Here is a 71,703-nt window from a genome sequence, read left to right as displayed (position 1 = left end):
CCCTAGAGTTCTAAAGGAACTGGCTGAGGTCATTGCAAGTCCCCTGGCACAACTTTACAAGCACTCATGGTGCTCTGGTGAGGTACTGGAGGACTGGAAGAGGGCCAACGTGGTCCCCATTTTCAAAAAAGGCAGGAAGGAGGACCCGGGAAACTATAGGCCGGTTAGTCTTACCTCGATCCTAGGCAAGCTGTTTGAGAAAATTATGCTGGCACACATCCATGAGAGGCCAGCAGGGGACTGCATGCTTAGGGGCAACCAACACGGGTTCATCAGTGGCAGGTCCTGTCAGACCAACCTGGTGGCCTTCTACGATCAGATCACCAGATCATTAGATGCAGGGGTAGCAGTGGACATAGTCTTCCTGGACTTCCGGAAGGCTTTTGACACTGTCTCTCACCCTGTTCTCATTAAGAAACTGGGGGGCTGTGGTGTAGACACCCACACAGTCAACTGGGTCACCAACTAGCTGGTGTGCCGCACCCAGAGGGTGGTAGTGGATGGGTCCTTCTCAACCTGGAAGGACGTGGGCAGTGGGATCCCCCAGGGCTCCGTCCTTGGGCCTGCACTGTTCAACATCTTCATCAGCGATTTGGATGAGGGAGTAAAAAGCACCCTGTCCAAATTTGCTGATGACACTAAGATGTGGGGGGACGTGGGCACACTGGAAGGATGCAACAGGCTACAATCAGACCTAGACAGGTTACAGGGGTGGGCAGATGAGAATAGGATGGGCTTCAACACAGACAAGTGCAAGGTGATGCACCTCAAGAGGAACAACCGGCACCATACCTACCGGTTGGGGAACTCCCCTCTTGTCAGCACGGAGGCGGAAAGGGATCTGGGGGTCATCGTTGACTCCAGGATGAACATGGGCTGGCAGTGTGGACAGGCAGTAAGGAAGGCCAACTGCACCTTGTCATGCATCCACAGATGCATCTTGAGCAGGTCCAAAGAGGTGATCCTCCCCCTCTATGCAGCACTGGTCAGGCCACAGCTGGAGCATTGCATCCAGTTCTGGGCGCCACACTTCAGGAGGGATGTCGACAGCATGGAGAGGGTCCAGAGGAGGCCACTCGTATTATAAGGGGACAGCAGGGCAGGCCCTATGAGGAGAGGCTACGGGACCTGAACCTGTTCAGCCTCCACAAGAGAAGGCTGAGGGGGGATCTAGTGGCCTGTTACAAACTAGTCAGAGGGGACCAGCAGGCATTGGGAGAGACCCTGTTTCCCCAAGTGCTACCAGGAGTAACCAGGAATAACACTCACAACCTAGCAGAGGGTAAATTCAGACTAGATATCAGGAGGCACTACTTCACGGTCAGGGCGGCTAGGATCTGGAACCAACTTCAAGGAAAGTGGTGCTGGCTCCTACCCTGGGTGTCTTTAAGACAAGGCTAGACAAACACCTCTTTTCTGCCATGGCAGGGGGTCAGACTTGATGATCTGCTCAGGTCCCTTCTGACCCTATTAACTATGAAAATATGACTTTAGCAAACCTGTGAGTGTCCACAGCTTCCCTATGGCCTTGGAATCAATTTCTTCTGACCATTGTACTTACTAGTCACCCCAGATCAGTCTACCAACAGCACTAATGTCTCCAGTCCCAGCTGATTTTTTCTTTCTTGGGACCCTGCAAACATCAATTATGTCAGCTTATGTTGGCTGATATAAAAGAAGAATAACCAACAAAACAAATACTTCCTTATTTTTAGGATTTAGAGCCAGATCCTGATCTGTTACAAACTCACAAAGTTCCCCTGAAGCCAACAAAGCTGCAGTGATTTTCAAATGCTAAAGACAGGGAATATTTTAATGCCCCCTTCCACCTTTTTTTTGGTTTTTCCTTCACTGCTATATTGCTCAGAACAAACTTTGTCCTTGTCCCAGCACTTCGGCCTTGTCCCAGCTGCCAGCTCATTTCAGGAACTGCACCCAGAGCAGGCCGAGCAGGCCACCAGGTGGAAGTGATACTTGTAGAAACTTTTAACTGAGTGGGCTGAGGCATATTTTGGACCAAACGTAGATTATGTATGTTTGACTTTTAACCCTGGAGAAACAACCTTAGGTGTAGAAGATAGAATTATTCGCTTTCGGTGAAGAGTTGAGCTAAATGACTTACTTGGGAATCCATAAGATTTCTGTGTCAGAACCAAGCACAGAACACAGTCATTTTGGGTGGGTTACCTTAACCATACGGCCATCTGTTTTCTTGTTACAGTTTCCTGTGTTATTCTGGGATCTAGCCCATAATTTCCAAATGTCTAAGAAGGTGAAACATGCAATGGACAGTGTAATAGTAACCAACACTTCTGCCATTCAGACAGTGAGAGAGGCAAATCATTCTCTCACTTACATCACTGTAACACTATTGAGAGTGTAAATGAAGACAAACTTTGCCCCAACAGGGTAAACTCATTACTATAAAAAGCATGACTTAGAAAAATGTAGGTTAGAATATAAAACCCACCTAGATTTTTCCAAGTAGAGCAAGTAGTGCTATGGTTTCTAGAACACTGCTTAATTCAGTGAGATCAAAAAGTGCTATAGACGGGGTAGGAAGTATAGCCTCCTGTTGGCTAACACAACACGTTCCATTAACAAAACCTGTTTCAGCTACTTAATACTGTGCTGGACTGTAATAATTCAGACCGAAAATTCCCATGCTCTTTGTTTGTCTTTGACTGATTTCTTATGAAAGTTTAATAAAAAAATGGTTCAGCCAGTTCTGAGAAGATTAGGGAAAATACATTGGTTTTCCCATGTTAAAAATACTTAGGACTTTTCCCATGCTCTGAGGTTAGTTTCACATGGGGGACGTATGCATTTAAATACCTGTTTTCTCCTCCTAAGTTCAGCATTTAGGTGCTTCTGAGATTCACTGAAATCTTTCCTAACTTTATAGGTTCCTGAACTGTGCTGCTGTCTGCATTTCTCTTGGTAAAGCCACTTAGATGCCTATGTTTCTGCTGCTGGGCATATACAAACCATGTAAATCCTGATCTCATCTATCAACTGGATGTTGAGAGGTTTGCCTAAACTGGGTCAGTGGCAGATTTGGTGTGGCTCAGCATGTCTTGCCTATTCATATCTGCAAAAAGTTTGTCCATGCATCTGCTCCCCTGTGCTTGGTCTCAGCCCCACCAGGGACCAAGAGCATGTGCTAGGGACAAGTCTGGAGCAGGCTCATGGGTGAACTTTCAGCTTGGGAGCACTCAGGTGGGTGGAGTGTGTTTAGTCCATCTGCTGACATGGTATAAACAGATGGTATAAACACACCTAAGTCCTGGGAAACTGATAAATTGTGTCCCTGCACCACCCCCATACAGAATCTAATCCCATAGATGTGCCCAGGCTACATCTCATTCTCCAGATAGGATAGTGAGGGATGTCATGATCCCTAACTTTGTCCCAGTAGCCAGGTGGTGAGAGCACTCACTAAAGACAACCCCTGCTTTTTCTGGAAGGGATTCACTTGCATATCTCCCAGGTGAATGCTTTAACCACCAATCTACATGGTATTGCTGGGTGGGTTGCACTTAAACTCTTCTGCTGATCTGCTCAGTGTTGCATAAAATACTTAAATATTTAGTTGTATGGTAAAGGTTAGTGTACTAGACACTGGGCTAGAGAATCATTCTCTCTTTGCCCAGTAAATAATTATTCCATGCCTGATAGAGTAACTTCAAGACTTGAGAATGGGAAAAATACCCTACCCCCCCAAAAGCCTGTGGCCTTGTGGTTAGAGCAGAGGTGGGAAAAAATATGGCCCATGGGCCAGATCTGGCCTGAGGTGGGTCCCTCAGTCCCGCCTGACCCAGGCACTATCTAGCCATGGCATGTCCTGCTGCCCCCTGGACACACAGCAGGGCTGGGGTGGCTCCGCAGCTGTCCTGCCTTTCTAGGCAACCCAGGCAGCAGTGGCTCCTTCCAGCTTCTGCCACTGCTAATTCCAGCCCTGCAGTACTAGCGGGGACCCAGGCACACAGCCCTGCCTTGGACTGCCCTGCACTTACCCTGAAGGCACCTGCTCAGGCTCAGCAGTGGCAGCAGCAGCATTGCCGGGCAGAAACACAGGGGAAAAGCACCTCCTCCCCCTTGCTACTGCTGGATTTTTCCTGCTGCAGCTGCCTGGAGCCCATGCTGGGCTGCCCTGAGTCTGCTCTGCACTGCCACCACTGCCCTATTCGGCAGCCCAGAGGTGGTGGTGGTGGCAGCAGAGATGCAGGACAGCCTGGCATGGGCTCTGGGTAGCTACAGTAGGACAGGCCTGGCAGCAGTGAGGGGGAGGGACCACTTTTCCCCCATGCTGAGCAAGTTTCTGCCTAGCAGCCACCGCTGCTGCCACTCCTGAGCCAGGGTGGGAGAGTCCAGAGCAGGCATGGGGTGGGCTTGGTCAAGGCTGTATGGCATGGCCTGTGGCCAGCAGCAGTGGCAGCCAGAAGGAGCTGCCACCACCTGGGCTGCCTAGAAATGCAGTCCAGTTGCAGATCTGCCCCAGCCCTGCAGAATGCCCAGGCAGTAGCAGGACACACCAGAGGTGGGCAGTGTGGAACAGGCATGGAGTGGGCTGGGGTTGTGTGCACAGGTTCCAGCTGACCCACTCCAGTGGGGGTGAGTCTCAAGCGAGTGTGGAGTGGGGCTGGGGCTGTGTGCTGTTAGCAGTGGTGGGGAGGTGCCACAGTGTGCACGGGCTCCAGGCTGTTGCAGGGTGGGGGCAGGTACTGACCGGCTTGGGGGAGGGGTGGGGAAGGCATGTGCAGGGGGCTCCCATGCACACCCCCCCATACCTGCAAACCCTCCCCTGCAAACCCCAGAACCACATCCTCCCCTCCACACAATCACACACCCCAGAAACACCACACCCCATCTCCCACACCCCCCACAAATCCCTCCCACACACACACCCATGTGCCTCTGGGGGGAGTCCTGCTCACTGCCTCATGCACACACCCCACCACACGTACTCACACCCCTGCATGCACATGTCCAGCCACCCTCCCCCTCCACACACCCTACATCCCCCCACAAACCCCATACCCGCTGACAGACACACATCCCCAAAAATTTCTGCCCCAAAAAACCCCCATACCCACCCACCCACATCCACACATACCCCCACACCTTCCCCCATGCCCTTCCCCACACCCCACATACACATGCATCCAGACACACACCCACATCCCCCCACAAAACCCATACCCACCCATAACCCCCACACTCCTCCACACCACCTCAATATACAAAAGTAAGACTTAATTTTGAGCTATTATGCAATCACCTGTATATACACTACACAAACACACACAAATCAGGACAAAAATATTTTTAAAAATTAAATTAAAACATGTTATTGTCAATGTTTGATTTTTAATATATAATTTGTTTTTTTCTGGTTCCAAGATGGCAAACCCTTTTCCCAAAAGGAGTACTACTGGGGGCAATAGGAGGAACTTCTGGTGGCAAAGGTCAAGGGTCAGGGGGTGACACTTCTGGTCCCAAGATGATAACCAGGGGGCGGGGCTACATTTGCAGCCCTCAACAGCTCACCAAAACTCATTAAGCATCCCTCCAGGTGAAATAGCTGCCCGCCCCTGGGCTAGAGAGTAATATACATGGGAAATGTGAATTCAGATGGTGGTAAAGTGAGACAAGTAGTCCAAGGATGAGACTGGGGCTGGAGATAGTAAGGATGAGTAGAGAACTGTGTAGTAATATGCATATGTGTATGAAGAAGGAAGGGTAAGATAGAATGAGGAGCTTGTTATAGGAAATATTCAGAAAGACTAAGATCTTTCTGAAAGAAAGAGGAGCAACTGGGGATAAACTAGCACAAGGAGTTGGTGAGGGGATAGGAACAAGGCAGGATGAACACTGCAAATGGATGAGAATCAGCCAGTGGGAGATTTGGACTACAGTGTAGAGTCAGAAGGAGAGACTAGGGCTACTTGGACAATAAGACTGAGACTCAGACCAAGAACTGGAGGTGAAACCGGGGTGATAAATGTGGGATGGGAGAAATCCTAATTTATGGCTGCCTCAGTCATTTAGTTCAAATGGCAGAGATCCACATGATATAGTTGAAGGTTCCAACTAACTAATGTGAGTAGTGATATGATTCCAGGTGACAGAATTTCTCTTTGTCTTGTCTTTTTTTTTAAATTAAAAATGAAAACAACTATGCTAAAGGGATGGTTAGGTTCCAGAGCCAAATACTCAGCAGTTAAGAACTGCCAGAATCAAGATTGCCAGTGCATGTTGATTTCGTCTGAAATTACTTTGATCACATTGCCCTGCCTTATTCAGGGCTCAGAAATGATTTACAGCTGACTTTATAACTCCTGCCTTCTCCTCATGTTGCATTTTTTGGAAAGTGACTAGTAAATAAGGCAGGGAGGGAGAAGAAGGCCTGGTGATGGAGGGAGATGAATGCTACCCTGGAGAACTGGATTCTCTCTTGATCATACCTGCTGAGTCCTATGTGACACCAGGCAACATACCTTATCTGTAGTTTTTGTACAAGGCCATTAATTATTAGTTCCTGATTTTCCAGCTGCCAACTTGAGACAAAGGGTGTAATTTGCAAAAATGCCAAGTATTCACAACTGCAACTGAAGTCAACATGAGTTACACGTGAACATAATGAGCTCTATATAATACTAGCCACTTTGAAGTGAGGCTTTATATAAGCATCCCTCCGGCGGGCTTTAAACTAGGCTCGTCGGGGAAAGGGGAAGATGAGGGCGAAGGAAACATCAGACTGCCAGACCAAACAGCACCCACAACTACAGCCCAGCCCAGACTGACGAGCGAAGCAATCAAACAGGTAAGAGGGAGGGGCCAGGGTAATGTGGTGGGACGAAACGCATGATAGGGTGGTCAATGTCAAGGGCTATAGGCTGTACAGGAGGGACAGGATAGGAAAGAGAGGTGGGGACGTGGCGCTCTATATTAAGGAGGAATACACATCCTCGTTAATTAGCAAGGAGTAAGGGGAGGGGCACTCTGAACTGCTTTGGGTTAGAGTACAAGGCAGTTGAGGGGAAAGAGACTTAATGGTGGGCGTCTACTACAGACCTCCCAACCAGGGAGAAGAGCTTGACCAGGAATTCTTGGGTCAGCTCACAGAGGTAGTGAAGGCTAAGGATGTGGTAGTCATGGGGGACTTGAACTTCCCGGACATCTGCTGGGAAGAGCAGACAGCCAGGTCTGAACGCTCACGTAGGTTCTTGGCCAGGGTGCAGGACCTCCATCTAACCCAAGAGGTGCGCAGCCCCACCAGGGGAGATGTCTTGTTGGACCTAGTGCTGGCCACGGGTGATGACCTGGTGAGGGGGCTGCGGGTGCTCAACCATCTGGGCGACAGCGATCATCACCTGCTGGAATTCATCATCCAGCGCAAGGTGGCAAAGGCATGCAGTAAGGCAGCGGCCCTAGATTTTAGGAGGTCAGACTTCAACGAGCTAAGGAGGATAGTTGGGAAGCACTGAGGTCCCAGAGGAGAGGGGAGCCAGGTGTCCAAGGAGAGTGGTCGCTCCTTAAGGGGACGATCCTCCAAGCCCAAAGGAAGGTAATCCCAATGAGGATCAAAGGGAGCAGGAGAGCACACAAGCCTCCATGGCTCACCAAAAGCATCCGGGAATGTCTCCTTGCTAAAAAGGAGGCTTACACCCAATGGAAGGAAGGGGTCATCACCAGGGAGGGCTATTCTGTAGTTGCTCAGGGATGTAGGGGGGCAGTTAGGAAGGCCAAGGCAGAGATGGAACTGGGACTAGCTTCCCAGAATAAAGACAATAAGATGTCCTTTTTTAAATACGTAGGGGGTAAAAAGAAGGTCCCGGGTAATGTGGGGCCCTTGCAGGACGCCATGGGAAACTTGGTCGTCACACCAGACGGCAAAGCTAACATGTTTAATGATTTCTTTGCCTCCGTCACCTAGGTAGGGAGCAGAACAGCCACCTCCCTGCTGGGCCTCCCTCAGACCCTGGGAGAGCCACACCTGGGCCACGGGTTAGCGAAGATTTAGTTAGGGAGCTTCTGGAGGGGTTGGACGTATTCAGGTCAGCCGGCCCGGATGATCTCCACCCTAGAGTTCTAAAGGAACTGGCCGAGGTCATTGCACAACTTTACGAGCACTCATGGTGCTCTGGTGAGGTACCGGAGGACTGGAAGAGGGCCAACATGGTCCCCATCTTCAAAAAAGGCAGGAAGGAGGACCCGGGAAACTATAGGCCAGTTAGTCTCACCTCAATCTTAGGCAAGCTCTTTGAGAAAATTATGCTGGCACACATCCATGAGAGGCCAGCAGGGGACTGCATGCTTAGGGGCAACCAACACGGCTTTATCAGTGGCAGGTCCTGTCAGACCAACCTGGTGGCCTTTTACGATCAGATCACCAGATTGTTAGACGCAGGGGTAGCAGTGGATATAATCTTCCTGGACTTCCAGAAGGCTTTTGACACTGTCTCTCACCCTGTTCTCATTAAGAAACTGGGGGGCTGTGGTGTAGACACCCACACAGTCAACTGGGTCACCAACTAGCTGGTGTGCCGCACCCAGAGGGTGGTAGTGGATGGGTCCTTCTCAACCTGGAAGGACGCGGGCAGTGGGGTCCCCCAGGGCTCCGTCCTTGGGCCTGCACTGTTCAACATCTTCATCAGCGATTTGGATGAGGGAGTAAAAAGCACCCTGTCCAAATTTGCTGATGACACTAAGATGTGGGGGGACGTGGGCACACTGGAAGGATGCAACAGGCTACAATCAGACCTAGACAGGTTACAGGGGTGGGCAGATGAGAATAGGATGGGCTTCAACACAGACAAGTGCAAGGTGATGCACCTCGGGAGGAACAACCAGCACCATACCTACAGGTTAGGGAACTCCCCTCTTGTCAGCATGGAGGCGGAAAGGGATCTGGGGGTCATCATTGACTCTAAGATGAACATGGGCTGGCAGTGTGGAGAGGCAGTAAGGAAGGCCAACCGCACCTTGTCATGCATCCACAGATGCATCTTGAGCAGGTCCAAAGAGGTGATCCCCCCCCTCTATGCGGCACTGGTCAGGCCACAGCTGGAGTATTGCGTCCAGTCCTGGGCACCGCACTTCAAGAGGGATGTCAACAGCATGGAGAGGGTCCAGAGGAGGGCCACTCGTATGATCAGGGGACAACAGGGCAGGCCCTATGAGGACAGGCTGCAGGACCTGAACCTGTTCAGCCTCCAAAGAGAAGGCTGAGGGGGATCTTGTGGCCTGTTATAAACTAGTCAGAGGGGATAAGCAGGCATTGGGGAAGTCACTGTTCCCCCAAGCACCGCCAGGAGTGACCAGGAATAACGGTCACAAGCTGGCAGAGAGTAGGTTTAGGTTAGATATCAGGAGGCGCTACTTCACTGTCAGGGTGGCTAGGGTCTGGAACCAGCTTCCAAGAGAAGTGGTGCAGGCTCCTACCCTGGGGGTGTTTAAGAGGAAGTTAGATGCACATCTTGCTGGGGTCATTTGACCCCAGTATTCTTTCCTGCCATGGCAGGCGGTCGGACTAGATGATCTTCTCAGGTCCCTTCCAACCCTAGAAACTATGAAACTATAAAAAAGCCAAGGGGTAAAAATAATTAGTCTCTAAATTTCTCAGATTGGGCATCCAAAATGAATGAACAGTTATGACCTTAATTTCTCTGGGTCTCAGCTCCCTATCTGTAAAATAAGCATAATATCACGTAGTCAAATAGTAGGGTGTGAAGATAGTTAATAAATAATAATGACGGCTATAGATAAGCCATTGGGCTATTTATAATTGTCTTCTTGGACAGAATTGTGTGCATGAAATAAGGCGCAGGCTTCCCATTAAACAAGGAAGATGAAACAGAAAGTTGAATAGCTCTGGGGGGAACCCACTCCATCCAAATGAATGGGGCAGGGATCCAGTGGGGAGAAAATAATGGGCAGTCTTCCCATGAAAATCATGTTAATCCATATGTATATCCATATGCATTAAGACTGAAGAGGCAGCCTTAATGTTGGCATTTCCTAACTTTTGAGTATGTGCCCTTATAGGTGTTTTTGGATAGAATATCTATACCAGATCAAATTGAAAGAGGCATAGTGACTTTTGCTTAATGCATTGCATACCACTTTAATTATAGTTAAAGTACCTTTATTAGTGACATACTAAGTTTTCTCAATCCAGGTTTCCCATGTTATAAGAACTATAGGCCATATTGCAGCTGGACTCTTAAACTACTCAGAATCAAACAACTGCAGCTCCACAATGGCTTTCATAGCTAGCAGCTGGTTTCTGTTTCTTCAGACTGGTAGGTATGTGTTTTTTTCCTCTCACTCTCCCTATTTTTTTAATGGATGAGGGGAGAGCAGAGTTTTATGTCTTACATAAAGTTTGTAGTTTTATCTCTGTGTAGCTGTCAGATATCTCACTGAGGGTAGCTGGCTTGTCTGGAAGTGTTGACTTCATGGTAAGCATGGTATGCATGCCTCGTATGCTCAAGGCAGTTCAATATATTGTTTAGACTTTACTTTGTAGTAGACTGAAACGTCTTTGCTGTGATATGTAACAATGCTCAAATTGAGGTCAAGCAACCAGGACTAACCTAAACAGAAATTTTATGCTAACTAAGAACTCATGGACAAGTTTGTTGTGAACTATCTTCTTTTGTCAGGAGTCTTTCCAAGTTAGGGCAGAAGCATTCGTAATGTAGGAAACTGACAATCAAAAGGTGGTAGTCAGTGTTAGTTGTTCTGAAGCGTTTGCTATTTTTTGTAATACACTAGCTTGGGACTATATCAATCTAAAAATTAACTGAAGGCTTAAAATAAGACTTGTGTAAGCATGTCTAATATCCAAATGTAAGTAACGTGTATGCATTTTAGTTCTGTCAAGATGGAAGTGATACTTGCAGAAGCTTCTGACTGGGCAGCGGCATGTTTTGGATCAAATGTGGGTGATATATGTTTGACTTTTAACTCTGGAGAAGCAGCCGGTGCCTTGGGTTAGCACTTAGAAAACGACGATGGAAATCTTAGCCTTCTGTGAAGCGTTTGAGCGAAGTGGCTTACCTAGCGCCCCGCAGAAATTGTGTCAGAGCCAAATATATAATTCAGTCATTTCGGGTGGCATCTAATGACCTTAACCACAAGGCCATCTGTTTTTTTGTTACAGTGTCCTGTGTTCTTGCTCTTTTTCAGTTTTTATTCTAATGAGTGGTCTGGCACATAGTCTCCTTGTTTGCCACACAGTCCTGATTCACTGTCAAGAGTAATGCTTGTTCTGTGCAATGGATGAACTGAGGGTCCTGTGGAATGAAGTGTATGTTACCATGTAATTTAAGACTGTATCATGCAGCACCAATATTAATTACGCCCTTTTCTAACTTCTAAATTTTGTTTTTGCAGACATTATAACATTCTCCTAATCCAGCTGTCATGTGGCAGCAATCTTTAAGGTGAGGCTAGGCTATTCCCACACCCTTGTGATGGATTAGTGGCTTCCTTCTTGAGGCTGATTTGGCTAAGGATCAGGTAACTTCAAAGACAGATTTGCAGTAAAGAGTTTTAGAAAAGATCCCAAAAGACATTCATAGGGGCAAGTTGGTTCCTATTTCATTTTGTGGAGCATGAGAACTTGCTGGCACATGGCTTCCAGGGGGAGGAGTAGAAAGAAAGGCTTATAGGGAACTGGTAGGCTCCAAGCAGGAAGCCCCTGGATCAGGATAGGAAAGTCATATGGACCAACTCTTGGACAAATGATCTGCATACTAGAAACACAAGTAGAAAGTAGGGCTGTGCGAAACTTCAGCAGCCGTTTCATTTTGGAGGTGTTTCGGCTCATTTTGGTGTCTGAAACACCGAAGCTGAAATGAAATGGAAGACTCCGAAACATCTCTGAAATGACCCCATCTGAAGGTTTCAGAAAATTTTGGAGTTTCAGAGCTGGGCTTGCAGGGAAACAGAAACTATGAAGAGGGAGGGGGAAGAGCAGGGGAAGAACTGCTCTGATATTGACATCTGTAGCTGGCTGGTGTCTGCGATCTGTCCCTGAGGTCCCTTCCAATCCCAGTGCTCTGGGGGAGACCCCCCCAGGGGAGTCTGGCACAGCCCTGCAGCCCTTCTGGGGGGGCACAGACCCCTGGATCTGCATGCAGGATCACATCAGGCTGCTGCTGCCAGCTGGGGCCAGCACCCAAGTCTGCTCAGTGCAGCCCATGCCAAGCGCTGCAAAGAACCCAGTGCTGGTGCTGGCCCCAGCCAGCAGCGGCAGCCTGCTGTCATCCTGCATGCATATCCAGTGGCCTGCACCCCCTAAGAGGAGTCTGGCACAACCCCACAGCCCTCCCAGTGGGCGCGGGCCCGGGCCCCCAGATTTGCATGCAGGATGACAGCAGGCTCCCACTGGCGGCAAGTGGTATGAGTTTTGCTTTGAACACTTTGAGGTGCAGTTTCACAGAAAGCCCTGCACCTGTCCCCTTGAAACTTGGCAAGCTTCATGCCCTTAGAAGGGGCTACCATCCTTGCAATCTGAATCAGGCAAAAAATGACCAAGTTATAGGCATTTTAGTGATTCCTCATTATAGCCTATGGCCAAATCTCCAAAGAAGTGTTGAAACTCCAAAACAGATTTGGCCGAATCAAAACAGAACAGTGATCTGAAAAACCAAAATGAATCACTGTCCCTCTAAAATGACTGAATCCAAAACTGAATCAAAACATAATCATTTTGCACAGCCCTAAAAAGTCTCTATTTAGAAGATATTAGGTTAGGGAATGTACTTATACACAAGGTAGCATTAGAGTGAAGTTGTAGCCATGATGGTCCAGAAATCATGCAAAAGGCAAGGATTGTTTGGGTGGGGGGGGTGGTATCCTTTTTTAAACCAACTGTATAGTTGGGATAAAGTTAGACAAGTTTTTGAATGCAAAACATTCCAAATAGTATGTAGGAAGAATTTGAGGAATCGGGTAAATTAAAGTGTGTAATAAATCAGTGTTCAGTCCTTAATTTCTAGCATACAGTCAGCTTGTGAATTTTTGTTCCCAAGCTCACCTTTTAAAGGAGTCTTGGTAGGCTTTCCTTGAGCATGAGGACAGTGAGGTCAGAAAGCTCATGGCTGTTCTGTGAAAGATGTGTTCCTACTGACATACATGTTTTTCTGTCCTTCTGTGGCAGTGAGACACCCCCACAGGCTCCCAAAGGGGAAGGGGCAGTCCCCGCAGGCCCTAAGCTACATGAGCAGCCCCTCCCCCCATACATAGGGGAAACTCACCTCCAGGAGCTGGAGCTGGAGCTGGAGCTGGAGCTGGAGCTGGAGCCATGGCTGTTTAATCAGCTGTTCCCAGGGCGGGGAAAAGCTGAGCCAATTGGCCACTGCGGGAAGATTTAAAAGCCCCACTGGGACCAGGGGGTAAGAGAGAATGAGGGAGCACACTAGCGTGGAGTGCACCAAACACTCTGGGACTCCCGCAATAGGTAGGAGCAGTACAGCTGGCTCGGTGCCAGCATTCAGAGCAGGGGAGACAGTTGAGTCCCCTGTAGGAGGCTGGGAGGAAGGAGGCAATCCCACACCCCTCTCCTCTCCTCTCCAGCAGTCTACTTTTTTTGACAAAAAGAGCAAACCAGAAGTGCCCTGCCCAGAGGCGCTGAAGAGGGTGCCAGCCTACTTGAGCCCAGCTTGCCAGTCTCTGCAGTGGAAATGCTACCTGTTGAGGCAGCCAGACTGGTCCCAACAGGACCCATGCTGGCGCGGATTCCCCAAGGCAAAAAGGGGTTGACCAAGCACAATCAAACCACACAGGTGGTAACCATCCAGTTGGCGAGTGGACGGGGTGTAGGGGAGGCAAAGCCCCATGGAACATTGTGCCCGAACTGTGAGTACTATCGTCCCTGGGGTCCCCCAGGAAGAAGAACTCCACTGAACCCTCCCTTTATCTAATAACACCAAGTGGCAGACAAGTTGAAGGGAGGGGCCCAGCACCAGACAGATAGTACGTCACTCGGGATAGTCCCACTTAAGATGCCTTGCATCACACCTTTGTATTTTTTTTCCTGTGAGAGTTCGTTCTGGTACATAGTTTCTGTTTAGTTTCACCCACAAAGTTACCATTAAGGCATCTGGTACACTGAATGAACTATATCACATTTTGGGAAAGGTTTGTGTAGGATCCATAGATTCTGGTAGGGCAAGGGTAGGGGGTTGTTTGAAAGCCAGGAGTAGGAAGGTTGGGAATATTTCTCTCATTCTTGTAGGCAGCCACAAAATCACCTCTCAGCCTTCTCTTATGGAGGCTGAAGAGATCCAGATCTTTCAATCTCTCCTCATAGGGCTTTGCCTGCAGGCCCCTAACCATACAAGTGGCCCTACTCTAAACCCTCTTGAGGTTGTCCACATCCCTCTTGAAGTACAGTGCCTAAAACTGGATGCAGTACTCCAACTGCAGCCTGACCAGTGCTGTGTAGAGGGGAAGTAGTACCTCCCTGGATCTGTTCATCATGCACCTGCTAATGCATGATAAAGTGCAGTTATCTTTACTGATTACTTTGTCACATTGATGACTCATGTTCATTTTGGAGTCAGCTATGACTCCAAGATCGTTTTCCACTGCTATGCTCCTGAGAAGGTCTTCCCCCAGCCTGTAAGTGTATTGGTGATTCCTACTCTCAAGCACTTTGCACTTGTCTTTGTTGAACTGCATCCTATTCTGTTCTGCCCACTTTTCTAACCTGTCCGGATCTCCCTGGATTTGTTCCCTACCCTCTGGTGTGTTAACTTTACCCCATAATTTGGTATCATCCACTAATTTGGACTGAGTACTCTCCACATTCTCATCCAATTGACTGATGAAGCCATTGAACAGCACAGGTCCAAGAACTGAGCCTTGTGGGACTCCACCTCCCACATCTTTCTGGGTTGATACCAACCCGTCCACCACCACTCTGATCTTGGAGTATAGGCTGCAGTGTTTTTTTATATATTTTATATATAAAATGGTTTGCATGTGTGTGCGCGTGTGTATATGTATATAATTTTATATATGTATTTCCTAACTGGTTCCAACATGAGGTGGTAGGTGAACACAACTTCATTGGGGTGTGCAGTTGCTGGGGAGTGGAGGGTAGAGATAGAGGGCAGGGATGTATTGTAGCAAGTATTTGGATAGTTCTTTCAAAGATGCTGTCTATTTTCTACTGAAGTGTCCTTGTTGTATAAAGGGAGGTTTTAGGTCTGCAGGGTGGGCTTCACAAATGTTCTCCTCTGAGCATATGCAGTGGTATCTGAGGGCCTAAATGTAGATTATAACTTTTTTGATGTACTTGGGTAAACTTGTGCCATGCTCCAGTTTCAGTCTGGGAACTTTCTAACTGAGCAATTTTCTTCACAGTGGCCTTGTACTTCACTAACTCTAGGTTTTGTAATAGGAGATAAACTTGTTTTGGGAAAAACAGAATTAAAGCTGAAGAAAACAATTGACAGAGTGAATGGATAAAAAAAAGGGAACATTCCCAGCTGGTTTGGACAGCTTGCAGTCATTTACTGTCTCCAAAACCATGCATAGGAATGTGACCTGATTTTACCTATTGCTTTTCACTGCTGCATGCAGACCTGATAGCCAAGGCTAGTCAGACCCATCAAATCAGGAAAAGCTGTGCTCTGTTTATGCTGGGAAACACAGTTTATGCACTGTCCACAATTATTACAAAATTGGCGTAATTGATTTAAAAAGTCATTAGAGAGGGGGTTAACTCTAAGGAATTCACTTCCTTATCCTGCTACTGTAACAACAAACAGGCATGTAGGTCAGTCTACAGCAAACACTAAGCTACTTCAAGATCTTAAATTGTTTGGAGAAAAGCTACAAGCTGTGTGAATGTTGCTTGACTTTGAATTTGTTCAGCTGAAACCTTAATGTTGGGTGGGTCAGAAATCACAGCTCCAGGCCTACTTCTTCACTCACATGCACTGGATTTAACATGATTGTACTGCAGGCTTTGCAGAAGTGTGTGACAGGAGAATCACAAAGGCTATTTCTAGATGAGTGCAGGATATCTACATTCCACCAGGCAGTGGCAGGGACAAAGACTGTGCCATGGTAGGTTTGTGTAATAGGGTCCTAACCATAATGCAAAAAAGAATTAATATCAGATGGTATACTGATGCTACCCTTATTAAGTGTATTAAATGCTACAGTGGCTGATTTGTTAAAATGAGCTAATAAGATTTTGGCAGCTTTGTCAAATTAGTTAGAAATTAGGTGTCTTTAAAGATACTGGAGACAGTGAAGTGCTATGTAGAGTTAGATTGCCATCTGCTGGTATTAACTGACAGAATCACCTTCACAGTTGCATAAAAGCTACACTACATTTTTTATTTGTAAGTGGAAAATAAAGGGCTAGGTGAGAGCAGGTAAATCTTGGTTGGTTTTTTTTTTCTTAACCCTAATGCTCTTCTAGTTTGTGAATTCATGTGGGGGGGTTTTCTCATTGAAAAGTATTGGTCTATTAACAAAAATCTATTCATGGCTAGGTATTCCTGTAATGTTTAGTCTGATACAGATAGAGGTGTCCATAACTTGGGATGTAATAGTCTGGAGACATTATTCTTTTGCAATAAAAATCATTACTAACTCTTACTAAATGATACTAATCCCTTTTCCATTGTTACATTATCTGGTTTGGGTCTCTATTTACTTGAATACATCTTTCTCTACAGCAATTACAATGATTGATCAGTGAGTATTAATGGGGAATAATTAACTTTCCTCTTTGATCTAAGAGAGTGAATTAACTGATATTTGATCATTATACCTTGCCTTAGTATTTTCAGGGTATCTACATTTATTCTTAGATTATTTGAGGCTTGCATTGGTTAATGCTTCTTTTGCAGTGTTTGTGGGCGTTCTACAAAGTAAACCAGGGCTGCCCAACTGGTGGCCCCGGGGCTGCATGCAGCTTTGAAAAGGGTAAGTTTGTGACTCCCAAGGTCCCCCCGCCTCTGCATTGCTTAGCAGCTTGGATCTCCAGGTTCCCCTTGCCTCCTTACAGGGCAGTCCAGTCCAGGCTTCCTGTGCAGCACAGTGTGGTGGAGGAGCCTGCACCTGTGCAAGTGAGGGTGAGGATAAGGTGTCTATACAGCATGCAGCCCAGGGCCCTATAGCTTGCACTAGTGTGGCCCATGGGGCATACAGTCCCCTCTGGTGGGTGGCCCATGGCTACTTACAAGTTGGACAGCTCTGAAGTCAACACTTCCTATGAACTGCATGATGGCAGAAAATAGTATTAAACTGCACATACAGTTTTCTCCTTTCCCCTGCCCCAGACAGAATTGGTTTGTCCACATCCCTCTTTCTATTAAATAGACCCTGCTATTGTTAGCATCATTCCTATTCTGTTCAAGTGAACAAAAAGATAATGGGAGCCAAACTATTCTAGGTATGTGCTTTGAAATTGCTAACACACTGCTCAGCTGGGGAGGAATTCAGTCTTGTGTAAGGATCCTGGGGTGTGTACTTGAATCCCTCCTTGTGGCACAGGAGGTCTTGAGCTTTGCAATATTGCTAGCTCTGGACATCTCAAACTCATGACTTTAATGGAAACTTTAAAAATAAGTGCTGAGTTCTTGATGCTTTAAAATTGTTGTCCACAGTTGTGCAGACTACAGCCTTTTAAAGAGGAAAGCAGAAATCCTGAGGGCAGAGTAATGACTTGACCCTAAGTGCTGGAGGGAACAGCACATACTCTAAGACTCATGATAATGTTGTCACCATCCACAGTACTTACTTTAGCCTGCCTGGGTGGTGGAAGTGTCTTGCAAATCCTTGTCTTCCATTAATCAAATTCTTACTGAAGGTAACTTGAAGCTGCAGTCAGGAAATTAAGAGCAAAGTGTGGTCTTTAAATCCAGAAGCAAAATACACTCCTAGCACAATGGGGGCTAGCCCTTTTTGGCAGATCTGCCACTAAGCAGCTCCACTCCCTCCCCAAGTGCCACTTTTATCCCCTTCCTGTACCAAATCTGCTGTTCTGCCTTTTCCTTCCTCCCCAATTGGTTTCTCTACTTTCTGCTTCCTGCCCTTTCTGCTGCTTTGCTTCCTGTCCCCTCCCTTATCTGCTATGTGCCACAGAGGCTGCCCATGCCACTTGTGGCACTCATACTGCAGTTCACCACTCTGTCCTAGCACATAAATAGGCCCTTCTCTTTTTATAAGAACCTCACCTTAGCTTTGTCTAAACACAAGGCTCTTTATCCATCAAAGTCTTATTTTTTCCTCTGGGACAAGTCCTGAGGCCCTGACCCTACTTTTCAAATCAGTAGAAGGTCTCCAGTTAGCACCATTTCCCACTGTGCCATTTCTGCAAGTCACTTTGGGACCAGTTTAAGCATGTCTGTGCTTTCTTCTGGGTGTGTCGCTTACACTGCTATTGTGCAGGAATATAACACCTCATGGACATACTGGCTTCTGTGAGACCTGAGATGCTAACCATGCTAGGCTATTTTGCTTTGAAAAGTAATTGCAGGGAGTGAGCAAGCAATGGGTGTAGCCTTTAAACAGGTACAAAAGTAGTGAAGGGTATTTTTTGCGGGGTGGGGAGTTTACCCCATTATCTTTCCTCATAAAGCTTATTGAAGCTACAACAATATCCATAGCAAAGAAATATAAAAGTTAATACTGGATATAATCTTCTAATCATGTAACTAGATAGCTACAAAACTACAGCACCATTACAAAGCAACTAGGCATTAGATCAAACTTAAGACCTAGTTCCCGATTCTGCAGTTAAATGAGTGCAGACGGATTTTCTTGTCTGCATAGGATCTCCAGGTTCTCCTTCCCTCCTCTGGCTTCCACTTTCTGTCCCTCCCCTCCCTGCAGGGTGTGGGGTGTTGCAGGGCAACATGGATTTGACATGGATTTGCCTGCTTGCATTTCATTGCAGGATGGGTGCTGTAGCTGGAGAGCATTAGGTCACCACTGGATGAGAGAGTTCCCCACCCAGTTCCTTTAAGTTTGGTGTTGGCAGCTCTCTTGCGACAAGGAAGGAGTTAAGTGTACCTAGCTCTAATCTGATCTGAGGTTTGAGTTCCTTGAAAAGGGAGTTTGACAAGGTAGCTGTCTGCAGCTGGATCAGGTTTCTGAACTGAAAGGTGCTGTGCCCTGGCAGACGCTCGAGTGAGTCACACACCCACTACAGATGGAAAGGCGGAAACTTCAGCTCTAAACAACCTCTGTAAGAAAGAAGGAAATAGGTGAAACTTGTCACTTACTGAGATTGGGTCAGAACCAGTTATACCAGACAGCTTTTTGTGGGGGAGCTAAAGACTCCCATCTCTATCGGATCCAATCTCCTTATTTATAAAAGGGCTGAATTGGAACCCTGGGGCTAGACCCCCGGGGAAAGGGGGAGCGTTCGTGTGGATCTTGATCTTGAATTTCTTTTTGCTTCTTTATTCTTGACAAACAGCCATTTTGTTCAGTGGCAAATCCAGTATAACTGTAAGAAAAGCAGCTTTGCTGGTGGTTAGGAGAGGGGAATGAGACAAAGAGGCAGCATGATCTGACAATAAAGGTCTAAGGGTGGAAACAGATGTTGCCTGACATTTTATTTGTGCTTCTATATAATTTTTTTTATGGTGGCACAAATGGTAATCTAATAGATATTCCTACCATTTGCTGTGCCACATCAAGAAAAACCAATGGAGAGAACAAAAGTGGTAATAGACTCTCCTGCTGCTTTGCAGTGGTGGTCTACTAGCTCTGTGGCAGGAGAGTAGAGCAGTCTGAGCTTGTTACTCTCTAGCTTCCTCCGGCAGGTGCTCTGGGAGGTTCAGGGTCCCTCAAGCCCCTGGAGTACCTATCCGGCTTTCCCTGCTTCCCTGCATGCTGGGACTCTTGGGGCATCTCTCCATAAGCAGGGAAGTCCACTTGCCTAGACCCATCTCTGGCGATCCCAAGAGTGACTCTGGGTGACATGCTCCCCACACTGGGAAGCAGGGGAATCTCCTGCAGGGGATGTACCCTGCGCATTTCTGCAGGCACAGAAGGGGGAAAGTCCCATAGGAGTCCCCCCACCCCGGCTTGCAGATATGCATCTTGTGTCAGGGTGCAGATACATATGCCAGGGGAATCTTCTGCAGGCAATTTCCCCTATACATATGTGCAAGTGGGGAGGGCAGGACTCCTATGGGAGTCTCTCCACCCGACTGGTGCTTCCACTTTCATACACTAGGGAAATCTCCCAGAGGATTTCTCTACTCCCCAACATGGGGGTGGGGGGTATGTCTGAAACCAGGGAGTTTCTCCCATTTATAGATAGGCCCCAAGTCAGGATGCAGCATGTAGGCATCTGTTTCCTACCTTAGTGAGACTGGATATCAGGGTTTGTTTCCCTGACCAATCGCTGACTTATTGGCAAGTTGCTTAGTGCTTTCATGACAGTTCTTCATCTGTATAATGTGACTAGCACTTCCCCCTCACAGAGGTGGTGACCTGCTCAGACACTGTGACAATGGAAGGCCCATATTAGGACCAAAGATCAGTGAAGAAGAAAAGGAGTCTTTGGAGGAGAAATACTTGTGTTGATTCCTTAACTTATTACAATCTAGTCTGAGTTATTGTATTGATTTGAAGTCACCATTTCCACCCTCTGAAGGTTCCCCTCTATTTACTGGCTTGTTCAAAGCAAGAAAAGTTGATAGTCTATTTTGGAGACACTTTTTGAGTTAATTACCCTTTTTTCTAAAGGGTTTCAAGGGACCAGTAATAAAGTCTGCCACTTATTTGGATTACACTACCATAACTAGATAGGAGCAGCAAGAAGAGAATAGTACTGTGAAGTTAAAGCTAGCAGATAAAGTATCTGCTGGCTTCTTTTTGTAGACAGAAAATGTTTGACAAACAAGCTCATTGAGAATGGCTTTTGGAGCACTTAAAATGAAGTACACAGTGGGTGTATCTACATGTGTTGTTATGGTGCTGTTGTTACTGTGCCATATTTTAGTACTTTTGCAAGTACTAAAAGGTGGTGCAGTAACAGCCCGTAGTGCCCTGTGCAGTTATTTTTAAGCACTACATTGCCATGGTGACATGCTATAACAGGGGAAGGCAGCACTACCACGACAGAGATGTAGCATCACAGGTTTTGCCCATGGACACTATGTCACCATAGTGGGTTGCTATGGTGATGTAGCATCATGTGTAGAGGCACCCAGTATGCTGAATCATAACAGCCATTCTGTCTCTTTAAAATAACAGAGCTTCTTTAGTCTTTGTTTTATTAAGTCTGAGATGAGCCATTGCATACACTACAGAATAAAAAACAAACCTTAATTCCTAGCTAACATTCATGTGAAGTCGCTTTGAAATTCTATTTATGCAAGGCCAGGTACAGACATTATATTTTTACTTGTATAAGTGATTGGAAACTTGTTTATACCCATAATAGAAGTTGAGCGCACACAAACTTGTTAAAAAATGGTGGAACCTGGTCTAAGATTTGCCCCCCCCCAACTCTCAAAGGGCAAACATGTGCTCTGTTTACTACTTATCTAAATTACACCACTTACATAAAACTATGCAACTTAGATTGATTCCACCTTGAGGTTTTTGATGTCTGTACCTAGCCTAAGAGAACAGAGACCATCTTCCCAGCTTGCTTCTCAAGCTATTGAGCAGTCTTAGCATTTTGAAAGATCCTGATTCATCTCTCACACCAGTTTGGCCAGTCAATGTGGAAAGGGATAGATAGCATAAAGATGAGATTCAGAACTGGACTTCATGGCATATAGAAAAAACCAGGGAGCCCAGTGGGGTTAAAGCTGGTCTGAAAAGACTATTTAAGCATATGCTTTTCAAGTGCATTTGTAAAAGCCAGTTGAGAGAGGCCAAGCTCAGTAATATGTTATGGTTTTTTTAAGGCTTAAAAACCTAAAAGGCATGGTGTAAAAATATTGTAATTGGAGGAAGTGGAATAGGTGTGCAAGTTCTTTATGTGCCTGCTGAAGCAGGAGGAAAGGTGCTGACCACAGGATTTCTTAGCAATAACATTTTATTTCACTTTCCTTTAAATGTCACTGTGCAGTCATCAATAATGGACATAGCCTTGTAGGAGTGGTTCTCATTCTCCTGTCACAACTTCATTGAGTTCATTGGAGTTACGCCTAATTTATGTAGGCGTGAGACAAGTCAAGAGAAGATCTGAATGGACACTTCTGGGGAAACTGATTATGGCCCTAAAGAAGACAATAGTTGCTGAAGGAGCTGTAATACTGCGTTCTTTGCCTGGTTCCAATTTTCAGAATAGAGCAAAGCTGGATTCAGAGGACATAGATCTTGAATATCTCCATTACTGGTCTTCCCACAAAGCAAAACAGCATATCCCAAAAGATTTTTTAAAGTATCTTAAGCTACTTCTTTATAAGCTTGTCAGGAACACATTGCAAGAACCAGGACCTGGCATCTCACACCTCCAGTGCATTGATGAGGACCATAGTGAGGTCCTCCATAGTACTGGACCCCTCGCTCCTGCGGGGCTGTGGAAAATCCTCTTGTGTATGACAGGTTACATACTGGAAATAGAGAATGAGGGAGAGGGGACCCCTATTATCTAGATCTAATCATGAGAGTCTTGGGAAGAAGTGGGGGAACTTGACTTCCATTTGTCTTGTTAGATTCTTTAAACCATTAAGTAAATGTCTAATACCTAGACCCATTTGTAGTGGGTTCAGGGATTTACTCACTCAAACACCCAGTCTTTTAGGTTTGCTTATCCTCTTTTCCTATGTCTTTATTCCCCTGAAGCAAACTCCATCCTGGCAGGAGATAACTTAAGCAACTCAGTCCCTAAACCAAATACTTACGCCACATGGGATCTTCTCCCAAATCCAAAGAGAGTCCTCAGGCACTGTTCTGCCATGAGTTGCCCACTCTCTCCCTCATCCCTCTGGTCCCTTCAGCCACAAGAAGAGCTCACTTACAGTCTCTCTGCTTTGCTCATAGTCTTCTGGGAAAGAGGCACTCCTGGCATGATCCTCAGGTTCCTCTGTGAACTGACCCATCAGCTTTGTCCCTCTCACTGCTCTCATTTGCAGCTCAGTCTCTCCCTGACTAAACCTAGCATTGTTCCCTGGGAGCCTTTAACTTCCTAAGGGCCAGCTAATTATTTCCTACAGGTGGCCCAGTACTCACAGTAAGTCTGCAATCATCACCTACCTGCTGCAGCTGGCTGCAGTCCCTGAAAGCATGCAGGCTGCTACAAGACCCCATAAAACATGTAGCCTGTTGCACAGTCCTTGCTCACCACTCCCTTTTCTGGTGTACACTACTGCCATCTTCCTCCTCTGCTTTGTCCATTGCTTAGGCTACCAACGACAGATCAATACAGACCTTGGACACTTCAGAACCTAAATTTTAGGCACTTGGCCCTCAGAAGTTAGGTGCTCAATGTATAAGTTAGATGCCTATGCAGTGCATAAAGACAGTTAAGTACCTAAGAAGGGTAAGTCAAAAAATCTACGTGCTGAATGGCCAGCCATGGAGCTAGCAAATAGGAAACACTAAGCACTGTTGCATTTTTAACTTCAGTGCCTGACTCTGGCCTAGAGGTAGACACCTCCATCTGGACTCTAGAGCTGGAAGTCCTTTCTTGTAGGCTTCTACAAGTATGATTTGGGCAGAAAAAAGTGAGTTGTATTTAGAATCCCCTCAACCTGAGGAGGGCATAGCACCCAGGACCGCCACCTTTGGACAATTGATCTGAACACTGCAGTACAGTGTAGATGTGGGTAGGCAACAGGTTTGCTACCTGCTGGTGTCTGGTATTGAGTGAAAGCAGTCACATCTGCTGCATTTTATGCTGTATCTGGCACTGTCAGAGCATGTTAGGTGTGCCTTAAGTCAACATGCTAGACAGAGCCCCTCTGAGGACTTTGGCACTGCTTTTTCTAGTTGCTGGATCCCACTGAGCCTTATGTGGAAGCTAGGTGCCAATCTGCTCAAATCAAGGAGGTCCTGGTCAGTCATGAAAAGAAGGGACAACTGCAGGTACCTAGGGAACTTTCAGGTCAAAAAGAGATGCCTCCAGTTTAAGTACCTTCAGGATTAAGTGGTGGCAGGGCTGAGGATTTTGAGTTTGTTTCAGATTTGAGCACCTAATTTCTTTGGAGCCAGAACTATGAAGCACCTACCACATACAAGCACTATAGAAATCTTTTAAGAAAAGACTTGCCACTTTAAATTGCGCACTTGATATCTACATTTGCATCTTTTAAATTTATTTACTAAATAAAACACTACGCTGATCTTTTTATTGCTTCATTTGATGAAGTTTTAGGCTTCTAGAATGTATTTTTCCCCCTTTAGCAATAATATACAAACTGTTCCTTTCTGTACCTTTGAGAGAAAAGCTACTTTTAGAAATGAATAGTTACCAGAAGCAACTGAATGTTGGTATCCAAGGTATCCTAGCTGTCTTCTATATCTGGAACAGAAACTGATTGTGTGGTATCCCAGATACCACTGCATTGTAACTTTCTCTTTAATGGTAAGCCTTTTCTTTTTTAGCATATGACTTGTCTTCCCAATATTGCACTGTCAACTGATACACTATGTGGCTAAAACTAATATCCCAATGTTTCCTCCCAAGCCTTTTCCATTTCCTGAAGAGGCTTACCTCATGCTCTTCATGATGGTCACAGCTAGCATAAATTTTTTTGTATGGAGGGTCTTTGTTTTCTTCATGATTTGTATTGACAAATTCTTGTGACCTATAAGAAACATAATGGGGGACTGTGTGCTATACCTTCCTCTCACCTTAAGTTTAAACAGGGACTTCCCATACCACAAGGCAGTTGAATTCTCATTTTGGAACCCTCTCTATGCTTTCATACTTCATATACTAAGGAGTGCACAGAAAAAAGTAGTCATTTTTTTGTATTAATGTGATCGTATTTCTATTTTAGCATTTAGATACTTATACCTTCCTCAGAGTCTAACTAAATATTTTTCAAGATGGAGTGGAAGAGAAGAACTGTGCTCTATTCCTGGCTAGGAAAATCATAGTCATTTAATGGCATAGGCCTAACATCCCCTCCAACTCTGATCTTTGCCTGCCTTTGAGTTTTAAGATGCTATATTAGATTAGTGCTCTCATTGTACTAAGTGTACTCATTGTAGAGAGAGATTAGCTCTGTACAAGCCAGCCATTACTCTGGCAATTGAGCCCCCTCCCATAATGTATTAAGGGACCTAACTAGCATTTGTAAAGTGGGCCTTTCCCTTTATGGCCATATATGAAGTCTACTGTCCTCTGCTTTTGCAGTCTATATTCTACCACTTATTGTGTGGTTACAAATACTTTTGCACAAACGCCTTCTAATGCAATCTCAACGTTCATTTAGTAAATTGAGCACTGGTTTAGTTGAAGGTCTAGAATATTTCCTTTCATCTTAGGTCTGACTTTTCAATAGGAAAAAACTAGTTTAATAACCAGATTACCAGCAAATACACTGTATGAAATCACTTTAATGCTGCTCAGTGAAAGTCACTGTTATACTCTGGGGAGCCAACCCCTTTCATCCATACATTCTGGTATAAGTTTTATTTTACAATATGAAGTATAGGAATTTGTTTTTACCATATGGTACTAGACAAAACTTTTAGTTGCATCCAAACTTACATTACAAACATAGGAAATTTAGGCAGAGTACAAAGATCTAAGACAACAAGAATTCCATAGAATAAAATGTACCAAATTGATTTATTACAAGAATTCAGGAAGGGCTTGAATGGCTTGGGCTCTTACAAGGCTACTGTTCATGTATACGTTACTGGTATGAATTTGGCTTGGGTTAACTGTAACTGAAAAATTACTGTTTATGATGCTTCAGAAAAGGATCTCTGAATAGAGCCTACCTAGCAAAAACTATCTTCACAACAACTGGCAACCTTGTTGGCAAGCTGAGACCTAGTAGACAAGAAGGCAGTCTCCTCTCCCTGACTAGAGGTGGTCTCTGCAGATGTATAAGGCATGTTGGCAAGCTATAGGGAAATTAGGTACTATTCTAGGAACAATGAAGTATCTTCAGTTTTCACTTTTGGCACTTTTCACAAGCACTAAAGCTCCTAAAGATTCTTTCAGAAATACCTCATTATCTGCCAAATGGTTCTAGTGTTGGGGCGGGGAGTAAAATAACGCAAAAAACCTTTGCTAAGTTAATTTTAATGCATTTATAAATATTTCTTTTCACTACATAAGTGGGCTATCACAACCTGATTAAGACCATTCCTAGTAGATCCTTAAGTTAGGACCTGTCTCTCTAAAGTCTCCCTTGCAACAGCAGACAGCAACCTTTAACGAACTGCAGGCTGGACCAACCTGGCTTTAGTTCTCAACCCGCCTTGCACCACTCAAGCTGCAGCACAACTCCCCACCAGTAAGAAGCTGTGCCACACCACAGCCAGGAGGAAGTGGGAGGCTACAGGAAGTGGAGGTGACTGACGTGCAGCTTCCAGCTGCCCAGCCCTAGCGCAGCTCCTTGCTGCCAGGCACAGGCCAAGATCCATGGGCCAGATCCAGCCCGCAGGCAATATGTTGCTGATTCCTGCTTTCCAACACTGGAATTTAGGATGCAGCAAATAAAGCATTGTAAGAATTGAGGTCAGACAATAATCAACAAGTGTTAATACTCCATTCAAATTATTTGAGTCACATCATAAATGCAGCACTATAAAGTTAAAACTGTACCCCCAACAAGGTGAAACAGTGCAAATACCTGTATTTAAACAAGAACGTTCCACATATACAAATATATACAGCACAAGTGCACTGTTTGCTTTGCAGTATAAATAGGTTTGATGAAACTAAGTCTCTGACGATACTACTGACCAACAGTATCAAACAATACGTATTTACTAAGGAATACAATAATACTAAACGATCAGATTATCACTATCTGATACGGCTATGCAGTGTATTATAAGATTGTCCCGGATGGATATTTAAAACTTTTAAGCCAAATATTAGTGAAAAATGTTAAAAATAGTGTCACAAAAGTCAGTTTAGATTCTGATCCTTTCAGTTATTTAGTAATCAATCACAGGCTCTACAAGGTGTACCTTTTAGCTGCCTGTACATTGGTTCAGTTTCTGGTTCCTTCCTCTTAACTGAGTAGCACCAAAACTCAATTGTCTGCTAATGATGGGGCTATCTCTAAACTATGTAATACTATAAATACAGAGGTTGTGTCTACACGTTCATTAATTTGCTTTAGGTAATGCACATTAAATTTAGTACCGCCACTGAGAGGTACTAGAGAAAGGCACAGTAACCTATTTTAATGCAATTAGCTAAAGAGCACAGGTTTTCTGTGATGCTTTAATGCACATTACAATAGGCTAATCTGTATTAAAGCACATGTGTATATGCACCCAGAGAGAAAAATAATGCTTCTAATTTAATACACAATAAAAAAATGAAAAGGGAATAAAAAAAAAAATGAAAAGGGAATAAATGGTAACTCATTCTCAATTAAAGTAATTCTCCTGGAATTGGGTTATTTGCATTTTGGTGCTGTAAAATAATGTTATGTAAAAAAGTCTTTTAGGAATTCCATTATGGTTTGACAGATATGTAGAATTTAATTTGATCTTCCGCACAATTACACGAACCAAACAGGAACACTGTGCCATTAACCTCCTCGAATGCTATAGTTTCCATCTCCTTAAAGCAAGGGCTGTGCTGCAACCGTAACAAATAGTCGTCGCAAAGGCAAAAATCTACAGAAGAAGAAAAAAATGAGTTGCTCGTGAGAAAACTATTACCACAGTGTTCTTCTTTTGTTCCATACTCTGAACACTTATTACTACAGAGAGACTTTGGGAGTTCCATAATTAGCCATAAAGTAAGGGAGGGTGATTTATGAACTGCCCATTGAAAACCCCTACACTCTTGTTGTTCTGAAACTTGTTGGCTTCAAATGACATTTTGTGGCCCTCTGTAATATGGAATAAGTCTCTCCCTCTGGTCCTGGCAAAACCCTGCTTTACATCATTCATAAGTTTTCCCTTTTCAAAGGTGAATATAGTCATTGAGCTGTTGTTTTTTATTAGCATATTAAGTTTTAGGTTTAATTCCAAATGAATGAGCCTGCAGCAGCAAACAAACAAAGGGGAGGCTTATCTTTAAAATTACTGTATTAGCAATTTTGCTATCCTCTTAAGGAAATGGGGGGAAAAATTCACGGATGTGGGGGCACAGGGTTCTGCTATTGGAACAAGTTGTAGAGGAATGTCATAAAGCTTCTGCACTTGGACTCTTCAAATTGAGGCCAGATATCTTTCTGAAATAGGTGCTTTAACAAAGCCACCTTGCCTCCCTGGTTGAGATTCATGGTCTATACCAGGAGTTGTCTTGAAAGGAGGCATTCAGCAGCCTGAGTTCAGGGTTTTCTTGGTTAATGGCAGCAAAACTTATCACTTATTCCATCTTAACATCAATTTAATTAAGACTTTTTTTAAGATTAATTTGGGAGTTAGACCTTCTCCGTTGTACCTCATTGCTGGACCCAAGAAAGGAAGCTATAAGAAAAAGTCTTCAGTTCTTACATCCCAGCCTGTCTGTGAGGATCCTCAAGACTGGAGCATATTTCCCATAGCCCAATGTGGAGCTAACGAGACTCCCCACCATGCTGCTATGGATCAGCAAGACTGGGGGATAGAAAATGAGGGAAAGCAAAACTTTCTGTGCATTCAAGTGATACATCTGCACATTACAGAAGGGATTTAGGTTCTGCATTGGATTTCAATGAGTGTGAGAGAAAACTCAGGGAGTACCTTCTTGGTATAAAATGTGGTTACTTGAGCTACCGTCTCTATCCATGTATCATACTGGAAATGCTAGAATCAGATACAACTGGGAGGCTTTCTGGATTTTGAAATTCACAACTTTACCTAGTTCCAGTGGAGTCTGGTAATTCAAACTGAAACCTTATCTTCTATCCTAAGCTTTCAGAGAGGATGGACTGAATGCTGGAACAGTTTGCTTTATTCAGAATAGGAGGAGGATATTTCTTACCACCCAAATAGGATGAGTAGCTTTTTTTTCACTGTATTTTAATGTTGCGGACAGGCATTTAAAGTTTTTTGTGACTTTAAGTAAATGTACATAACCCCATGCTCTGAACATGCTTCCGGAAGGTGCAAAAATTAGACCACTCTCTCAGTGTGCTAAACCTACTGAAACGGGCCTATAGAAAAGGCAGTATTGATCTGAGAAAAACGGATACTTGAGCCTTCAAGCATGATCCTAGTAACTAGTATTCCTTTCATAATATCTCTGGATCTAAAATCATAAAACACGGCCACCGTGCCCCCCACCCCCATTCCCCTTCCTCCCTCCCCCTCCCTGCTGGCTTTTCTCAGGGCCCAGCCGCTCGGTGTCCCCTGCATCCAGCCCTAACCCTGCGTCTCAATCGGGTGGAAACAGGCTGGTGCTCTGCTGCGCTGTCTCCTGTCTGAACACTCTTGGAGCACTCTGATTGGTTGTTTTGGTCAGCCAAACAGACTGCGAATAAAGCATTATGGACAGACAGACAGACGAAAGCTTTCATAATATTAGAATACTCACAGAGGCAGCTATGCTTATGTTATATTCATTTTCATCCAAAAGCTTTTCCTGGGTAGAGTTGACTCTACGTGGGAAATTATGCAGAGATGTTGTTGCTGCTTGTAATAAAAAGGCTCCAAAGTAAAAGACAAAAGTAGCTCCATGGAAAAAGAAATCCTGAAAAGAAAGTAATGAAATCAGTCTGCTGTAACTGACCTAATTTATTTAACTTCGGGGGGGGGGAAAAGTGAAATACTCAGATAAATTAAATAAAATTATTCTGAGATTAACTATGCCTAACACAAGGATGGTAGGTAATATATTAATTTTCCTAGTGCTAGAACAGGGCATCACAACATATAATTCATTCATGTATTAAATTCCTGAAGAGGGATTTAGGCATAACTTAGGGCCCCATGTGCAAAATTGCAATGCTGAAAACCCCTGCTCAGCTCCTACTTCAAAGCCATCAGCACCAAAGATTCTGACACAAAATTTTGCCAGGTACTTAAAATTCTCTTTCTGTGTATAGCCAAAAATGTCTCCCTTTTAACACGGCTGAGTGGCTTGGTGCTTAGCTCATGCCTATCTGCAGTCTAGATGCAGGTATTCTTCTCCTTTGTCTCCCTGATGAGTCAGGCTTTTTCAGAGTACCCCTACCAATCAAATGGGTTCTGCATCAAATGCAGTGGTGGCTGCCCCCTTTTTTGCAATGTGATTGAAGCTGCTGCCATGCCCTCCTACTTCCTTCTGTTCAACGTTGTTGGGACATTCATCCAGGATATAGGAGACTCCTGTACAATTCCTTCCTCTGCTTGAGGAGATTCATACCCACATCTACTACTTTTTGGGTTGCTCATCAGACTACAAGTCTAAAGAACATTTATGCATATCAACAGGAGACTCGTGTAAAATACATGAGCATCCTTCTAGCAGGGAGATAAATCCAGGACTTCTTCCCAGCTGAATGACCTAACCACTAGGTTACAGTGTTGTGCTCTCTCTTGTGTTCTCTCAATGGTCCAATGAATCTTTATTTTTCTACACTGCTGAACAGGTTCAAAAGGAGGGAGAGTATGCCCTACCCAGAAAACCCTACAGCCAGGTAGCTGAAGTACACTTTGTAAGAGGTAGAAGATATGGATTTGAATCTCTTGCAGAGGGGAAAATTAAATGCTGATCTCCTGTATCTTGGGTGACAGCTCAAACTGTCTTTTACTGCACCTCTCACACATGCACACTTGAAAGAAAGAGCATAGCTATCTCTTCTGAATGAGGGCTCCAAGCTCTGAAATTTGAGTAGCGATATGTGCTTAAAGCCTGGAAAAGGAGGATACTTTAGATACACCCCTGATATGCTCTGCTAACAGCTAGCCCTTAGCAGCTCACAGCTGTTTAGGGAAGAGATTGATTCCTCCCATGATTTGAATAAGGGGCTTAGGCATACAATTAAGGATTCCAGATGCAAACATGCAAGTCTGCCTCAAAGTGGCCAAGTCCCTCCTTAGATTTAGGTTGACATTCCAGGTAGAGAGCCTGGCATTCCAGGTAGAGAGTTTAAAAAAAAACGTTTCAGTAAAGTTTATCTAATATATTTATCCCTTTGGTAATTTGTAGCCTACTAAATTCTAGCAGGAATATCTTTCAGGGGATCTGCGTAAATACCTTACGATGTCATTAGAAACAAAATAGTTTTCATTGCTATATTTGCTATGTTTCATAATTTAATATACAATGGTTTACATATGTATGCCGTTTGTGTGGAGGTGGTAACCAAGTGAAATAGTACCTCTAGGGGACTAATTAATTCATTATTTCTTTCCAACTGTATAGCAAGGGACCATAACTTTCTCTAAGCATGAACACATGAAGTAAATCAACAGTTTGATATTGGTTGTACTACCTCTGTAAAATCAAGGTCATGTCCTGCATTGCCCTAGTTAGGGAAATGTTTTCTACATAGATTCCAACCCCCCCCCGGTGAGTTTTATTTCATTTGTTTAATTAAATGAGTCTGCTTTGCAATGTAGATTGTTTATCAGTCAGTGATTCTATATCTGACTGAGGCTAAATCTGAGTAAAATCACACAACAGTCAGCTTCAACAAGCTACAACAAAGGTAGTTGCTACAGTTTCCTCTTCCACTTGGACCAGGAAATAGCATTCTAACAATGTGATCATTTGAGACTCTGTCATGGAAGCTGCTCTTTCCATATTCTTAGTTTCTGAATCACTGACTGTGAGTCCATAAGCCCCAGTTCTGGCAAGATGGTTGTAGTAAGAATGAACTAGGGCGTTACTATCTCTTAAAGTATTGTCTGGGAGCCATCAGGCTTTAACACAAAAATGTGTTATCCTAGATCTGGCTGCAGGGTCATGGAAGATGCTGTACAAATTTGCAGCCAGTTAAGGAGTTTCATTCTTGCACTAAGCTGCCCATCTAGCATACAACTGTCTTGCTCAATTGTATTGGCTATTCTTTTAGTACTTTAGCTCATGACAGAGCACATACAGCTCAGTGAGGAACACCATGCTGGCTGTATATACAGGAGAGGCATATTCAGGAAACAAACTTTCTTGTTTTCTCCATTGAGCTGCCAAACACTTTAATTTCCTGGCAACAGTTACAGTGCAATTAGGTATCAAAAGCAGCATTTGTATGGCCATGACTTCTGTGATCAAAAAATGACAAATCTTTATGTGCTTTAAATAATGTAGATTGGTACCTCCTGTTCCACTGCTTTTATAATCCTTTAAACTTCATGAAAAGGGTGTGCATGCACATGTATGTACAGTTTGTAAATAAAAGGATAGTTCACACCTTTACACCTGTGAAAACCTACATGTATAGAGCAGTATAAAATGGCTGGTTTGGACACACTACTTGGCACAGTTCAGAGCTATACATCTCCACAACATCCGCATCTTTCTGACTCAGGATAAGTAGCATCTCTGAATAGTTTCAGGGGAAATGCCAAAGGAATAAAGTACTGCTCAGTGAAAGGCTGGCAGAACATGGCCCCTCAAATTCTACAGATTTGCATCTGGGATAGTGGAATTTCCAAGGGTTTAAATAAGCTCAAACCATTTTTTAAAGTAAAACTTGGCTTTTTTATTTCTTACAACTATTAATACTATATAACAATACATCTGTACTTCTGTTTTTCTGGAGTTACTTGTCAAACTGCCAGAGTTAATCATTGTGAATTATGTTGCATATATTATTTTCTGAAGCAGTAAATCTGCTCGTCACATGCTGTCTGTGTAAAAATAGAAAGAAATACAGTTTTCGGTTTTTCTTCTAACATAAAAGCAAATTCAGCATTTCTACAGTTACATGTCTTTACTTATCTGTAGAAATTGCCATTTACAATAAAATTGAGCAATACGTGTGTCACAGTATCTTGTTTGGAAAATGCACATCCAGTGTGCTACAGAACACAAGGTGATCTTAAAATGGTATGCCAACCTGTAGCATAATTTATTTTCTGGTGATTAATAAAGTAAGCTGGATTATAGCCAGCATAGTTGAGGTAAAATGTTCAGTCCTCTTTATATGAGCAGTTATGAGTCATTTTTAACAAAATCACAGACAAATATCATAGGCCTGCTATAAGGCCCTCTTATACCAGAGGGGCCACAATTCCTGACTATTAAACGAGGGCCTGGACAGTGGCTTCCCAATAAGTGATGGAGAAAAAGTTAGGGTATTATCTGGCTCGAATAGAGCAAAGAACTCTCTCAGAATGGGGGTAAGCAGATGACATTTATTTACACTAAAGTAAATCTGGTTCTCCTGGTGTACAGTGTCATCTGTCCAAAACCTGTTGTTACAAGATGAATATTTGTATAGCATTTTGGATATGTAAAGAAAGCACTATGCCCCCAACCAGCAAGGCTAGAAAGTATGTGCATAATTTTAAACTGAATAATTCTACCGAAACCAACTATACCTCCCATTTACTTAAATTATGCACAGTTTTAAGAGCTTTGTTGAATCCTAACTGATGTGTGAACACCACCAAACAACCCTCAATTTACAATTTCCTCAACACTCAACCGGCAATCCTTGGATTGTGACTCACATTTTGGGAATGAAACATAAAAGCAGATGCAATTAGCAGACTCTTACATAATCTTTGCTTTAGCTCTACTGAAGAGTTGAAGTTACACTCTTGTGTATGTGTACTTGTAGTGAAACATTGCTGCTATAAAGCCAAAGTGTCTTTGGAGAGAATCCAAATTTATTGCTGATAATTGATAAACCCTTCAAAGACCCAGCTTAAGATGTTCTATGAACTTCTGACTTAAAATACTTGCAAATCAAGGGACTCTCCACCTAATGACTTGGATATTATGGGATACACAAGAATGGATTTAAAAATATATCTAAGCATACAAATCTTAAGCATAACATGCTTACCAGTAGAAAAATAGGCTATGGAGAAGGAAGACTATTAAATAAAGATGTTGAACAGTCAGACACATCAGCACTTCAATGACATGATACATTTTTAGGAACTTTTATTCTTTTTGCATCTTCTCTTTCTCTTGTTGCTCACTTAAAACTTTGCAATATTATAAAACACAATGATATAACATAGTGTATGTTTCACCTGTAGGCATTTGGAAACTTCCTATTCAGCTTGTGATGTACAGCTTGTTAGAACCTATTATTTTTTAAGGCTACAAACAACACAGGAGTACATATATTAAAAATTATGGAAGACATACTTATCAGTTTGCCCATACTCAAAGATATGCACATAATCAAAATAAAATGGAATAGGTTATAGCTTTCCTTTTTTCATATGAAGGTACAGACTGAAGGCTGATTAGACATATAAAGCTTTATTGTAATCTTGCTTTCTGACTGAAGGTTGAGCATTGCATATGACGATATATAATCAATATAGGCTTTGGCATTTAAAAAGATCAGGCTTCAGTTTTACTGAAGAACTGAGCCACATCACACAGAGCCACTCTGGCCATTGGAGGCCTAGGAGTCCAGAATGGCAGTAGACAGTCCTAAGCATCTACTTCACAATAAACTGAGTCTCTTATAACGTCAGAGAACTAGAAGGATGTTCCTGGGTCACTGATTCCTACCCCTTGCTACTACAGATAGCCACATCACAGAATGCTGTTAATAAACATAGCAAGTGCCACCTTTGTTTTGCATGAAACTTTTGCCTTACTAGTTCTATAGGAAGGCTGTTCTGGAAGTTCATAGTTCTTTTAACTTCCAACCTAAACCCAGTTCATACCCAATTATCCTTATGGTAATGTTCACCTTCAGCCTGGTCTCCTTCCCTGGTATTTCCCCCTTGTTGATTATGGAACATAATCATAGCACCTCTTAGTCTTTGCTTTTGTAGATTTAAACCAGCATGTTTTTCTGTCTCTTGTAAGACAGGTGCTCCATTCTATTGATCAGCTTGCAACTTTTCCAGTTTGACTCACTCCACTGACTGGTGGGCCTCAAGTTAGGAAGATCGTCAGTCTCTTTTTTTTTTTCCTTGAGAATATGGAAACAGTGTTACAAAAGAGTAAAAAAATCTTACCATCTGGTTCCAGTCAACAGCAATTCTGTGCGTGTAGCTGAAGAGGAACACGCACAGGAAGAGGATGGAGAGGAAACAAGCAGTCACAGACACAAACATCACCCATCCCTGCAGTAGCGGCAGAGGAACCCTGGTGGCAGCTACCAAAATCCACACTAGTGCTCCAAATAGCTGTGGGGGGAAGAACACAATAAAGGTTGAACTAAACATTCTCCAGCCTTTCTTGACTGAGAGCTAACAGCTCAACTCAAACTGAAAAAATCCTCGTGGAGGTAACTTCAGGAATTTGGGCAATTTAGAAAATTTTACTTTTTCAAGCTGAATGGCTCAAAATGACCTAGACATTGAGGAGATAGTCTCAGTAGGTGCATCTACACGTGCACTTTAATGTGCAGCAGCCTATTTTACTGTATTAAAAAGTGCCACGTAAAAAACTATGCGATTGCACTAATGCACAGCAAAATAGGCTACTGTGCATCAAGCATCACTTAAATACTGTGCATTACGGCAGCCTAATATGCATTTGTTTCATACCTCACATTGGAGGTACTAAATTCAATGCACATCAGGAATAGTATGCATGTAGATGCACCCACTGAAAGTGAATGGGACCTAAAGGTTTAAAGGGCTCTTGAAAATAGAAGCTTCTAAGTCACTGAAGTATTTTTTGCCCAAAGTCTTATTTTGAAGGGAATAAAGGGACTATTAAAAACACTGTTAGGAAGCATTTATGCTGGAGGAAGGAATCAAAAGGTTTGTTGACACCAGCATGTGTGCCAAGGGCGCAAGTAGGATTGAATCTAAATTTTATGCCATGCAGCCATAGGCAGTAACAGTAATGAAATAAAAATAGATCCTGGTTTTGTTTTGTTTTGATTTTTAACGGAGTTTATTATTTTCCTTTAGGCACATGAGATTTGGACAAAAGGATAAAAGGCAATAAATGAAAAGTAAAATATTTTAAGGTTAGAAAAGCTATGGCAGACTGGATCTGGAAGGCTAAGTAAAAGGAAGAGATAGGCCAAGTTCTTTGCAGTTAAGCTTATGTAACAAAGAGCAGAATTTAGCCCTCCCAAATGTCATTGTAGCATACTGATTGATCACAATAAACATGTCTTCAACTATAACAAAAGATACCCATTAAAATCACCATTGCCACTGGAAAACGTTCCTATGTCTTTAGATCAACACAGCTATAACCTACATCTTCTTTAAGATGGAAAGCTTAATCTAACTTAATAGTAAAGGCATTATTTTAGACAATGGGTAATAATGACAGTGATCAAATTCAGGCCATTTCCACTGGAGTGGCCATTTCCAGTATATACCTCCCAAGGCACAAAGCTGGAAGCAATTTTCCTTTTTTCCCAGATAGCAAGAACTTCAGTGGAAAGCCTGTTTAGTTTCTTTTTTAATCTGGGCCTGGCTCAATTTCCAGTAAGAACAAGCAAATCTTTCGTGGTATTAAAATACAGCATGTATGAATCCAATACATCTGATGTAAAGATGCACTGGCAGCCTGAATTCACAATTCCACAAGTTAGTCTGTCAGCCTTCAAGCTATTTTCAACAGTTTCTTTTCATAATGAATCTGCTGTGAGAAAACCTACTTTCTTCTACAGTAACACGGCACTGGAGTCTCAAATCCTTTCTGAAGAAAACAAGTATTGCATGGGTAATAGCCACATAGTCTTTCCACTGCATCCCACTGCTGAGATTGGCATCACAGTTACTAATTTTAGCATCTACTTTGACAATGATTTCCCTGATAGTGCACCTGTCCAGTGGAACTAAAGCAAGGCACAGCACTCGCATTACACCGGTTGGCAAAACCATCAGGCAGTTAACTCAGGGTCATTTCTGACCTGCCTGAGAATGGAGGACCGCACACATACACCCACAGGGCGGAAGTCGGGCATGTACAAGGCTTCTCTGGTGATTAGACCGGTACTCAAATCTGCAGCTGCAAGTAAGACTCTAGTCTTGAAACCTACATTTCCCCAGGCTCTCATACTCAATTAATCACAGCTGCGAAGTGGAAAACCCTTCTGCTCCTGCTTAATTCTAAGGACCTGACCTGTCCCAGTGAGGGCACTTGGGTAAAGCTGGGCATGCAGATAGAAAGCCGAGGAAATGTTTGCACATATGTGTGTATTTGTATGTAGAAGCATGTGTGTATGGGTGTGTGTACTTTATAAGCAGAAGGGTGCCTGTACTTTGTATGTAGAAGTGTGTGCATGTGTACCACATAGACAAAAGGGCACACATACTTTGTATGTAGAAGGGTGTGTGCACTTTTTATGTAGGTGCCTGCATTTTGTATGTAGCAGTGTGTGCGTGTGTACCATATAGGTAGAACAGTGTGTTCTATGTACAGAAGGGTGCATGTATTCTGTATGTAGGTGCCTGTACTTCATATGTAGAAGGGGGTGTGTGTGTGTGTGTGTGTAGCATGTAGTGTGCACATATTTTGTACACAGAAGAATGTGTGTACTTTGTATGTAGGTGCCTGTACTTTGTATATAGAAGTGTGCATGTGCATATTGTATGTAGAAGTGTGTGCATACTTTATATACAGAAAGGTGTGTGCACTTTCTATATAGGTGCCTGCAGATTGTATGTAGAAGTGTGTGTGTGTGTGTGTGTGTACCACGTAGGTAGAAGGGAGCGTATACTTTGGGTACAAAAGGGTGCATGCACTCCGCATGTAGGTGCCTGCAGTTTGTCTGTTGGGGGGGGTGTCTGTCGGTGAACCACATAGGTAGAAGGGCGCGCATACTTTGTACACAGAAGGGTGCGTATACTTTGTATGTAGAAGTGTGTGCATGTGAACTATGCAAGCAGAAGGGTGCGCATACTTTATACACAGAAGAGTGTGTGTAGTTTGTATGTAGGGACATGTATCTTGTATGTAGAAGTGTGTGTGTACCACATAGGTAGAAGGGTGCGCATACTTTGCGTATAGAAGGGTTTGTGTACTCGTCTGTAGGTGCCTGCATTTTGTATGGGGGGGGGTGTACCACGTAGGCAGAAGGGGGGGCATACTTGTACACAGCAAGGTGCCGAGAGAGAGAGAGAGTGTGTGTGTGTGTGTGTGTGTAGGAAGCACGCAGGTAGAAGGGCGCGTGCACCCGGCCGTCGTGCCGACGCGTGTGCCCCCCCGCCCTGGGGCCCGTGCGCGGGGGCCGCTCGCGGCGGCGGGACGCGGCAGGCTCCCCCAGTCCCCACTCACGATCTCGAGGCAGATGAAGGCCCCCGAGTAGGTGCGCAGGATGTCGAGGCCGCAGGGCAGCGTGACCCGCGGCGGCGGGAAGTAGGCGGCGGGGTTGGGGGGCGGCGGCATGGAGCCCCCGCGGGCCGACATCCCGCTGCGGCCCGGACGTGGCTGCGCCCAGGTAGGACGGCGCGGGGCGGTGCCGGGGGAGGCGCCGGCAGGTGCTGAGGGGCGGCGCTTCCGCCCCCGCCCGGCCCACGCGCGACGGCTGCGCCGGGGCTCCAGCCCGCAAGGGCGGCGATCCCGCACCCTGCGTGGGCAGCCGCCCTCCTGCTTCACCACCCTCCTCCTGAGACGGGTTTTCCAACCTGCTCGCTCTGTCCTCGGCCACAGCTGACAACGGCCCGGCTCCATCCTCTTCGCAAGCCCCTTCCCGGCACTTGAAGGCTGCTGTTCAAGCCTTCTGCATTATTACGAAATCTATGCAGTTTAATCGCCGTTCCTCAGACCTATACCGAGGGGGACCCTCGCAGTGACAACACGTGCCCCTGTGGGCAAGTTCAAGCCCTGCCCCACCTTGGTGACCGTGTTTACTGTGCTACCTGGTGGCCTTCGAGCGCTTCACACAGGGTATAGCATCACCTGAAGACGGCTGACACAATAAGGTTGCCTTCAATTTATGCGGTAGATGCCACCCCTAGGGCAGGGGGCGCAAATCAGGATGACTGCCCTAGGCCCTGTGCTTTGGGGGGCCCCGCGGAGCCAGCTCCACCGCCTCCTCCTCAAACCTTCTGCTGGCTTCCTTGCATCCAGGAGTGGGGCCCTGCAGAGGCTGTTTTGCCCTGGGCCATGCACCCTGCTTGGTTCATCTCTGGTTCCTGGGGAACAGCACATACATCGAGTTTGCACAAAGCGACCCCAGTTTACAGTGGAACAGATAGGGATGCCTTCCCGCAGTGGTGAGGGAGGGAGGAAGGGAGACGGGCTAGGGAAGGGCCGGGGAGAAGAGTGTTTGCTGAAAGTCCTTGAGTCTACCAAGGGGTGTCTCAGGCTGAAAGCAGTGAGAATCACAGGTCTAATGGTATTGCCAAGCCGAGTGTTCGGAAGTCACAGGTCAATTCCCCTGCAAAACGCCACGTCGGTGTATAGATCACAAAACATTGGAGGAGACGGCATTTAACTTCCGGTTGCAGAGGTTTTTCTCTAAGACCGTTTTCTGTATGACCATTCTCTATGATCTACATTTTAATAAGCAGCACAAACAAAAACAGTGAAGGTTACGGTATATTTGTGGTGGCAGGAGTTGAAGTTTTAAGAAAAGTACCAAATATCACAAGGTGTGTGATAAAATCATGAAAGTTGCCATCACTGTGTGAGCTCAGGGGAGAGCTCTTTTCTCTGATTTTTTTACTAGTACTGTATTCCTAAGGTTTTTGCGAGTGGCACATGTTTTTTCAGAAGTAATGAATGATACAGCCTAGACCAGTATCTCTCCATAGGATCATGTATTAAAAATGGGCCCAAATACTGAGCACACATGGGTTTCAGCCAACTGGGTCTGGACTGAATCTAGTCCCTGTTTCTAACTCTTTTTAGAAGAGTTTTCATACACAATATCTCCCCAGGGTCAAATCTCTCTTCTGAGCCTTTCACTGGGATATGGGACTCTACAGTCCAGCAGCCATATATCCCACAGTATCAGTCTCAGACCAGCAGAGACCTGTAGTGGCTTATAGATGTACTTTTTGGGGGTGTCCAGACCCTGGGTCTGCAGGTAGATCCCGGAGCCTCTTTTGGTTTGGGGGGAAAGCTGGGCATGTGTGCTTGGGCACACTCACTGCCCCCAGCCCCAGCAGGTCTGTCTGTGCAGGAGGGAAGGGGCGGGGGCCAGATTGAGGTCCCCGCGGTGAGCGGCTGACGGTGTGGCTGGCCAGGAGCAGGGGAAGTGGGGCCCCAGTCCGGCCAGGTGGTGGGAGGATTGGAGCCCAGGGAGGCTCCTCCAGTGGCACTTGGGGCTCCTTCCCCATCCCTACAGGGGCAGAGGTGGCAGAGGCTGCTGCCGCTGTGCCTCAAGTCCTGCAGCAGCTGGCCACGTGCAGATGCGGCTCAAGCTCAGCAGCAGGGACTCACGTGGAGGCGGCCTTGGCCCAGCCGGATCTGAGAAGATCTGGTTGTCCAAGGGCGCATGGGGGGCGTTCCCGCGGCCGGACACAGCTTGGTGGAGGCCCTGGCAGCCCGTGTCCCTCCCACCTGTGCTTGGGGTGCAACAGGCAGCCTACAGCAGCAGCCACCTTGTCCCGAGCACAGGTCAGGGGGCATGGGCCACCGGGTTCTTTGCCAGGCTGTACCCAGCAGTGGGAACGCCCACCCCCACCCCAGCGACTACCGGACCACGGAGACTTTCAGACCCAGCCAGGCCGGCGCCCAATGCCACCTTTCTCTGGCTGCTGGGCAGGCGCAACTCAGTGCAATTGTAGCACAGAAGGGGGATGAGGCCCCGGCCCAGCTGGATCTGGGACACTCCACGGTCTAGGGGAGCATGGGGTAAGGGGTGGAGAGAAGTGGGGCAGGGCAGCCAGTGGGGCATGGTAGATCCTGGGGTGACCTTTAGTTCCAAAATGTGATCTTCACCATAAAAAGGTTGGAGACCACTGCTCTAATACCACATTTTCTCTGAATCTGTGGTTTGTCAATTTTTCAGACTGGATCAAATCCATTTTGCACTCTCCTTTCCTGCATATTTTTCTTCCCTGTGATCCATGTTAGTCCTCCCCCACCCGCTACAGGGCAACACCTTCTGTTAGTCCCTGTCGCTAAACATGAGTTGTACTGGGACTTTTCCCTTTCACCCAGTGATGTTCACCCTACCGGCTTCTGTGCAGAAGGCCTATTGTTTGTGGTGCCAAAAGCTGAGGGACAATCAGAACCGGCTGCCTTAGGCTGGCTTGTTAGTGGCTGTCCTTCACCAATGTCAAATGTCAGGAATATTTCGTTAGAAAGGGACTGTCTACAGGGTACTAAAATAAATTGCCTTGAACAAGTTTAGACATGTTCAGCACTAATGCAAAAAGGAGATTCAAATTAAAAACAACTCACAATTTGATGCAGACCTGTTTCACACTGTCACAGAACTCCTGATGAATTTGGGTCATTAGTGGCACTTGTGAAACTTTGGGTTTGGCTTACTGCCTCCTTTCAAGTTTTATTTTGCTCTAACTTTGACTGAAGGAGTAAGTACCAGCGGGTCCAGTGGAATGTCATACCAGTAGATACTGTCAATACTTGCAGCTTAAGAGAGAATGCCAGAGGCAGAGCTATTTCTAAAAAGCTGTTTGGTCACCAATAAGTAACATGTTCTGTATTGGTAGATTGGTGTGATTTGTGCCAGGCAAAATTTGTGTGTTGGCACAGCCAAGAGCAGGCATCTGACTGGGGGTGGGGGAACTGTCAAGGGGCGGGGCTACCCATGAGGCCCTTGACAGTTCACCAAAACTTCGTAAGCAGCCCTCCACCCGAAATAATTGCCTGCCTGTTTTACATGGTCTTTTGTGGCAGTTTACATGCTTGCAGATTCTAATGGATTTTTGTTCTGTTTTAAAAGTCTGAATCCTTTAAGCATTTTAAATGTTAGGATGCTAATCAGTTAGATTCAGTGACTTAAGCAGGTGTTTATGTTGGAGAGTTCACTTAATATGTGTAAATATTTGAAATATTTGCATTTCGGCCTGCTGTAGTCTTTCCAAGCTGTGAGAGAGCCTAAAAGAAGAGAATTGTGGAAGTGTTGTAGGAAGCTAGTTAATGCTGAACTGTAAGCTTTGTAGGTTTAGAAAGGATATTGATCCATTGATCCAAACCACATAAACAGAAATGGCTTCTGCGAAATGTAAGATAAACTATAATCCTTTATGACATGTGGCATTGCCCATAGCAAAGTTTAAGGCATAACATATTACATATCACATCTTTTAGGCACCTCTGTTATGGTCTACCCTAATAGAGAAGACAGCTTGTCATAAACCTCTCGGTTCCCTGAAGTGTTTACCACAAAATATTGCCATGTTAACTGTGAAACAATGCAATGCCTACTGGGCTGGACAAAAGCAGCGCAGCATTTATATCTCCCTTGTGAATACAATGATTATGAGATATGACAGCTAATATTATGTGTGCCATAAAGCTGCATTACATTTCCTTATCACCTGGACATGGTACAAGGTTTCCTGATTTGCAGCTAAAGATATTTGCAGGTAGTAATAACAATGATATATCCGATTTTATGTTCAAAAAACTTTTATAAACATTATTGGACTCTCCCGAGACCACTGGAGACTATGTATAGCTATTCTGATTTCTTTGTTTCATCCTGCAGTGTCAGGATGAAACAAAGGCCACCAAGGACTGGGCTCCCCAAAATGAGGCATATTATCTGTATTTCTCTCTCTTTTTAAAGTAGGCACCCACATGGCCGTCGCTAGGAGTCAAATGCTGGCAATATTTGCTCACAGTCAGATTTGTGCACACAGCTTGATTAAAATAAATAGAACAGGGTTCAATGTGGGTTTTTTTCGGAAGTATAAGGACACTCTTCTCCAGTTACTTTCTCTTTCTGTAGAAAAATAACATGAAAGCTCTTTGGGTTCTTTTTAGCCTTGCAGAACTGTTGTTTTTGCTTTCTTTAATCCAGTAATTAGTAATATAGCAAAAATGTAAAACCAGCTGCCAGTTTCAGCAAATCTAGACTGCCTTGTTTAAACATGGATTCATATCAGATATGTCTTGTACCTGCAACTATGATTCTGATAATAACTGGAGTAGCTCTAGTGAAGTCAGTGAAATCAAATTAGCATAAAACAGGCACGAAGTACGCTTAGAAATAAGCCTTCTAGTTTCTTCCACATAGTCTTTTCTTTCAGTAATCTACTGGTAACAGTCACCAATGTAATGTTTAAAGTAGCAGATATCATCAATCAGCATTCAGATACCAGGATATTGAGATTTTTCTGAGAGCTAGTTTGATAGCTTTATTTTAATCAACACATGGCTTGATTACATTCTGGCACCTTGGCACTTTCTGAGTTTAACAAAAATAATCAGTTGGAATCAGTGTCCCAGATCCAGCTGAACTACACCTGGAAGAGGCCCTGGGGAGAGAGGGTGAAGGGACAGGGAGCTACAAGCCACCTTTGTGTTCTGCCATTTCTGGGGCTTGCTGTTGCCAGTTCAATCTTCAGGACAACTTCAAGTAGCTGATAGCTACTCTAAATAGTAATTTCTGGTTGGCTTACAGGAGTGTAGCGATGTCCTGGTGTAGCCCCTTCCCCTAGATGTGCCCCCTATGCTAGGGGCTCTGAGAGCGATAATGGTGAAAAGGCTATATTGCCGCTATACTGGGGTCAGTAATTATTTTGGGTGGAGGGCCACTTAATGAGTTATGGGGACCTGAGTTTTGGGGAGGGCCACATCCATCTTTGTCTCTCACTCTGTTCTCTCTCTCTCACTCCTCTTCTCACTCTCTTCTCTTTTCTCTCTTCTCTCTCTGTGTGTCCTATCTCTCTCTTCGTCTTCGATCTTTCTCTGTCTCTTCTCTCTTGCTATCTGTCTCTCTCCTCTTCTCTCTGTCTTTCTCCCCCTCCTGCCCTCCTTCCCCTCCACTCCCTCTAGAACCCAGCCAAAACTATAGTTCACCAGGAGCTCTGGCATTCAGCTGCGGACCCAGGTAGGAGCTGCTGCCACGGCAGGAGGGTGGCATCCTCAGCTTTGGTTGGATTCTGGAGGGAGGAGGGGGGAAAGGGGAGAGAGACAGAGCAGAGCAGAGAAGAGAGATGCTGCCTGCTTAGAGCTGCAGCAGCTCCTACCTGGGTCCACAGCTGATGCCTCTGGCAGGTTTGGGGTGAGAGCTCCAACCACACTGGAAGGGCGGCAAGTCAGCTGTGGACCCCGACTGCAGGTTCTGCATCCGAGCTCCTGAACCTTCCTGTGGGGTCTGCAGTTCACGCTGCCATCTGCCAGCCTGCCTGGGAAGCCCAGCCCGGTCAACCGCTGAGGCCTCAGGCTGCTGGGCTGAAGCAGTCTCTTATGCCTGCCCAGCACCACAGGGGGGCTGGAGCCGCTGGCCTCCTGTGGGCCAGATCCTGCAAGCTGACAGCCGTCCACCATCAGATCTGTTGGTGTGCCAGATCTGGTCCATGGGCTGTATTTTGCCCACTCCTGCTGTATACTATCTTGGGCTCATTCTTCAATCAAGCGAGTTCTTGCTGTCTAATTAGAGCAGATCTGTGGGATTTTTATGCTGCCAGAATGGTGCCAAAGTGCCAGAATGGAGCCAGAGAGCCTGCCCCCTGTGCTGAATTTATGCTGATATGACTCGAGCAGGATTTAGTTTCTGACGTATTCTGATATTCATTTATAAGGAAGTGGAAATTAACATGATTTAATTTTTGAGTCTTGGTGGTATTATAGTGTTCTGTGGGTAGACTGCAGTCAAAGGACCTTATTCCCTACTAATTTATTTTAGTGTAGGTCCGGAGTTAACTCCACATACATATTTACGCAGTCACAAAGGTGGAAAACTGGTCTAAGTGAGGGCTTAGCTGGGGGTTGGTGGGGAGGACTGTGAGAAGGAGATTGGGTCATGGAAGTTAATTGGCGTATGACTCAGGGAAGGGAGGACAGAGGGAGGCTGACTGGAGGCAGGAAGAGAAAGTTGCAGGGGGTCAGTGGGCTGTATGCTCCATGATCTAGGAGATGATGACTTGTTTCCTGAAGGCTGGAAGATACAAACTGGAGCGGTCCCAGGTAACAATAGCAGCATAGAACAGGAGGTGTAGATCCTGGATAATGGAGCTGAGTAAGCTTGCATATGCACGTTGGGGAACAATGGGAAATCTAGCACCTGGATGCACAGCCAGCCTTGAGAATGGCTCAGAACAGCTTGTTGATAGACAGGAAAGCAGTGTGAGGAGAAGGGTGGCCGGTGACAGGATTGGTGGGATGGTATAGGCTTGGGTGATAACTTCTTGAATAGCCTTGAATAACCACTTTCTGTACTGGTCTCAGTTGCAGCAGCACCGCCCATTTCTCCTTTCATTGTCCTCTTCTCTGCAAGACCATGTTGAGCAGTGGTTTTCCATTTTAAGCAGAAGCCTAAAAATGAAAACACTGTTAGGTGGCCTGCAGTCCAGTTCCTGCTGACTGGCATGGTGCCACACCACAGGCACGCACCTTCATTATTTTGTCAGCAGTCACATATTGACAGACTAATTTTCACTCATTATTTATTTACTCTGGTTTTTGTCACTTGTCAGAATACTGTATCTAGTGCTTGGATGAACTGCTTGTGTTAATATGGAGTTGTTCTCCATTTTTCTTTTAGCAGCTGTTTCTTTATCTTTCCTGGAGTATTGGTTTTATTGAGCAAGTACCTAGCTAAAGACCCAATAGGAAGCAAGGAATAATCAGGAAGCAAAATGAGATTGAGCAAGTTTATGATGAAAGTGCTCCAGAAGGCATGGTGGGAAGGTTATGCATGCCAGGCACTCTTCAAGGTCTTAAAGGAGCAAGTATGCAGATTTTAACACATGGCACACTTATTACATCATAAAAACATGTGTATGTAATTACTCAGGCATTACCTGATGCTTAGCTCTATGTAAGATACTAACCAATAATTACAGCTACAACCCTAATTCAACTAAAACATCGTTTTCTCTGGGTGTGCCTGCTAAGTTTCAGTTTATTAAAAAAAGTACAGCTATTGACTGAAGTCAACACACACGGCAATCAGCACAAATGATAGTCAGCATTATCATCACTGGTGTCAGGGATATAGGACAGGAAAACACCTCTTGGGTCACAGGCAACCCTGTCCTCTGATTCCTTTTCTAAACTCATCACATTGCATTTTAAAACTAGGTTTTTTGCGCACACTACTCAGATGAAGGTTGGTCGCAGAACCTCACTCCTCTGACAATTAGAAACCTTCTAATTTCCATTGTAATAGCAAGTTAGTGCCAGTTTGTTCTTGTGGTAGGGTTGCCATTCAGTTTAAGTAATTCTTTTTCTTTCCTTTGTTTTACTTCCTGGATACATTTGTAGAGCAATCAGAGTTTGTGGGATTAGTTTCCACAGATTCTGTTTAAAGAAAAATAAAGGGGTGGGGGGAATGGAATCCATAAAGGGTTTCACAACTAAAGTGAAATGTAAAGTCTGGATTTTTTAAAAACTGGGCCAAATTCTGCAGTGATTTATATCCTGGCTAAATGATCACAGCATAGATACCAGGGATATAACGTAGACCAGAACTCTTGCTGTGTGGGGCTCCAGATAGCCGTGTCTCTGTTCTCTGTAACTTGGAAACTTTAAAAAATGAGCCTACCAGTTGTATGCGTGTCTTCTGATTGTCAAAATTATTGTACTCAGGTCCTTGCAGGTGGAACATCATGTACAGTATAACACCTTTTCTTTATTTCTTGTGCAGATTTTCTCAAATGTCTGATTTATGAGAACTAATACCTTGATTTTTTCAGAGTTACTGAGAACTCACAAATGGGAATTCAGGTGCTCAGGAATTTTGAAAACCGTTATCTTATATTGATGACAAGCTGCAGATACATCAAAAATAAGCATTGACCGCTATCCAAATGCAGAAATGGTATCTGAAGTCAATATAATATGCAAAAAATATGCCTTTATCATACTACTAATTATAAGTAAAAAAAAAATAGCAAAACTGTCCTGTATTGTGGCAAACCCGCTTTTACTCCAATGTGTAAAGAATTCAACTCTAGGGAAAATGCATGAGAAATTCAGTTAAAGATATAATATTTACATGCTGAGCCTTGCTATGAAAATTGAGCCTTGCTATTCAAATGTTTCCCCAAGTCTTTCTGCTGTGATGTTACTGAGCATAAACTCAGCCTCGGTGCCTGACACAATGTTTTCTCTCTCTCTCTGCTGGCTACCTTGGCCACAGAGCAGTCGGTAAGTGGGAACATGTGGTCGAGCACGCTTTAATACAAAAGAAAACAAACAGGTTTGGGGTTTTTTTGTTGTTGTTGTTCCATTTGCAAACCCTGAACCAGTTACTCTGCATTCTTGCTAGTCGGTCTTCTTAGGGGGAAGTAAATCTTACATACAGTACAAAAAAAAAGTAGCCAGATTAAGCTGTGGCTGTATGAGAGCTCTCCAAATTTTTCAAGTGTGTGGATCACTTTTGGACAAAGAACATGTCTCTCTTGTTCAAACTGCACTGATCATTTTCCCTCCCACAGCAAGGAAACAAAAGCACTTGACTTGTATGGGATTTTTTTTTAAGTACTCAGTATAGTTTAACAGCCTTGCAGGTGTCATTTCTGTCCCCTTTGCCCTAGCTCCTACTCCCTGACATATGCTGCTTTGCTTGCTGCATGTCCTCTTGTCTCCCAGCCTATGCTTCCCCACCTTACGCTGCTAATGATGTTTTAAAATTTCTAAGAAATGTAGTCAAAGGCTGGCTAAGCCTAACATAGTTCTGAGGGTAGGACAAATGGATTTCCATTTCCTACCAGGAGATGTTTGCCAGCAATATACAAAGCAAGTTTAACTGATCAACATGTTTAACACCCAATGTCTGATGCTGAGAAAAATTCCTATGCTTAACAGGAAGTCCTTCAGGAGGAGGGGGCTCACAGCAGCCACCAGAATTTATATGCAGATGTTTAGAGCAAGATTTTCATACTAGTCACTCCATTTCTGGCCCATCAGTAATTATAGGGGCCATTTACATTTGTAATTATGAGACATCACCCATTAAGGTACTTAAATATTAGGGCTGTGCAAAACACCGTCATTTCATTTCATCATCCATTTTGCCATTTCAAAGGGACAGTGTTTCATTTTCTCATTTCATTATGTTTCAAAGCACTGTCCCATTTTGTTTCATTGAAACAGTTTCGCTGTTTTGACTCGTTTTAACGTTTCGCCCCTAAACTATAATGGCGAATCATGAAAATGCCTAAAATGTTATTATTTCTTGCCTCATTTGGATGCAAATTGCAGGCATGGTAGCCCTTTCTGAGGGCATGAATCCTGCCAAGTTTCAAGGAAATGGGTGCAGAGGTTTCTTGAAAACTGCACCTCAAATTCTTGAAAGCAAAATTTTCCGGCAGCGGTAGCCTTCTGTCATCTGGCACACAGATCCAGGGTCTTGCCCGCCGGGGGGGGGCTGCAGGCCTGTGCCAGACTCCTCCCAGGAGTGCGGGCCTCCGGATCTGTGCCAGATGACAAGAGGCTCCTGCTGCCACCTGGGACTGGTGCTGGGCACAGCCCACACCCAGCGCCGGGGAAGACAGATGCTGCTGCTGGCCCCAGGCAGCAGCAGTAGCCTCCTGTCATCCAGGCACAGATCCTGGGGCCTGCACCCCCAGGAGGAGTCCAGCACAGCCCCACAGCCCTCCGGGGGGTGCAAGCCCCTGGATCTGCATGCTGGACGACAGGAGGTTGCCGCTGCTGCCTGGGACTGGTACTGGGCACAGCCCACATCCAGTGCAGCTCCATGGAGCTCAGCCTGGCAGTGAAGGGTGGAGTGCAGCCCTGGCTCTGCCTGCCTCCAGTTGCTGGGCTGTACTCTGAGCGGCTCCATAGCCCTATGGAGCTCAGCCCAGTGGCAGGAGGCAGAGCACAGCACCGGCTCTGCCCACCTCCTGCCACCGGGCTGAGCTCCATGAGGCTGCAGAGCCACTCAGAGCCCAGCCCAGTGGTGGGAGGTGGGCAGCCAAGTGGTGAGAGGTAGGGAGAGTCAGGGCTATGCTCCCCACCAGGCTGAGCTACATGGGGCTGCAGAGCCACTTGGAGCACAGCCCTGGCTCTCCCCGGCCTCCCACCACCAGGCTGTTTCAAAGGTTGAAAAGTTCTAAAACTTTCGAAACATTTCAGGTGCCCTCATTTTGTTTTGAAGCTATTTTGATGCTTTTTGCTTTATTTCAGTTTCACTGTTTTGAGCTCGAAATGCGTTGAAATAGCTTTGAAATGAAACAGTCAGCGAAATTTCATACAGCCCTATTAAATATTACCTGTGTCATTTGGTAACAGAGTTTACAAGAGGAAGATGAACTGCTGCAAAGTTGGCATATATTACATAATATAAGAAAAAAATGAACAGTATTGGCATGTTTTATTTACAGAATATTGACCTGCAGTGAATCTTTATACAGTACTTAGAAGAGAGAATTGTTAATGACTAGGAGTGCACCAATAAAGATTTTTGGCAGATACCGATGGCCAATACCAGTCATATCAGCCAATACCAGTCTGATGGCTGATATGCAACCCGGCAGCTTGGAGAGCAGCATTCAGGCACAGTTCGGTTTAACATCGAAAAATGCAAGGTTCTCCACCTTGGGAAGAAAAACCTGCAACATCCTTATAGGCTCGGCAGTGCTACGCTGGCTAGCACTACGGAAGAAAGAGACTTGGGGGTCATGATTGACCACAAGATGAACACAAGCCTGCAGTGCAATGTTGCAGCTAGTAAAGCAATCAAAACGCTGGCTTGCATCCATAGATGCTTCTCAAGCAAATCCTGGGACGTCATTCTCCCCTTGTACTCTGCCTTGGAGAGGCCACAGCTGGAGTACTGTGTCCAGTCTTGGGCTCCACAATTCAAAAGGCGTGTGGAGAAGCTTGAGAAAGTCCAGAGAAGAGCCACGTGCATGATCAGAGGTCAGGAAAACAGACCTTATGACGACAGGCTGAAAGCAATGGGGCTCTTTAGCCTGGCAAAGCGTAGGCTCAGGGGTGATCTGATGGCCACCTATAAGTTTATCGGGGTGACCACCAGGATCTGGGGGAACGTTTGTTCACCAGAGTTCCCCAAGGGATGACGAGGTCAAAAGGTCATAAACTACTGCAAGACCGTTTCAGGCTGGACATAAGGAAGAATTTCTTTCCTGTCAGAGCCCCAAAGGTGTGGAACAGCCTGCCATCGGAGGTGGTTCAAGCACCTACACTGAACACCTTTAAGAGCAAATTGGATACTTATCTTGCTGGGATCCTATGACCCCAGCTGACTTCCTGCCCCTTGGGCAGGGGGCTGGACTCAATGATCTTCTGAGGTCCCTTCCAGCCCTAATGTCTATGAAATCTATGAAATCCAACCGATAAGTCTGTTGGGGGGGAAGGGCAGTGGAGGAGGTAAGGGGTATGGGGTGGTGCAGATCAAGGCCCCCATGGTGAGAGAGGGAGTTCAGCAGGGCCAGGGGAATGGGGTGGGACACTGGACGAATCCATGAGTGGCTCGTCAGGTTGGGGGGGGACAGCTCTCATCGCTGCATGTGCCCTGGAGGAAGCACGAGAGGCATGTGCCCCTGGATCTGTGTACAGAGTGAGGGCAGACTGCCTGCTGAACACTTGGGATTGGGGGCTATGTCAGCCTCTTTCTGGCAGGGGGGATGGGCCAGGACTGGACTCAGGGCAGGTAGTGGCGGTGCTGGGTGGGGAGGCTATGGTGTGGGTTACAGCCACCCAAAATTTTCTGTAGCTACCCTGTAGCTCCCTCCTCCCAGTGCTGCTGCTGCCCTCACACCTCTGCCCCCCCGAGCACAGCCCTGGCCTATTCCGCCCCCCCCGAGGGGTCTGCGCTGTGGCTGGAGCTGCTACCCCTCCTATCCCACCATACCCTCTGGACGAGCTGCACACAATTCTGTCCTACACCCTGCCTCAGCTGGTCATCTCCTGCCCCTGCCCCAAACCCACTCCCTCCCTCACCATGGGGGCCTCAATCTCCGCCCAGCAACCCTTCTCTCCTCCACACCTCTTCCCCCGCACAGACTTACTGGCTGGATGCTGGTCTCCAAGCTGCTGGGCTGCATTCCTGGCTGGGTACATGCTGCAGCTGTGCACATGTACGTGGCATTAATCGCTGATATTATCAGCCATATCAGCCATAGAAGCCAATTGCCGATAATGTCAATTTTTCTTCTGTCAGTTCTGATACAAATTGGCTAATATATCAGTACACCTCTATTAATGACTACTAGTTGAGTTCATACCTTTCTACCCATACCCCTCCCAATACAAAATGAATACAGCTATTTGTATAATCCATCATGAAGTCATTTGGTGCAGCCAATTAGTGCATAACAGGAAAAGCCTAATGTTTAATCCTGAGCAATATTTACTGCCTTATCGTGAGCAAAATTGCTCATTAGGCCTTAACCAATCCATCTTGAAATTTTATATAAAATGTGGAACCTCACTGAACATTGTACGGTGCATCTCAGCTGATTTGAGCTATCGTGGTCAACAATATGAACTAACAGAACTCACTAAAGCAATAAAAGGCTCCCTCCGTTGTCCCAAACTAAGGTAATCTTCACCACTGTGTTCGCTCTCTACTAGCTTGAAAGTCCATTAGTTTGATTTCTTATACATCAAACTAATAACTTTCATCCAGTTATGCCTGTTTTGAACACAGTAACTTGTGTTTGGCTAAAACAGTGGTACTCAACCTCTAGTCCACAGTCAGGATGTGTCATCCAGCCCACAGGACTCTCCATGGTCTGGAAACATGGCAGCAGAGAGCGCTTGCAGCATTCATTTCTATAGCTTTGAGAGCCACAGCAAATAATGCTGCCATCACTCCCCTGCCATCAGATTTCTGGACCCCTGGGGAAATGACATGACTCTATTCACTGGATCATGCCAGTATGCAGGGTTGCCCCACAGCTAGGTCCAGACCAGCTGGACTGGAGGGTTGGAAGGTTAAGTACCCCTGGACTAAAACATATCTTCCAGATTGTGCTTATGGTAGTTGGGACAGCCAAACATTTTTTCTTGTAGTCCTAAAGATCCAACAAGGAGCGTAGCAAGGCATCTGGCTCAAATAAAGGAGGCGATTTTAAATGATTAACTGATTTATTTTTTCTAGATCTGCTAATATTTTATTGTTACTGCTATCTCTTAGTTTTTGCCTAAGGTCCATAGGACACAACTGAATCACTTGACTGGAAGTTGGTGGCTGAGGAACACTGACTACAGCCAACGTTGACAAACAGAAGACTATCCCAACTAGTTATAAATATAACTACTATATAATTACGGTGTCATGGGGATAACGGAGACCTGGTGGGACTCCACCCATGACTGAACCATGGGTATAGATGGCTATACCTTGTATAGGAGAGATGGAGGAGATAAAAACGGTAGGGGTGTAGCTCTCTATGTTAAGGAAAGCTACGTGTTCCTGCAAGCTGATGTTGGCTACCAGGGTGGATGACTGGAGGCCCTCTGGGTTAAAATCCATGGGGAACATAGCACAGGGAACACAATGGTGGGAGTCTACAGACCTCCCACCCAAAGTCAAGAGCTTGACCACAAGTTCGCCCAGGAACTGGCTGAGGCCGCATGCTCCAGGACCATGGTTGTCATGGGTGACTTCAGTTACCCAGACATCTCATGGGAGGATCACTCAGCAAAATCCAAGCAGTCGCAAAGCTTCCTATTATGCGTGGATAACCTCTACCTGGTACTCTACCCAAGAAGTCTATGGGCTAATGAGAGGTAAAGCGCTGCTCGACCTGGTACTGGCTACTCGGGATGACCTAATCGGTGACCTAGTGATTGATGGGAAGCTGAGTGACAGCGACCCCCAGCTGATCACCTACATCATCCGCCATAAAGCTGGCAAGCTCAGGAGGCTTGTCAGTGAGGTTCTAAGGGACCATGACCCCAGGGGAGGGGAGTCCTGGAAGAGTGTTTCCTCCTTAAGGGAGTGATCCTCAATGCACAAGCTAATTCGATTCCATCTCGGAGGAAAGGCAGCAAGAGGGCACAGCAGCTCCCCTGGCTCCCCAGGGATCTAGTAGACCTCCTGAGGCTAAAAAGAAAGGCCTACAAAGGATGGAGGATGGGATTCACCTCCAAGGAGGAATATTCTGCACTGGTCTGGTCCTGCAGGGAGCAAACGAGGAAAGCCAAGGCTGCAACTGAACTCCAACTAGCTTTGAACATCAAGGACAGTAAAAAGTCCTTTTTCAGATATGTGGGGAGCCGGAGGAAAAGCAAGGGCAACATTGGACTCCTGCTGAACCAGATGGAACAACTGACAACTGACACCCAGGAAAAAGCCAACGTATTAAATGGGTACTTTACATCGGTTTTTCATCAGTCCCATGGGACCCCCATGCCCACTATGGGACAGGGAGGTCCGGGAGGGAGATCCCTTGCCCTCCATCAATGCTGACCTCGTAAAGGAACACCTTGAGAGGCTGGATACCTTCAAGTCAGCTGGCCCTGACAATCTACACCCCAGGGTACTCAAGGAGTTGGTGAGCATCATAGCTCAGCCCCTGGCACAGATCTTTGAGAACTCCTAGTGCTCTGGTATGGTGCCCAAAGACTGGAAGAAGGTCAGTGTTGGGCCTATCTTCAAGAAAGGGAGGAAAGTGGATCCAGCAAACTATAGGCCCATCAGCCTGACTTCTATCCCAGGGAAGATCTTAGAAAAGTTTATTCAAGAGTCCATCCTTAAGGGACTGGCTGACACCAACATCCTAAGGGATAGCCAGCATGGGCTTGTTGCAGGTAGGTCTTGCTTGACCAATCTCATTTCCTTTTATGACCAGGTGACCTATCAGCTGGACAAGGGAGAAGAGATTGATGTCATATATCTTCAAAAAAGCCTTCAAACTGGTATCCCATGATCACCTCTTGGCAAAACTGGCCAGCTGTGGCCTTGGGTCCACCACAATCCCCTGGCTGGGAAATTGGCTCCGTGGTTGGAACCAGAGGGCGGTAATTGATGGAAGTCAATCATCGTGGTGCCCTGTGACCAGTGAGGTCCCACAAGGCTCTGTCCTTGGACCCATATTGTTCAACATCTTCATTAATGATGTGGACAATGGAGTCAGAAGCGGACTGGCCAAGGTCGCCAATGACACCAAACTTTGGGGCAAAGCATTCATACCAGAAGATAGGAGGGCGATCCAGGCTGACCTAGACCAGCTCAGCAAATGGGCAGATGAGAACCTCGTGGTGTTTAACACCGAAAAATGCAAGGTTCTCCACCTTGGGAAGAAAAACCTGCAACATGCTTATAGGTTCAGCAGTGCTACGCTGGCTAGCACTACGAAAGAAAGAGACTTGGGGGTCATGATTGACCACAAGATGAACATGAGCCTCCAATGCAATGCTGCGGCTAGTAAAACGAACAAAACGCTGGCTTGCATCCATAGATGCTTCTCAAGCAAATCGTGGGACGTCATTTTCCCTTTGTACTCTTCCTTGGAGAGGCTGCAGCTGGAGTACTGCGTCCAGTTTTGGGCCCCACAATTCAAAAAGGATGTGGAGAAGCTTGAGAGAATCCAGAGAAGAGCCACATGCATGATCACAGGTCAGGAAAACAGACCTTACAACAACAGACTGAGAGCCATGGGGCTTTTTAGCCTAAAAAAGCCCAGGCTCAGGGGTGATCTGATGAACACCTATAAGTTTATCAGGGGTGACCACCAGTATCTGGGGAACATTTTTTCACCAGAGCACCCCAAGGGATGACAAGGTTGAATGGTTATAAACTCCTGCAAGACCGTTTCAGGCTGGACATAAGGAAGAATTTCTTTCCTGTCTGAGCCCCCAAGGTCTGGAACAGCCTGCCAGCGGAGGTGGTTCAAGCACCTACATTGAACACCTTCAAGAGTAAATTGGATGCTTCTCTTGCTGGGATCCTGTGACCCCAACTGACTTCCTGCCTTTTGAGTTGGGGGCTGGACTGGATGATCTATCAAGGTCCCTTCCAGCCCTAATGTCTATGAAATCTATAACTCAAAGTTTCAAAAGGTTTAATTTCCTGAAACTGAGAAATTCTGACTAATTTTTATATTATTGTAAGGAAGTAAAAATTAGAGAGCTAAATCAATGAATGAAAATTGGAAGTTCGTTAAAGTGACCAGGATATAACTTTGGTTAAAATCTTACTCAGGTTCAGTGGTGAAGTGGAGGAAGCAACTAGAAATGGAAAATGAGATAAACAGATATCAATGGGTATAAAATATAAGGTACAAAATGGGGAAAGGAACAATAGGGAAGCTAATGGTGTCTGGAAAGTATCCATGGCCTGAAAAGCTAAAGACGGTAAGGAACTAGAGTTTATTTGAAATAGAAGGGATTCTTGTAATGACGTAGACCTACTGCTAGGTTGGAGTTGGTACTATTGTTAGTGATGAGGTAGAAAAGGTGGTGTGTTCCTTAAGGTAGTTCTGATTTGTATTAAGGAAGGTACACTCTTAGGACAGAAGGAAGGTATAATAATTATATTTTATTATTAATGGAGGGCAGTTTTGGATAGCTGCTAGTGATTAACTTTTTTTTTTAAATCAAGTAGGCCCAGATCATTTTTACCTAAGGTGTCCAAAAGGGTGTTAGCTGAGAAGATTTTTATCTGTGGATGATTTTTTAATAAATCTTGGAATGTTTCTGGGAAATTCCAGAAAGCTGAAAGCATGCATGGATCATGCCTGCATTTAAAAAGATCATCTGGGATAACCAAGTTAACTACAGGTTGGTTAGCCTGATATAAGCCCCTGGCAAAATTATGGGAAAGTTGGTGCATTATTCATTTATTAAAGAATTCAAGACGAAAAATATAACTAATGCCAGTCAACAGGGTTTTATGGAAAATAGGTCTTATCAAACAGACCTGATTTCATTCTTTGAGATTACAAATTTGGTTAATGTGTAACCAAGCCATTCTTTACAAGCAGTATTGCAAAATGTAGTAAACTAGTGTAAGGCACTTGACTTAGTGCCACATACTCTGTTTATTTAAAAAGAAATGGCACTAAACACTATTAATAGAGTACAGATTAAATGGATGGAAAACTGTCTAATATATTTTAGTAGTGTTGGGAGTGATACAGTAGCCTTGATAGTTCAGGAATTATGCAAGAAGCAAGGATTTTTGTGGGTGATATCTTTTACTGGAACAAGTTGCACAGTTTCATAGTTTCATAGTTTCATAGTAGCTAGAGTCGGAAGGGACCTAGGTAGATCATCTAGTCCGACCCCCTGCCTTGGCAGGAAAGAGCACCGGGGTCAGATGACCCCGGCAAGGTGCTCATCTAACTTCCTTTTAAAAATCCCCAGGCTAGGAGCCTGCACCACTTCCCCTGGAAGCCGGTTCCAGGCCCTAGCCGCCCTGACTGTGAAGTAGCGCCTCCTAATATCTAATCTAAACCTACCCTTCGCCAGCTTGTGACCGTTATTCCTGGTCACTCCTGGCAGCACACGGGGGAACAGGGACTCCCCCAATACCTGCTGATCCCCCCTGACCAGTTTGTAGCAGGCCACAAGGTCCCCCCTTAACCTTCCCTTGTGGAGGCTAAACAGGTTCAGGTCCCGTAGCCTCTCCTCATAAGGCCTGCCCTGCTGACCCCTGATCATACGAGTGGCCCTCCTCTGGACTCTTTCCATATCGTCCACGTCCCTCTTGAAGTGTGGCGCCCAGAACTGGACGCAGTACTCCAGCTGCGACCTGACCAGTGCTGCATAGAGGGGGAGGATCACCTCCCTGGACCTGCTCGAGATGCATCTGTGGATGCATGACAGGGTACGGTTGGCCTTCTTGACTGCCTCCCCACACTGCTGGCCCATGTTCATCGTGGAGGTCAATGACGACTCCAAGATCCTTTTCCGTCTCCGTGCTGGCAAAAGGGGAGTTCCCCAACCTGTAAGTGTGGTGCCGGTTCTTCCTCCCCATGTGCAACACCTTGCACTTATCAGTGTTAAACCCCATCCTATTCTCATCCGCCCACCGTTGCAACCTGTCAGGGTCAGCTTGTAGCCTATTGCACCCTTCTAGTGCACCCACATCCCCCCACATCTTAGTGTCATCAGCAAACTTGAACAGGGTGCTTTCTACCCCCTCATCCAAATCGTTGATGAAGATGTTGAACAGTGCGGGCCCGAGGACCAAGCCCTGGGGGACCCCACTCCACATCCCTCCAAGTCGAAAATGACCCATCGACCACCACTCTCTGGGTGCGGCCCTCCAGCCAGTTAGCAACCCATTTGGCTGTGTAGGTGTCAACACCACAGTCCCCTGTTTTTTTGATGAGGATGGGGTGAGAGACAGTGTTGAAGGCCTTCCTAAAGTCCAGAAAGACTATGTCCACTGCTACCCCTGCATCTAAGGATTTGGTGACCTGGTCATAGAAGGCCACCAGGTTGGTCTGACAGGACCTGCCAGTGATGAACCCATGTTGGTTGCCCCTAAACATAACCTCCCCCACTGCCCCCTTGTGGATATGCGCCAGGATAATTCTCTCAAAAAGCTTGCCCAGGATCAAGGTAAGACTAACTGGCCTATAGTTTCCTGGGTCCTCCATCCTCCCTTTTTTGAAGATGGGAACCACATTGGCCCTCCTCCAGTCCTCTGGCACCACACCAGAGCACCATGAGTGCTCGTAAAGCCATGCCAGGGGTCCTGCAATGACCTCAGCTGATGTAAATTACCCCTGCAGTTTAATCACTTTTTAGAGAAAGTCAAAGCCTAAAGGAGAATGTAAACCTTCCTTTTTGGACCCATACTAGGCACACAATAGTCTTCATCCCTATGTCTCCTGAGCTCAGCTTCCCACACTCTGTTTTAGTTCCCTGCCCCCCCCCACCTTTTTTTTTCTCTTGCAGCAGAAGTTGCTTCGCTCTACCAGATCAGTAACATAAAGGGAACTTCACCTACCCTCTGCTTTGGGTTCCCTACACTGAGAACCTTAAACAACTGGCCTGTGTACCCCATACCTCAAACCCAGACTTACTTCATTTGCTTTCCAGTGCTTCTGCATCTACTAGCCTGTACTCTCTAGGATGGACCTTCAAGACTTTGCTAGCCTTAGGTGTTGGCTTGGGTTTCTCCCTTCAGGCAGGGTGAAAATAGACCTTTCTTCCTGGGGCTGTGCTGTAATTTGGTCAGGTTCCAGGTCCTAGCTTCTCCCTAAAACAAGATAATCTTCCACTTTGCACAAAGCAAGGTTGAGCCTCCAGCAGGCTTTTCCAGCTTCCTCCAAGTCTCTTCTGACCAGAGTAGTCAGAGTAATCCCTGATTTGTTGAGAATCCTAGTCATGTGACTTGGTGCCTGGCTCCCTTCCCAGATTGTATATATGTCTTTAGCCAGGGCATGTATCCATGTAAGGGCCACACCTCGGATTAGGGATTGAGTGCCCCACTGTCTATGAAGGGGACTACTTAATTGCACTGAGGAACAGGGAGTGGATTTAGGTACTGATAAAAGGGGTACTCCTAAGTCAGGGGGTCAGGGGGTCAGTTCCTCCTAGGACAGGGAGCATCTTTGGTTGTAGGGGGCATTAGTCAGTTGTAGGTGCCAGCTGGAAAGCATTGAAACTAGGCCTCATAAGTTAAATAACTCCCTAGGCAGCTGTTGCTACCAGTGCAGTGCAAAGGGGGTTGAACAGGAAATGGAAGTGTTGGTAAGGAACTGAATTTCATCTTGGACCCTGTCCAAGTTAAAATGGTTGGTGCAGAGTTAGGCAAGGTTACATTCCTGTCAGGTGATGGTGATTACTGTTCCCACCTAGACCTCGAACTGGTCAAACAGTACAGGGAAGTTTACATTGCTGACCCTCAGCTCTGCACACATTTGTGACACCTTATGCAGTATAAAATTGTTTTTTTTTTCATTTTGTTTTAAAATGTAGTAGTAAAAAGTCTCTTAGCTTGACAAGGATAAAATTTCATTGAAAACACAGAGATACTTGCTCTCAATTCATTAGATAGTGACAGTATGAGGACCGCTGTATTGAAGGCAAACAGCGAAACTCCAGATAGTCATGGTGGCGGAGTGGTCAGGAATTCTTCCCACTAATCAGGTGTTTCCATCCCATGCCAAGAAAAAGACTCAGGATCACTGCAGCCGTGCAGTTCAGCTTTTTCAGGAACTGTATTATGAACAAGCGCTTTGATGTGAAGTCACATCCATTTTTCAGCAATAACAAACCTTCAATTGCTTTGGCTAAAATCATTGTCCTTTCCTGATTGCTTCATTCTGCCATGCCATTTCTTAAATCCATTCATTGGTTTCTTTACCCTTCCTTCCCTTTCCAAACGCTAATTTTCACCTTTAAGGCTCTGAATGACACCTCCGCCTCTCTTCTCAAAGCTCCCTCCCCAGCTTTGCATTCTGTTCCATTTCTCCTCCTCAGTTGCCTTTTCCAGCTCTCCTGCCTCCAGGCCTTTATTTGCATTCCTTTCTTTTTTATTTAAATTCCCAAACCAGCTGCTTTGTCTAGTATTTGAATGCCTTCCAATAGTGCGCTGAGCAACCTCACTCACCTCTGTCACAGGCGGTTCATTCTTGCACTTATGCTCACACCAGAAGAATTATATGCAATGCCATCTTTTAGGTTGCTTGTATGTGTTTAGTGGGCATACTGCTGTGTGCTTCTGTTGAAGGCACACCGAAGTGTACCTTTTCCTGAAGGGAAAAGTGAAGAGACTGGTGATGGGCCTCAGTTCTAGCAGGAGTTCATTCCAGTCTTGTATGAAGACCTGGAGAAGCTGTATCTCTCATAGTTGAGCTTTGCTCTGATTGTAGAAAGCTACCTGAGGAACAGAGTTGGAGCTTTTCATAATCTGGGTTTGGCAATTTCCTCAGCCGATGGCAGGGCTGTTCAACTTCTAAGCCCCCAGGGACCACATGCACTCTGTGGGGAGTGCCCTAGGTATGTTGTGAAGACCCTCTCCCCACCACCGCTGTGCCACACAGACATAATCACTCCCTGTGCAATACACAGCCATGAGATTCCCACCCTCCCACAGCCCTTTGCAGCCAATTCCCTATGCATGTGGCCCTGTCCTCACCCTCACCTCACCATGGTGCCACACTGGTCTGCTCCCTAGGGTGAAGGCAGGAAGCAGCAGCTAGGTGAGGGTGTGGGAGCCTGGAGACTCCAGCTGCTGTTGCAGTAGGAGTGGTGAGGGGCACAGTGACAAGGTGAGAGCCCTGATGAGTGCACATGAACTGCTCATGGGCTGCATGTGACCCATGAGCTGCCAGTTGGATGGCCATGGCTTATCTTCAAGAGAAGGACCAATGTGTGAAAGCTGGCCATAATTAGAAAATGTGCCCTCTTCTGCCTGCTGAGCTACCTCCACATCTAATTCCACATCCAAATTCTTCTCTCCCCTTTGCTTTTTTTCCTTAATTTATTATTCTTAATGACCCTGACCCTATCCTGAGGGATAACCAACATGGTTTTGTTGCAGGTAGATCTTGCCAGACCAATCTCATCTCCTTCTATGACCAGGGGACATATCACCTGGACAAGGGAGAGGAGGTTGACATCATATATCTTGATTTTAAAAAGCTTTCAAGCTGGTATCCCATGATCATCTCACAGAAAAATCTGCAGTCTTGGCTACATCACAGTCTGATGGCTGGGGAATTGCCTCCAAGGTCGGATCCGGAGAGTGGTAGTTGACAGAAGTCAATCATTGTGGTGTGCCATGACCAGTGGGGTCCCCCAAGGCTCTGTCCATAGGCCTATACTCTTTAACGTCTTCATTAATGATGTGGACATTGGTGTCAGAAGCTGACTGGCTAAGTTCGCCAATGACACCAAACTTTGGGGTAAAGTGTCCTCACCCAAGGGCAGGATGATGATCCAGGCTGACCTTGACAGGATCAGAAAATGAGCGGATGAAAACCTGATGTCTTTCAACACCGAGAAATGCAATATACTCCACCTTGGGAAGAAAAACACACAGCATGCTTATAGGCTCGGCAGTGCTACACTTGCTAGCACCATGGCCAAAAGGGACCTGGGGGGTCATGATTGACCACAAGATGAATATGAGCCACCAGTGTGATTTTGCAGCTGGTAAAGCAAGGAAAATTCTGGCTTGCATCCATAGATGCTTCTCTAGCAAATCCCAGGATGACATCCTCCCGCTGTACTCGGCCTTGGTGAGGCTGCAGCTAGAGTGCTGCATCCAGTTCTGGGCTCCATAATTCAAAAAGGACATGGAGAAGCTTGAAAGAGTCCAGAGAAGAGCCATGTGCATGATCAGAGGTCAGGAAAACAGACCTTACGACAACAGGCTGAGAGCCATGGGACTCTTCAGCCTGGAAAAGTTCAGGCTCGGGTGGACCTTGTGGCTACCTACAAGTATATAAACGGTGTAACATCAGGATCTGGGGGAACACCAGGATGACAAGGTCAAACGGTCATAAACTCCTCCAAGACTGTTTCAGGCTGGACATAAGGAAGAAATTCTTTACTGTCCGAGCCCCCAAGGCCTGAAACAGACTGCTGTCAAAGGTGGTGCAAGCACCTACTCTGGACTCCTTTAAGAGACATTTGGACATTTATCTTGCTGGGATCCTTCGACCCCAGCTGACTTCCTGCCCCTGGGGAAGGGGGCTGGACTGGATCATCTTCCGAGGTCTCTTCTAGCCCTAATGTCTATGAAATCTACGAACTCTAATCACTTCTACCCTCTTGCCTTATCCTTGTAATTGTTTGGTTTACATCTCCCCAATCCAGGTGATAACAATTTGGGTTCAGCACCCTGTATGAATTGTGTGTTGTAAACCATGGTTGTATACCATTGGGGCTCTAACTAAACAATTACTTGTAATAACAATATAAAGATTCCATGAAATTGGGAAATGGGCAATTAGGGGGAGTTCATTGGTGAAGTGTAAATAAGATAACATGCCTTTAAAGTATACAGTGATGGGAAGCAGGATCCATGACTGCTAAAATTTTTCAGTCATTTATCTTTCACGTATGTTAAATCATATCCAGTTATTCTATGTCTGAGGTAATAAGACCAAAAAATAGTCCCTGTACGGAAGGACTGCTTAAGTTCACTATTCATGAAAGCAGTTAAATACATAACTTCAGTGGGAGGTAAGCAGATGCTTAACTATAAGCACGTGTTTAAATGTGTTAGTCAGAGCCTGTGCATGCTTTCACACACCCCCAGTCTCCTTAGCATTCCTTTTTAGATAATTTTCCCCCTTTCCTTTGGTGTTGCAGCCCTTCTCTGTACAAGACCATACAAATTATGGACCGCACCCATCTCCTGAAAATTTGAGTGAAAGCTTGCCTCTGTATGTTGAAACATCAGCATGGGGAAACTGTTGTAGAACAAAAGAGGGGTGGAGTGGGGTGAGTATGGAGCCAAGCACCCAGCATGCTGTAATTAAATAGGCAGACACTGCAAATACTTTGGTTGTTTTTGCTTCCCACACAAGCATTAATGCAGCTTGGATTAAAGGTCTTATTTGCTCCCACTTGTTCCTTCTTTTTAAAAAGTTCTTCAATGCTCAAAATATGATATAAATGCAAAACCCAAAAGCTTAATTTAATGGCAATGCACATCTGCACATTTAATCACCTGTAAGCCAGAATATTTAGAATAATGACTTCCAAAGCAACAGTAACGTGACCCCTCCCCCTCACTGCAACATGCACTATTTTCATTGCTGTAGGTATATCCAAGCTGGTTGGTTTAATATGTGTGTCATTTGATTGATTACTACCAGCTACATCATTTGTGTTCCTTTCAAGATCATAAATTAAACAGAGGCAGACACCTGTTTAGTTTTTTTGTGTTTGCAAGGCCTGTTGCAGAGCACTAAGATGCCCTGCTCCTGTACAGAGCTGAAACTGCTAGGGAAAGAGCCCTAGCAGTGAGTTAGAAACCCCAGCTGCTGGTTACCAGAGCAGCCAGAATAAGCTAGTAGCCCACACCTGCTAGTGGTCAGCTGACTGGAAGGGGCATATATAAATCTCAGGGCTGGGGCTAGGAGGGCAGTCCCCTGCCAGTAGCCATGGGGGAAGGAGCTCTCCTAGAGTAAGCAAAGGGGAGAGGCCTGACTGTACGAGTAGCTCCTGCTACTGTTGTGGGGCAGAGTGTTCCTGGTAGGGTTTGAATGATGTTATAGCTGGGCAGCTTGATTTTATGTTACAGCCCAGGGGCTTGTGTTTGGTTTATTATTGTATAACACCGGTGGTTTGGGTGAGGCTGTTAGGAGATTGGAGGAGGCCTCATAGGGGGCCCATGGAAGTGCATGGACCCCAGGTGCCAGAGAGAGCATGGCGTTTGGCGGTGTGCAGACCCTAGGGCCAGAGAGGGCGCTGAGCAAGACAGGGCTGTGGAGAGCCCAGGGAGGACAAGGGGGCTGAATTGCAACAAGGCCCAGACTAAACAACATCAGTATATCTGTGAGGCTTGTGGCATGGTAGAAGTGTGGTTGGAGCCATGCATAGCCCATAAGGCTAGGGTGCCCCAAAACACCCGTTGTGATGTCTGTCTTGGAGCAGGACCCACCAGGGGTCCGGAAGCCCATGGGGTCCAAAGAGCCCATCAAGACCATGTCTAAGAGAACTGAAAGGCAGCCTCCCTATCAATCACTCAATCAAAGATGTGGTGGCCAAGAATGGAGGGTGGCTGTTGGGCCAACTTGGCATGGTAAGGGGGCCTTGGGGAGATCACGGCCATCCTGCAGGACCCCATCCCGTAACAAGGCCCATAAATGCATTTTATTGCTATAGTTGCCAAATCATGCAACTACTGAATGTGGCTGGAAAGACCACAAGAACAGGAAGAAAGTGGGGTGACTTATTACCTGTCTGAGTTGAATGGCTGACCTGTTAAAAGGAAGGTGGGCCCAACAGCATAAACTTACATCTATGATGTTTTTGATAAAATTGTTTAAAAAACTAACATGTAAACCTGCCAGGGGTGTTGTACAGATAGTTACTTCTGGTGCTAGAGAGATCAGCAGTTGTACTAGTGATCCTAAGTGGGCAAGAAATACCTTTGAAATCATCTGTATCTTAGAGATGAAAACAAACAGTTTAGGAGTTCCACCAATACTGGAACTGCACTAATTGTCTCAGTTCCACCATTTTCTTTTTCATTTTTTTTGAATCTGCCAGTCTCTTCTGATATCATTATAGTACTGTCATCAATTTTTGCTTATCTTTAAGAAGTTAGAAACAAAGAGTCTACCAAGGGACTTGGACACCTAGGGGCTTCTTTGGATGCCCAAGTCTAGCATTTTGGTGTTCACTGGCTTTTGCCTAACTTATAGCTAAGTACCTAACAGGGTTGGTCAAACCTGCCTAAGTCCTCATGCTGCCAGTCAGCCCTGAGTTCTCACATCCATGCCCCAGTGGGGTACTCATACTAGGGACCAGATCCTATTAGACCCCTGTATGGATTTAGAGTCCAATCCTGTTCCACCTTGTTTGAGTCCCTGAAAACTGTTAACATGTCTGCTTTTTGCAGGGCTGTCCAACTTTTATAGGTGGCCAGGAGTTTCATGCCCCAGGTCTGCACCAGCAGAGACGACACTGTGGTGGGGGAGGGAGGGGGCAACAGGCCCCGGGGCTGAATGCAGTTCTGACAACCCCCTGTTATACCATGTGACCTATGCTCAAGTCACCTCCCTGCACTGGGCGCTGCACTGTCTTGCCGCCTGCTCACCTGCTGGGGCAGGCACAGAGAGCAGAAGCCAGAGGAGGGAGGGAGAGCCCATGGACTCTGGCAGCTATTGCAGCCAGAGCAATAGGAGGAATAGCAGCCAAGTAGGAGGCCAGGGGCTGCAGCTTAGCCCCTCGTGGGCCGTAGTGGGACAGCCCTGACTTTGTGTAATATTCCATCATCTTAGCCTTAAGGAGGAGGATGACCCACCATCTTTTGAATCAGTGTTTTCTCAGAGGTTCAAACAAGGTGGAAGAGGAACATAGTTAGCTGGTAGGGCAGAGTCTGAAGGGACCTGAGCGGGTCATCAAGTCCAACCCCCTGCCATGGGCAGGAAAGAATGCTGGGATCAATTGACCCTGGCTAGGGGATTGTCTAGCCTCCTTCTGAAGACCCACAGGGTAGGGGCCAACGCCACTTCCCTAGGATGTTGGTTCCAGCTCCTAGCCACCCTGACTGTGAAGTAGCACCTCTTGATGTCTAGCCTGAACCTACTCTAAGTCAGCTTATGGCTGTTATTCCTTGTTCCCCCGAGCACTACTGGGAGTTACAGGGACCCTCCCATTGCCAGCTGGTCCCCCTTGGCAAGTTTGTAGGTGGCCACCAGATCCCCTCTCGGCCTTGTCTTGTAGAGGCTGAACAGGTTCAGGTCCCATAGTCTCTCCTCATGGGGCCTACCCTGCTGCCCCCTGATTATGCGAGTGGCACTCCTCTGGACCCTCTCTATGCTATCCACATCCCTCCTGAAGTGCGGCGTCCAGAACTGGACGCAGAACTCCAACTGCAGCCTGACAAATGTCGCATAGCGGGGGAGGATCTCCTCCTTGGACCTGCTCATGATGCATGTATAGATGCATGACAAGGTACGGTTAGCCTTCCTGACTGCGCCCCCACGCTGGCAAGCCAAATTCATCTTGGAATCAATAGCGACTCCAAGATCCTTTTCTGCCTCTGCTGACCAGAAGGGAGTTCCCCAGCCTGTAGGTATGCTGCTGGTTTTTCTTCCCCAGGTGCAGCACCTTGCACTTATCCATATTGAAACCCATCCTATTCTCATCTGTCCACTTCTGTAACCTGTCCAGATCTAGTTGTACCCTGTCCCTCTCTTCTAGTGTACTCACTTCTCCCAACATCTTAGTGTCATCTGCGAACTTGAACAGGGTGCTTCTCAGCCCCCTCATCCAAGTCACCGGTGAAGATATTGAACAGTGGGAGTCTAAGGACTGAGCCGTGGGGAACCCCACTGCCCACATCCCTCCAGGTTGAAAATGACCCCTCCACCATCACTCTGGGTGTGGCCCTCCAGCCAATTTGCAACCCATTTGACCGTGTAGGTGTCGACACCACAGTCGCCTAAATTTTTTTAATGAGGATGGGGTGAGAAACCATGTAAATGGCCTTCCTGAAGTCCAGAAAGGCTACGTCCACTGCAACACCTACCGTCTAAGGACTTTGTGACCTGGTTGTAAAAGGCAGCCAGGTTGGTCTGATAGGACCTGCCTCTAATGAACCTGTGTTGATTGCCTCTAAGCATAATCTCCCCTTCTAGTCCCTTACAGATGTGCTCCTGGACAATTTTCTCAAAGGGCTTCCCCAGAACCAAGGTAAGACTAATGGGCCTATAGTTTCCTGGGTCCTCTTTCCTCCCTTTTTTGAAAATGGGGACCACATTGGCCATTTTCCAGTCCTCTGGAACTTCCCCAGAGCACCATGAGTGCTTGTAAAGCCGTGCCAGGGGTCCCGCTATGACCTCTTCCAGTTCCCTCAGCACTCTGGGGTGGAGATTTTTGGGACCTGCTGATTTGAACACGTATTTAAGCATTAAATAAATCAACCCTATCTGGCCCTAGATTCTTGCCCTTCTTGCATCTCTTAGAGGACCCCATCCACTAAGTATCCTTGGAGCTTGTTTCTCCTACATAGTAGCCAGGTATGTCATTTTTGTTGGGGAGGGGGAACTAGAGAGGGGCTGCTGGGCGTGAGCATTTATGTCCTATAGCCTCATAGCTAAAACACTTGCCTCAGCTGTGGGAGAATCAGGCTTGAGGTCCTGCACCAAATCAGGCAGATTTGGATTTGAAAATGGGCCTCCTACTGCCCAGGTGAGTGCTCAAACGATTGGACTACTGGGTGCAATTGAGTAGGGATTCACTTTCTGGTTTGTGGGGTTTTTTCCATGAGAAATGTAGGAGAATGCTAACAGCTGAGAATCCACTTCTTCACGTATCCTAGTAGCCGCTTAGGCAGCTGCCTGTTCAACTTGCTGCCTTCTGTGGTTCCTGCTCTTAGCTGCCTAGAGCTCCCCATGCAGTAGATCTCCTGGATCCCTGCAGTCCATGGGATTGAGAACTCCACTGGGTGGCAGTGCCCAAGTCTGGGATATGGCCCCAGAGCCTTAATAGGAATGTGATATAGAACAGCCTGCCTCCACAGTCATGTTTCCCATCTCAGAGAAAAGAAAAGGTTCCAGCTTTTGAAGAAAAGGAGAATGATGAATTTGACAGTATTTGGAGAGGTAGAAAGTAATACCAGCAAATGATGCTTCCTTCCTCAAAGTGCGCAGAGACGCACAAAGTAACTCTTCTTTTGTTTCTTTTTTCCCCCGAAGGGTTTGAGCATGTTACTGGATTGTTTTAATTCATTGCTAACCAGAGAGCAGTTGTTGTATCTTTCCAGTGTTTTCCTTTAAGTTCCCATTTTGACAGATATTACTGATTGCTTGTTTGAGAGCAGCACAGCAAACTGCTATACAAAGCCCAGTCTTGCAAGCATTGCAGTTTTATCCTCCAAATCATTTCCTTCCCTGCTTTCCCCCAGCCCTCTGCAGCAAGGAAATGACTTGGTGACAGCATGGGTCATGCCTCCTTTTCTGGCATAGGTACAAACAGTCCCAGTCGTTTAACCCAGATGGCATAAATCAGATGTCTTTGACAATAGCTGGAAGTATGCCAAGATACTGTGGTGCTCTGTTCATTGGCTTCCTGAGCTACTCACCCAGGCCCAACAGGAGAGCCAGTGAGTATGGCAGCTCCAGCATCCTGTTGCTTACCTAGCAGAGAAGGGGCTGCAAGTGTTGGGCAAGAAGCAAAGGGATAAAGTCAAGCTGTCTGTGCTCCTGCTGATGGGTTAGACTGAACTTCAGGGGTACTACAATGCCAACATATACCACCAAGTAAAATTCCATCAAACATGTGAGATGCTAGCCTTTGGCTTTTATACAGAGACGACTTTCTTAAGAAATGAGCTTTGCCTCCCTGTTTTTTCTCTGATTTAGCATTGATCCCAAGGGGTAAACTGTGACTGGCTGTAGGTCTGTGCAAGGAAGTATGCCTCTATGCATCTTGTCATGTCACACTATTAAGCTAGGCCAGGGCTGTTCAACTTTGGAGTGTCAAGGGCTGTATGGAGCACCTGTGTTCAGCACCCAGACTCTCTCAGATACCCTGCACTGTCTGAGCTACAGTAGTTTCACATGGTCCCTCAGCTGTGCATCACAAGACCACTGGGCCCTGACTCCACCACATGGCAGTAGGAGAGGCAACCATCATGGTCTGCAGACCACATGTTAGCTGCTCATGGCCTGCACACAGGCCACCAGTTGGACAGCCCTGAGCTATGTTACTTGCTCACTTTCCCCCAGAGCTGGTAGCAGGACAGCAATAGACTTGAGCAGAGCCATATGTTCCTTGCTCAGGATAGCTAGTGTGAGAGAGCAGGTAGTTAATTTTCTGCTGGACTACACCAGGAGTTGTTATCCCTGAAACAAGGTAGAGTCAGGGGAGAGGCTGATTCTGAGGAGTGCCTGGGTCACCAGGCCTCTAGTAGCTCATGTTCTGCCCTTCGCTTTGTATTGGACCCTGAGTGAAAATCTGCCCGATATCCAGATGGTCTTGACAGGCTTCCCTGCATGGGATAGACTCAGCAGGATGGAGGAAGCAAGGCATTACCAAGGGTATCAAAATCTCGCCGTTTAAGCACATGCTAAAGTAGAATACTGGAATAGTAGATAGCCAGGGATTGACAGGAAAGCATATATTTTTCCTTGCTCATGTAAGTCATCCTGACAGTCAGTGGAACCAAATGAGGAGATACCCAGTAGCTTCTGCCCCGAGCCCTCACCATGTAACAGCTGCTACCAGACTGTTAATTATGTTTCTGCAAAAAGGCATGTGAGATCATATTGGGAGTAGAGAATTTAATGTCATTGACTATTGGTGAAGCAGGCAGATGGGTGAATCTTTTGCTCCTAGAATCAGTAGCTAATTCAACAATGTATATATGGGTACAAATAATGTTGCAATGCACCTGTTTACAGCCTCATTTCCTCCATATGTTTCTGTTTACGTTTCTTCCTGTTAGATGTGATCTTTCCCTTGCCAAATTCCACCACAGCAGAGCTTGAAGAGAGGCTGCACATCATTGCATTCGGGAGTTCTCAGCTTGGCACAGAGGACTGGGGGTAGATGGAGCTTTATGTAACCACAGAATAGCTTCTAGTCACCGGGGAGTAGCACAGGAAGGGGGTTTGGCAGCTTTTAAGAAAAGAGACGTCAAGTTATTCAATACTTTCTGTAACTTTAGAAGATACAGAACTGTTGTGGCATAGATGCAGCCCCTGAAGTATTGTTGCTGTGCCCCCCTCACAAATACAATCCAAGCCCCTACCCCCAGTGGAGTCTGAAGTGTTTTGGTTACTCGTTATACCAACTATTGTCCATGATTGGCATGCTGCAGCTCCATCCATTGAAGTTGCACTCACTTATGCCAGCTCCTAATTCAGCCCAAGATCTCTAAATCCCAACCAAAAATTTCTTGCTGTGTGGCAAAACCAGCTGCCTGCTGCAGGCCCAGTTCTGATTCCACATGCCCCAGTGTAACTCCCTTGATTTCATTGTAGTTACTCCTGATTTATACTCTTTGCCCTGCACAGAGATCCATCTATAGTGGGTAAATAAGGAAGGGTTATTTTATATACAGAGGTTGCCTGGCAAACACTCTTACTTCCTCTTCTTAAGGAATTCACAGATGAAGTAGATAGTGAGGTGACACTCGGAGTCATTCCATTCCCCAGTGCTGAGCATCTCCACACAGTCCTCATGCCCAGACGTGTCCCTTGGCTCCCCTTCCTTCCAGTTGCTGTAGTTTTGCAGTGGGGTGTTGTCCGCATACACAAAGTGTCCTTCCTTCTCCATATCGTTCACCCCTATGAACACTCGGAAAAGGCCGCTCTTGGAGATGTAGTCTGCTATGACTGCATTGGTTGCCTCATCTCTTGGCATAGCCAGCATTCCCCCTCTGATCCTGCAGTGGGTCAGTGCTTCCCTGTAGCTCTTCTCTTCCTTCACAATGTAATAGAATTTCTCATCTGTTTCCCTGATTCCTGCAATTACTATAGGAGGAAAAAACATTTTTTTTTTTTTCAATGGTCTTTCTGCAAGTCTCTTCTCCTTTAAAAAGTGTGATGACAGGAAATAATCAAATATAGCTGGGAAAAGGGAGTCTTAGAGTTGAGTTTATTGCAATAGTGAGGGGTGAAATGGAGAATAATGTTAATAAGAGAGACTGCTGAATCCCCAGTTCTGACTACCCCCCGCCCCCCCCTTGATAGTTTGGTTTTGGGCTTTTTCTGAAGCAGAAGTTGTCAGGTCAGGCCTTAGATGGATGAACAAAAATGCACAACTCAGCAGAGACCTTCAAACCCTGACTTCATATAGATTTCAGGTTGGTGCTCCAGGAAAAAAACCTGTTAGGCTGTTAGCAATATTAGAGTCTTCCCTGTGTAACTAGAGACCAGAATTCTCAAACTCAGTTAAGCATTTAAATTTGGCCTGGTTTTCAGAGCTGCTTAGCATCCACTAACGACAGAGGGGCTTGCTCTAGGTGCTCAGTAGCTCTGGTAAGCAGGCCTCTTGGGACATGTCTGCATGGTGCCAGGCAGTGCTGTGCAGTTACCTGCGCATGCTTGCTCCAGAGCTGGAAACAGTGGAGCTGCAGTTCCATAACACTGCCTCCAAGGTAATTCACTCTGCTGAGCTGCCATGCTGCTCCTAGTTCCAGAGCTCACACCTATAAAGCTGGCTTGAATACCTTGTCACAGTACTGCCTTGTTGTGGAGAGGCTGTGCTTTGGGACTTAGCACATTCACAATTAACGCAGGACCTTGCTGTCTGGTACTCCATGGTGGTGCAGAGGGAAGTAGGATTCAGCTGTGTCCTATATATTGGACATGACTGAGATTCTCTCCTTTCCCATGAAAGAGCGGGTGCTGTTGTACCTTTCCAGTGGGTGCAGCATGTTCCTCACTGCATGTTTGGAAGGATCCAAGGGAAGCTCCAAGATCTTCACTCCTCACTCACTACTGTGCCTGAAGCCCCTTTAGGCTGTTGGCTAGCTCAGGGGCAATAAGTACTATACCTGCACTCGGGGGAGTACTGGGATTACAGTAGCATGTGGCTATTGGATTGAAGGGGTAGGAAGCTTTTTGTGTTCTCCTGTACCTTTATGCCCTGAGCAGCAGATTGGCATAAATTTGTTCCTTGTATAGTGAAAACGGATATGATATAGTGCTCTTTCAACTGGCTGCAGAGATGCAAGAGAATACATTAGGGAGAAAGCAGTGGAGAATGACCTGAAACCTTTAATTATATAATATGGGGTTTTTTTGTTTTTAAGAAAGAAAAATTACAGCAGACAACTTCGTGCTTTTTCAAATGATGCCCCTAATGGTTGGGTAAAGGTCTGCAAAGCCACCTCATTGTCTTACCTCAAATCACTTCTTAATCTTTTCATTAATTACGAAGACTCAGTAGGGGTCACGCAGTTGGTGTGCCATGGCTAGTGCTGT

The 71,703-nt window shown here is 45.7% G+C and overlaps 2 protein-coding genes across 4 annotated transcripts in view; both read right to left on the bottom strand.

Moving 5' to 3' along the window:
• Positions 1-25,500: 25,500 nt before the first annotated feature.
• Positions 25,501-38,599, bottom strand: MAL2 (mal, T cell differentiation protein 2). The gene is made up of 4 exons (XM_090040551.1): positions 38,396-38,599; positions 35,164-35,334; positions 29,621-29,776; positions 25,501-27,771 (listed from the first exon to the last, which is right to left on the bottom strand). The coding sequence occupies exons 1-4, from the start codon at positions 38,525-38,527 to the stop codon at positions 27,700-27,702; spliced, it is 531 nt and encodes a 176-aa protein (XP_089896677.1). The 5' UTR covers positions 38,528-38,599; the 3' UTR covers positions 25,501-27,699.
• Positions 38,600-69,037: 30,438 nt separating this feature from the next.
• Positions 69,038-71,703, bottom strand: part of COLEC10 (collectin subfamily member 10) — a 23,522-nt gene continuing 20,856 nt past the window's right edge. The window contains exons 6-7 of one of the 3 annotated variants that reach the window (XM_090040550.1): positions 69,861-70,062; positions 69,038-69,391 (exon numbers count right to left, since the gene is read on the bottom strand). In XM_090040550.1, coding sequence (XP_089896676.1) covers positions 69,331-69,391; positions 69,861-70,062 — 263 coding nt within the window. In that variant the 3' untranslated portion in view covers positions 69,038-69,330. Of the gene's footprint in view, positions 70,249-71,703 lie in introns of all 3 variants that reach the window. The other 2 variants (XM_090040548.1, XM_090040549.1) reach the window with 2 other exon arrangements.

The sequence above is a fragment of the Crocodylus siamensis genome, chromosome 3, assembly GCF_052110815.1.
Source record: "Crocodylus siamensis isolate JL-2025a chromosome 3, ASM5211081v1, whole genome shotgun sequence".
Lineage (NCBI taxonomy): Eukaryota > Metazoa > Chordata > Crocodylia > Crocodylidae > Crocodylus > Crocodylus siamensis.
This window is presented reverse-complemented; position numbering and strand designations above follow the sequence as displayed.

Coding starts and splice junctions, on each gene's coding strand:
- MAL2 (XM_090040551.1), bottom strand. CDS start 38,527: ATGTCGGCCCGCGGGGGCTCCATGCCGCCGCCCCCCAACCCCGCCGCC. Junction 35,335..38,395: donor CCTTCATCTGCCTCGAGATC/GTGAGTGGGGAC, acceptor TTCCCCCCACAG/CTATTTGGAGCACTAGTGTG. Junction 27,772..29,620: donor ACATAAGCATAGCTGCCTCT/GTGAGTATTCTA, acceptor CTTCTTCTGTAG/ATTTTTGCCTTTGCGACGAC.